The sequence below is a fragment of the Rutidosis leptorrhynchoides genome, chromosome 3, assembly GCF_046630445.1.
Source record: "Rutidosis leptorrhynchoides isolate AG116_Rl617_1_P2 chromosome 3, CSIRO_AGI_Rlap_v1, whole genome shotgun sequence".
Classification (NCBI taxonomy): Eukaryota; Viridiplantae; Streptophyta; class Magnoliopsida; order Asterales; family Asteraceae; genus Rutidosis; species Rutidosis leptorrhynchoides.
In genome coordinates, this window is record NC_092335.1 from 70,944,103 (window position 1) to 71,016,191 (window position 72,089).

Sequence of the window (72,089 nt, forward strand, 5' to 3'; positions counted from 1 at the left end):
ATCGTCCTCAGGCACAAGATTTCTAAGAATGGTATTGAGGTGCATCCCACAAAGGTAACTGCTATTAAGAACCTTCCACCTCCCACCGATGTTAAGAGTGTTCGGAGTTTTCTCGGGCACGCCGGTTTTTACCGGCGGTTCATTAAGGATTTTTCCAAAATCGCTAACCCAATGAACAAACTCCTCAAAAAAGACACACCTTGGAACTTCTCCGAAGAGTGCCAAAAGGCATTCAAACTTCTTAAGGAGAAACTCATCAATGCACCTATCATAATTGCTCCGAATTGGTCCATTCCGTTCGAGCTTATGTGTGATGCATCGGATTTTGCTGTTGGCTCTGTTTTGTTCCAGAAGGTCGAGAAACATTTCTGACCCATCTATTATGAAAGCAAGAACTTGCAAGGAGCACAATTGAATTACACTACCACTGAAAAAGAGCTCCTTGCGGTGGTATTTTCGTTCGATAAGTTCCGGTCCTACTTAGTCTTGTCTATGACTATTGTTTTTACGGACCATTCTGCTCTAAAGTACCTATTTTCGAAACCGGATACCAAACCTCGTCTGCTTAAATGGATCTTGATTTTGCAAGAGTTCGATATCGAGATCCGGGATAAGAAGGGTGCTGAAAATCTCGCGGCTGACCACTTGTCTAGACTCGAGAATTCGAATCTCGAAGTCCTTCATGAGTCGAGTATTCATGATGATTTTCCCGACGAGTATCTCATGAAGTTGGACAAGGTGGATGAGCCATGGTATGTGGACAGAGCTAATTATCTCGTTGGGGGTTCTTGGAGAAAGGGTGGTCACATCAAAAGAGGAAGAAATTCTTCAGTGACCTTAAACATTATTTTTGGGAAGATCCCTATCTTTTTCGTTGTTGTCCAGATGGAGTCATTCGAAGATGCATTTCTGGTGAGGAACGCACTCATATTTTGTTGGAGAGCCATCGTGGCCCAATGGGTGGGCATTTTAGTCCCCAAATCACGGGGAATAAGGTTTATGAGGCCGGATTTTATTGGCATAGTATTTTTAAGGATGCCCATGTCATTTGTAACTCTTGTGATGCTTGTCAACAGGCCGGGCAAATCACCAAATGCCTCAACAAAGCATTCAAGTATGCGAGGTGTTTGACGTTTGGGGAATTGATTTCATGGGCCCGTTTTCGAAATCTCATAATTATCTTTACATACTCGTTGCAATCGATTAGGTGTCCAAATGGGCGGAGGCAAAGCCTCTCCCTACTAATGATGCACGAGTTGTAATCACGTTCTTAATGGGGATTTTCGCCCGTTTTGGTACTCCAAAGGCCCTCATTAGTGATAGGGGTACCCACTTTTGCAATGCGCAAATGGAGAAGGTTTTGAAAAGATATGGAGTAATCCATAAGATTTCTACCTCTTATCACCCGCAAACTAGTGGGCAAGTTAAAAATACCAATCGGTCTCTTAAACGTATTCTTGAAAAGACCGTTGGTTCGAATCCAAAGGAATGGTCCAACAAACTCGATGATGCATTGTGGGCGTTTCGTACCGCTATAAGACTCCTATCAGGACCACTCCTTTTCGCTTGGTTTATGGCAAAGCATGTCATCTCCCGTTGGAGATTGAGCACAAAGCACATTGGGCTCTTAGGGCATGCAATCTCGATTATCATGAGGCGGGTCGCCTTAGGTTGACCCAATTGAACGAATTAGATGAGTTGAGGCATGATACCTATGAAAACTCACTCATCTATAAGGAAAAGACGAACAGGTGGCATTACAATCGGATCAAAGGTTCGAAAGAATTTAAGGAAGGCGACTGTGTCCTTCTTTATAATCCGCGTTTCAAATTGTCACCGGGAAAGATTAAGTCCCGTTGGTCGGGACCGTTTGTGGTTAGGAAGGTGTTCCCATATGGTACGGTGGAATTGTATGATTCGAATGGTGAAGGTTTCAAGTTGAATGGCCATCGGGTCAAACACTATGTGGATGGTCCACTAGAAATCGAAGAAGAGGTTAACCTCGACTTCGATATGAAAAACGATTGATTTGGGGGATGAGTCGAGTGAACGACTCGGTAATAAAAATCACGTTTGTTGTAATTGTTTCGAACTTTTCTTTATTGGTCTGTACTTATTTAACTATTTACTTTGATTATGTACTGTAAGACTTATTTGGGGATAAGGCGTTTTGATTACCGGGTGGTGCCACCTTATCCCGTTTATGTAGTTCTTTTGTTTTTCTTTTATTAGGTTGGTTGGTGAAACGAATTTTCAAGTTTGGCATTAAGTTCAGCAAAACTACATGATTGATGATATCGGTGTGATGATCGGGAATGGACGGTGTTCTTATGCTGGCAGTCAGTTCAACGCCATATGTCACTGTCATTCCGCGATCCGTGGTTAAACTCGATAAGTTTTTACATTTTCTCACATTATCCTTTCGATTTTAATCTATTTTTGATCTCAAGTGATGGGGACATTACTTGATCTCAAGTGTGGGGTGGGGGATGTAAAATCTCTCGGGTTGGTTGTTAATTGAGTCATCATCATATTAGTTTTGATATAAAGAGACTTGATGTTTCACGGGTTTTGGTCGTAAAAAAAAATTTGAAAAATTAGGGGTAAAATAAAAAAATAGAAAAGTTAGCTTAAAAGTAAAAAAAAAGTAGAAAATCAATTGAAAATTCGGCCAAAACCTAATTGTTCCACATGTTCATTTTCTTGGACATGAAATCCTACGAGTTCAGGGAACTCAATAGTAGGTCACCTTTACCAAAACGGGTGTAAACCATGAGAGAGCGATGATTGCATAGCGTGATTGTGACCGAATCACGTGCCAGATCAAAAACTTTTGGTTACTTGGTATAGCAGACTTCCGAAACTATACCATTTTATTATTACATCATCTAATGGTGTGATACTGTGGGAAGAGGAGCCTTGAGCTTCACCAGTGTTGTCCATTTTAGGAACAATAGCTACGTGCTTGTGTTTGCTTAGACAACACAACCCATAGCCAAAAGCTGTGGCACCCAAAGGTTTTTGCGATTTATCGGAAGGGTAGTATCTACTTCCTACCTTTCAAGCAGAAAAGCTTGTCATGTGGGAAGTAGGCAACTTGGAATTATTTCCAACCACGTTCATTACCATTGAATGTGAAATCCTACGAATTCTTTAAGAATTCAATAGTAGGTCACTTGCACCAAGGCGGGTGTCAACCGTATGAACGGTGATTAGATCGTGTGGTCAAAACCGGGCCATTCGCTAGATCGAAAACTTTAATAGGGCGATCCTCATTGTTTCTCCTAACAAGGACAATTTTGCGTCCGACCACTTTATATAACCCTAGGAGTAAAGTCTCCAAATCGATACACTTGCTGATTTATTTCAGAAGTTGTAGTCCAGACCAGTTGCAGGGTGACGAAAAGTCTTGAAAAGTCATTTCTAACATCGACTGGAAATCTACCAGGCCTCAACATCAAACAGGGAAACTGGTAGTCAGACTTATCTCGATGAGGGAGATCTGTCTCGTCAAATGGGGAGCGCACCATGATACACAAATCTGTGATTGATCAGATTCCTAGTTGGATAACCTCCGGAAAGGTAAGATATCAGCTTTTAAGACTGATGAACTTCAATCTTTATGATAGACTTAACGGATTAGATGACCACCTCATGATTATCGATGATATCCGGACTTAATGTGTATCCTCCTAAGCACATTATTTTCTTACCGACATCTAGCGAAGTTAGATACCGTGGGAGGCATTAGCTTAACCAATCGCGGGGTAGCCCGCATGGTTCGTATAGTTCTTTGGTTCGAGAGTTTCATTTATTTTCGGCTCATGGTTTCCAATTGTATCCACGTATCATATATTTGAAGACATTATCAGGTTCGAGATTCTCTACATTTATTTGGATTACATCTTTGGCACTTTGTTCGAGTTATTATTTTGTGCCGATTCTTTATTTGGGGATGTTGGAGAATTTGGGATTACAAGTGGAAGTCACATGGTTAATTTTTTCTATTAAAATCGTACCCACGCTAGTTGCTCATTTGGTTCATGTTTGTTGGTTCTACTTACATTTATGAAGACGTTATCATTTGGTAGAAGATTATTTTCGAGTCGAATTTGCTTGAGGATAAGCAAGACTCTAGTGTGAGGTGATTTGATAGTGCACATTTCTCATATATTTATCATGGCAATATCATTCATTATTAGTCCATTCGGATACGTTTTTGGTTATTATTCGCGATTATTTGGAGGATTATGATTTGAGAGCCGAGAAGATCTTTTATACGTTTTTTAGATCATTTTAGGTATATTCTATGTTATTTTATCAGCGGTGCCTTAATATGAAGTTGCAAATTGGTTTTGGGCATTTTATGGTGAAAAATTAAGGAGGAATCTGAGCACATGTTAAGCCGCAGCGCGACTTTGGAGCCCGCGGCGCGGGTTAAAACTAATTTTGAGGGTCAAGCTTATTGAAACAAGGAGGAGTTTTGGTAAGAGTTAAGCCGCGGCGCTGCTTGTCAGGCCGCGACGCGGGTCGTATCTGATGGCGGTTTTTGGTCTATAAATAGGGAATTTAAACCCTAACTTTTACACACTTTTATCCAGACGAATTCCAGCAGCTTTGGGGCGATTTTTGGTGACTTTTGGGGAATCTCAATATCATCTAATCAACTCAATCATTCCGGGAACGCGTTTCGATTCATCTATCGATCAAGATCACGATTTCAACTAGGTTGAATTCTTATCAAACATAATGAATTATCTTAATTGTTATTTATGATTTTGTTTTCAGCCATGATTGTTGGCTAAGTTTTCAATGCTTGTCTAGATTAATAACTGAGGTTTTGGGTGTTATGATTTATGATTTATTAATTTATGCATGTTTATTTCAATAGTTTGAATAAAAGATCGATTCTTATTGATGTTTAACTTTATGAACTTGATTGATTAGTGTATTTGTTTGATAAAGAGAACTCTTGTTGATTTAATACACTAGTTTACAATTGATTTGTCTTAATTGATTGTATGCTAAACCGGACCAAGGGGGTAAATTACGCTAAACGGTTAGACGATATAGGGGTGAATTGTGTAGAGTGAACGCAAAGGCAATTGTTATTCAAATCTTTGATCTAGTTAATTAATTACTCACAAACGAAAAGGTCTTAGGTGCTAGGGAACCCTACACCTATTAATTTTAGTTTGAGTACTTGCTAAAGAGAACTATTGGCGGGTCGACTGAGTAATTTGCTTGTATTGAGTCTTAAATCGGGCTAAAGTATAAAAACATCCAATTCCGAGGGTAAAAGGTCTAGACTAGCATTTTCATTCCATTTGATATTAAAACTATCTTATTTGTTTTCTTGTGTTAATTTTATAAATCTAAAATTCAAAAATATTGTTTTCACTTTCGATCAAATCTTGATTTGGCTAATCGTTAAATAGCCACAAAAACCATTATCTCGTACTTTCAACTTTAATAGATTAACTTAGTTTATTTCCATTAGTTGCAATCTTAATTCTCACTTTAAACTGTCCTTGGAACGATTTCGGAATTACCTACTTTATACTATTGCACGATCGGGTACACTGCCCGTTAGTGTGTAGTAATCTTTAAACCGGTATTTTCCAACATAATTTATATACGCGATTTTACACATCACGGGTTGATCTCTTCTTCCTAGGCCACCACACGATAGGGACGCACTGGGATCCAACATATAAGGCATCAACTAGTAGTCATCATAGAACCATAACTAACTAGCAATAATAGCATGTCAATCTCAACAACATAGGCAATCATATAATAACAAGTTATTGTATACTATCAATCTCCAGCTAGTCACACTCACTAATTACTGGCACATAAGGTTCTCAGAGGTCTAATTTTCTGAGCCTTCTCTTTGTCTTTATCACCTGAGTAAAGATACACAAGTCAGTAACTTTATTCCAATCATAGTGATTAACAAAACGGTCTACATCTAACGACCCTTAACAAAGCTACATTTTCATTCAACGGAATGGTTTAACATGTCCCCACGTATGACACACATAATACATAATCATACTAATGTCACAACCCTAATAGTTAAGGTGTTCATAATAAAATTAGACAAACAGGCAGCATAACGGCTAGGAAACAACACTTAGTAAAATTTCCAATGTTAATGACCATCGGTCGACTGTCAGAGACGGTCACTCGATTGTCACCACACCATCGGTCGATGGTCCCTCCCATCGGTCGATCGTATAAGATATTAACTAATGGTATAAGGAATCACACCATCGGTGGATGGTCTAGTCCATCGGTCAATCGCCAATCACCATTGATCGATGGTCAACGACCATCGACCGAAGGTAGTTCATTAGCAGCAACAACTGTAAAAGTGACGACTTTCAAGCATAAACCACCAATTCATGCTATAGAGCTCGTTTTCGACCCTAAAACTAACCACATCTTGTTTGTAAAACATTTAGGAACAAAAACCCATAAGATTTTAACACAAACAACATCAACACAAGCAATTTTGACCCAAAATTTCACTTTAGTAAAACCTAACTCAAAAACTCCATTTTCACAAAGATTAAAGCATGAAATCACATGATTCCTACCTCAAAAGAATCACTAGAAGACAAGGAACATAAAGATGTAACTGATTTGAGCTCAAGATCATGATATAGCAACTTAGGGTTTGGTAGGTGGAGAAGGTGAAGGTACGGTGTGTGTGTGTGTGTGTGTTTTTTTAGAGAGTGGGAGAAAGAAGCAGCTCTAGTCACTTAAGTGAGGTTAAAATGGAGAATGGATGTGATACTCCGTCCTAATCCATCTGGTCGAAGTCATTACATTTGGTTACATCGCGAGGTACTTGACCTCTATATGATACATTTTACAAACATTGCATTCGTTTAAAAAGGTATACCATAAATGAATATATAAATCCAAGGTTTTCGACATCTGATGATTTCTACGTATAGACAATCACCGTATATAATAGTTTGTATCAATACATCCATTGACAATACAGTCAAATAAGATACATGGTGATGATTTTGTAAATGCAAAGTTTTCTCGAATAAAGCATGTATGACTCCATGCACATAGCTTGTATAACGTATAAGAAAACAGCAGAAGACTTCTAGAAATCTGAGAATAAACATGCTTAAAAGTGTCAACACAAAGGTTGGTAAGTTCATAGTTTTAATGTTGCGCATAATCTGTATATAAAGGTGAATCACAAGTTTTCAGTTTTTTCATCCAGAAACGTTTATCAAAATATTTTACGAAATTGAGCACCCTAGTAACTAAACTTAACGTATATATAATTTATATCCTTTGTATAATCATTTTAATAATACACGCAAACCAACGTGTACGCTTCTCAAATAGCATACGTCCGTTAAAAGGCTAGTGCTCTAGCTCGGACAGGGATATCAAGCCCTATGGATCCATATACTACTACTCGCGCCCACCAGTTCTTATAACCGGCAGTTACTAGTTACCAAAGCTAAGGGATTTTTGGTTCAAACTCGGTGTAGAATTTAGTATGTGCTTGTATCCATTACGTTTAAAATAAAGTGCATGTATTCTCAGCCCAAAAATATAGATTATAAAAGCAATTAAAAAGGGAGCAAATGAAACTCACCTTAGTAGCACATAAGGTCATTCACCGAAATGTGATCGAAACTCGGAATGCAAAATAACTGTAGATCTCAACCTAGAGAATATATGTTGGTCAATAAATGTTTAACAAGCTAGATCGGGTCATAGTGTATCACAATCCTAATGCTCGAGACCGACATACAAAAGTCATATCAAAAGTTAATCTGACACAATATGATCTTTAAATCTATACATGTTTATTATATTAACATAGTATAAGTCTTGATAGTTAAACGAATTTATAGTTTATTAAACTCAAAACATTATTTATCTCAAGAGTTATATTGTATTTGAATGATCATGGCAATTGGATATATTTTAACATTTCATATAGTTTCCCAATACTTGTAAAACCAGATTATAGTGTTTATAAAGCTTTAAAACATGATAAGACAGCCAACTTTGACAATTGTTCAACAAGATGAGACGTGCCTTATATAGAAATTCATTTACTCGCTTAGTAATATTTGGAAATCCAATTTATCAATCTTATAAACAAGTTGTTTAAATATTAATTTACAGTTTCAAACACAATTTCAATTAACGTCAAACATAATTCAGTTGACCATATCTTTTAATCCGTTCATCAAAATCACGCGATTTCTAAATGAAAAGTAAATAATTTTTCGCCAGCTTTCCAAAAACATGCATATCATATACTTTTTATCAATAATATATGTATCAAATTTGTGATTCATCATAAACTATCTAATGACAAAATTAAAGCATAAAAGCATGCATAAACATATATACTCGAGCACTAGACATGGATACACTATTAATATATAAAAGATAAGATATAAATGCTTACATATCAATATTGTGATTCAATATTGCAGAAAAGTACGTAGACACAACGGAGATGATAAACACAAGATTGACCTTACGAGCATACCCTCGAACCATACACATAACCTCCATAGCTATAAGCCATAATTTCTTTTGCTCTGCCCCGCTCATAAAACCCGTTTTTAAATTACTCGAACAGCACTCCGTCGTAGTATTTTATGTATAATACTACTACTAATAATAATAATAAGATTAATAATAATACTAATCTTAATAATAATAATATTAATATTAATAAGTGTATATATATATTTATATCTCTACGAAGATGAATGATGAAATGAATTACAAACTGAATTTGTTTGATATTTAAAGGACTTGATCTCACATACCCTCTCATGCGATCGCATGAGAAAGTGAGGGAGGACTCATGCGATCGCATGAGCTCCCTTTCCAGCACATTTTGATTTCAAACAACCTGCCGACACTCATTATATATATATATATATACATACATATATATATATATACATACATATATATATATATATATATATATATATATATATTATTTAATATATAATATATTTAATTTTTAGAATTAATTAAATATTATATTATATTTATGTGCGTAGTAAAAATGTAATTTTTGTTCAAATGACTCGTACGTTGTCACTCGACTCATGTACCACTTTCGGTTTTTCGAGCGTACTTTCGTACGTTTAGAAAACTAGCCTTTTACGTTACGCGACGTGTACCCTTATTAATAATTTGACTTACTCATCAATAAATTATTAGAAAACTAGCCTTTTACGTTACGCGACGTGTACCCTTTTTAATAATTTGACTTACTCATCAATAAATTATCTTATAAAAATGTAACTTATAAAATTGAGCGTTGTGGTCATTTGCTTCTATAAATCAGTGGCTCGTTGTTTATCAAAATATATTATTTTAAATCAGGATGTTTTATGACTAAGTTAATATATATATATATATATATATATATATATATATTTAGAATTGTAAATTTGTACGTAATATATATGTTTGAAATATTTATCTAATGATATAAAGATAAAGTTTAAATTTGTTCGGAAATTTTCGGGTCGTCACAGTACCTACCCGTTAAAGAAATTTCGTCCCGAAATTTGATCGTGGTCGTCATGGCTAATCATAAAAATGTTTTTATGACGAATATGAGTTGGTATATAGAGTTTTATCACTATTGAGTAATATAGATAAAACGATTTGATTAATTGAAGAGTACGAGTGAAGCTATCCTAAATGGAATGAAATGAGAACTAAAGTTTTGTCTTAACTTTTGACGTTGTCTTGGTTGAATTCCGGGATTCAAGGGATTTAAAGAAAATCTTCTAAATCTAAAATATTTGATTCTTCGGCGAATACGGAAATTAGGATCTCTCAAATTAAATGCGGAGATCTTCCTTGATTTCTCTATCAAATATTTCACTATAAATTAACTTCTTCCGGTTTGTTACTTTTACCATTCCTATACTTAATTCTAAAATTCAAAAGATTGTGAAAATGCTTAATCCAGTTCTGTTCCTTGTCCTTATCCTTACTATCGCAACAATCATTCTCCTTTTCCAACTTCCACCAGAGGAATCTGCTTACTTCTACTTTGCTCTTGGGGTTATAGTGCTTCTAATTCTCCCGTGTCTTTATGTTGCGATAAACATTGATATTCACGGTTTGTAATTTATGCGTTGTTATCGGGTTTTATATCTCCCCTTATATTTCAATGTCCCTACTTCTGTCTTCTATAATCATTGTCATCCACAGTAAATATTCCCTCCTATTTGCTGCGATTTATACTCCAATTTCTATTTCAGAGCTTTGTCCATTCGTTTCTTCTTCTTGTGATTAGGCATCTCTTGTAATGGTCCAGAATTCGCATATACAAATTTCGGAATGAACATTGTTAATGTTCTAGGAAGGAAATGGTAATGGCACGATTTTGATTTGTTAAATTACCAGAATACCCTGGAAAAGACCGAATCATCAAGAAATATTTTCTTGATATTTTAGAGGTTAAATAGAATACAAAAGTCGTATAACATGGCACATGATAATGTTATGATCTGTGAATCATCATGTTTCATTTGGAAACTCAGCATGACTTACTGTAATATAATCACGTTGATTAAGTGTCATTATATTATACTAACTCATGCTTCAGCTCCCAACACCACTTCAAAATTATTCATATTTTAATCTCGAAGGTTTCAGAATTTAGAAACTAAAATAATTTCTTTTATGATGTAACACAGATATCATAAGGAGAAAATTGATTTCCGATAAGAATGATTATGGAATTATCTCCATAAATATGGAGGATATTTATAATGAAAGATACGATGATATCTTAGAATTTCTAATATCAGGGGATGATGAAGAATATTGTCCACAAGGGTTTAGATTCGGAAGCAAGGTATTTGTTAATGGCTTCAGCAGATACTGAATCATTTGGATTCTTTGAGGGCAGGTTTCGTCCTTGTGATTTATCCACAGCCTCCTTCATACTTTGCTCAATTCGTTTTTCAGTTCCAAACCTTTTCTTTTTCTGAGCTTTGCCAACACACTATTCTTTATCATCAACTTTTTAATGTTAAGGTCGTTTACAGTTGTTGCTGCTTCATCAGCTTTTTCAACATTCAGAGTATTGATTCGTAGACTGATTGCTTTTCAGATTTTCAGAATGAAAGCTCATAATTCTAAGAGATGAATGTTATATGTATACATATGATGTTCTAGTATAGTTTTAAATTCAAAGTATGGCATTTGAAAGATGTAAGAATCTAAGGGTGATGTTTTCTGTTAAATCTGGGCTTGGATTTTGATTTTTCAAAATCAGAATATGTAATCAAATTTGAATGCGAATGGTTGTTTTAATTTCTATGAAAGAATGTATATCGTTGTGAAAATAGTAAGTATAGTTGATGATTTGCTGAATCAGAATCGAAGAATGTAACATATTAATTGTGAATTTATATATCTTTCGGGTATTACCTACCCGTTAAAAGTTTCACAAGTAATATTTTGCACCAGAAAATTTTATTACAGTCTTTATGAAAATATATGTATGTACATTTTCTTCAGATGTAATACAGATTTAATGAGTTAATATCATATTAAGCTCATTTGATTTTCGGCTGGATTATAAATGAATAATCTCTAAAACATTAAAGATTTAATAATCTTCACGGAGTATTTCACTAATGTAATCAATACTTCGTTATTCAGTTTTATTGATATTTCCTTAGTGAATCATGTTGGTGCTCATGGAACTCTTGCTAACTTCGCAAGTTACGAATGATGTTTTCTGGAAAGTTTTAAGTACATCGAAAATGAAAATGTAAAATCAAATATGTAGTTGATTAATACACTAAGTTTATTATGAAATGGAATTCATTGAGTTGAAACAGAGATTGTAGTTAACGATGGTTAAGTCGTTAACGAAGGATGTACATCATAGCATATTAGTAATATGAATTAACCGAGTAGTACCTACTAGTTAAGATTCACACGTAATAGCTTAGTACGAAAAGATTTATTTTGATCTCAAAATTCACACACACACATATATATATATATATATATATATATATATATATATATATATATATATATATATATATATATATATATATATATATATATATATAAATATACATATAATTTCTTCAGAGGGAATGAGTTAATACTTCATAACTCGTTGATACAATATACGCGTTGTTGATTAGTGATGATGTTTGCGGTGATTATGGATCTGGCGGAGCTTGTGACGTGGTATATGCTGCTGATGCTGATGATGCTGACGGTACTGACGGTGCTGGTGAAACAGATCTAGCATGTAAATCGTGCACCATTCAGATCAGGGTTTTATTTCATCATTTCTATTCGCTCACTCATCTGGTTTACAATTAGAACTAGAATAAGTAATCTCTAAAACTTTTTAGAAACTACATATTCTTTGCAGAATATTTCTTCGATGAAATTATGAATCAATACTTTATCATTTGTTGTTGTTGGTATTCCTTGGTATCTATGGTGCGTATGACGTTGATGTTCGAGGTACTGATTGTGATGTTGAGGTGTGGGATGCGAATGTTGTTGTTGGTGGTGGTAATGATATTGTTGGTGTTGATGATGGTGGTAACGTTAATGCCGGTGATGCTGTTGGTGCTTGTAACCTTTGCACCATATTCTCCAAAGCCAATACTCGAGCACAAAGCTCGTTGACTTCTTCTACTACACCGGGATGATTGGCGGTTCGGACGAGCGGATGAATAAGATCCAGAATTTGAGAGAGTATATAATCATGACGAGATACTCTGGAGATGAGAGAGAAAATGGTATTACGAACAGGTTCACCGGTAAGTGCTTCAGGTTCTTCGCCAAGAGGGCAATGTGGTGGATGGAAGGGATCGCCTTCTTCTTGTCTCCAATGATTAAGCAAGCTAAGAACCCATCCCTAATTCATCCAGAGTAGGTGATGGCTGATTGGTTGATCCATTCCGGTTACACTGTCTTCAGAGTTCAGGTGAATATCCATATCGAAATAGCTGTCGGAGTTTAAGGAAATTGAACTAGATACAGGATCCATCTTGTATAATTAGAGAGATGATTTTTGATATGAAATAGATTATAGAATTTAGATTGGTACTCTTCAATACATAATTTACATATGTATATATAATACCAAAATCCCGTAAATTACGAAGAAATTTTCGGAATATGTCAGGAAAAGTTTACAGTAACAGATATGCTAAGATATGAATTTTGTCGGTACACTATCTATGCAGAAAATGCAGTAAGATGTGTCTAGACTTAGGAATGATAAGCATGTAATTTCTGACAAGCAATGATAAGCAAAACTCGGTAAAAACAGATACGATCATAGTCCAGACTCACTAATGTATCCTAACAATTACCAGTTAAGCACACTAATGCAAATTCTGGTTCCCTATGACCTCAAGCTCTGATACCAACTGTGATACCCCGTCCTAATCCATCTGGACGAAGTCATTACATTTGGTTACATCGCGAGGTACTTGACCTCTATATGATACATTTTACAAACATTGCGTTCGTTTAAAAAGGTATACCATAAATGAATATATAAATCCAAGGTTTTCGACATCTGATGATTTCTACGTATAGACAATCACGGTATATAATAGTTTTTAACAATACATCCGTTAACAATACAGTCAAATAAGATACATTATGATGATTTTGTGAATGCAAAGTTTTCTCGAATAAAGCATGTATGACTCCATGCACATAGCTTGTATAACGTATAAGCAAATAGCGGAAGACTTCTAGAAACCTGAGAATAAACATGCTTAAAAGTGTCAACACAAAGGTTGGCGAGTTCATAGTTTTAATGTTGCGCATAATCTGTATATAAAGGTGAATCACAAGTTTTCAGTTGTTTCATCCAGAAACGTTTATCAAAATATTCTACGAAATTGAGCACCCTGGTAACTAAACTTAACGTATATATAATTTATACCCTTTGTATAATCATCTTAATAATACACGCAAACCAACGTGTACGCTTCTCAAATAGCATACGTCCGTTAAAAGGCTAGTGCTCTAGCTTGGACGGGGATATCATGCCCTATGGATCCATATACTATTACTCGTGCCCACCAGTTCTTATAACCGGCCGTTACTAGTTACCAAAGCTAAGGGATTTTCGGTTCAAAATCGGTGTAGAATTTAGTATGTACTTGTATTCATTATGTTTAAAATAAAGTGCATGTATTCTCAGCCCAAAAATATAGATTTCAAAAGCAATTAAAAAGGGAGTAAATGAAACTCACCTTAGTAGCACATAAGGTCATTCACCGAAATGTGACCGAAACTCAGAATGCAAAATAACTGTAGATCTCAACCTAGAGAATATATGTTGGTCAATAAATGTTTAACAAGCTAGTTTGGGTCATAGTGTATCACAATCCTAATGCTCGAGACTGACATACAAAAGTCATCTCAAAAGTTAATCTGACATAATATGATCTTTAAATCTATACATGTTTATTATATTAACATAGTATAAGTCTTGATAGTTAAACGAATTTATAGTTTATTAAACTCAAAACATTATTTATCTCAAGAGTTATATTGTATTTGAATGATCATGGCAATTGGATATATTTTAACATTTCATAAAGTTTCCCAATACTTGTAAAACCAGATTATAGTATTTATAAAGCTTTAAAACATGATAAGACAACCAACTTTGACAATTGTTCAACAAGATGAGACGTGCCTTATATAGAAATTCATTTACTCGCTTAGTAATATTTGGAAATCCAATTTATCAATCTTATAAACAAGTTGTTTAAATATTAATTTACAGTTTCAAACACAATTTCAATTAACGTCAAACATAATTCAGTTGACCATATCTTTTAATCCATTCATCAAAATCACACGATTTCTAAATGAAAAGTTAATAATTTTTTGCCAGCTTTTCAAAAACATGCATATCATATACCTTTTATCAATAATATATGTATCAAATTTGTGATTCATCATAAACTATCTAACGACAAAATTAAAGCATACAAGAATGCATAAACATATATACTCGAGCACTAGACATGGATACACTATTAATATATAACAGATAAGATATAAATGCTTACATATCAATATTGTGATTCAATATTGTAGAAAAGTACGTAGACGCAACGGAGATGATAAACACAAGATTGACCTTACGAGCATACCCTCGAACCATACCCATAACCTCCATAGCTATAACCCATAATTTCTTTAGCTCTGCCCCGTTCGTAAAACCCATTTTTAAATTACTCGAACAACACTCCGTCGTAGTATTTTATGTATAATACTACTACTACTAATGATAATAAGATTAATAATAATACTAATCTTAATAATAATAATATTAATATTAATAAGTATATATATATATATATATATATATATATATATATATATATATATATATATATATATATATATATATATCTGCGAAGATGAATGATGAAATGAATTACAAACTGAATTCGTTTGATATTTAAAGGACTTGATATCACCTACCCTCTCATGCGATCGCATGAGAAAGTGAGGGAGGACTCATGCGATCGCATGAGCTCCCTTTCCAGCACATTTTGATTTCAAACAACCTGCCGACACTCATTATAATACATACATATATATATATATATATATATATATATATATATATATATATATATATATATATATATATATATATATATATATATATATATATATATATATATATATATTATTTAATATATAATATATTTAATTTTTAGAATTAATTAAATATTATATTATATTTACGTGCGTAGTTAAAATGTAATTTTTGTTCAAATGACTCGTAAGTTGTCACTCGACTCATGTACCACTTTCGGTTTTTCGAGCGCACTTTCATACGTTTAGAAAACTAGCCTTTTACGTTACGCGACGTGTACCCTTATTAATAATTTGACTTACTCATCAATAAATTATCTTATAAAAATGTAACTTATAAAATTGAGCGTTGTGGTCATTTGCTTCTATAAATCAGTGGCTCGTTGTTTATCAAAATATATTATTTTAAATCAAGATGTTTTATGACTAAGTTAATATATATATATATATATATATATATATATATATATATATATATATATATATATATATATATATATATATATATATATATATATATATATATATATATATATATATAGAATTGTAAATTTGTACGTAATATATATGTTTGAAATATTTATCTAATGATATAAAGATAAAGTTTAAATTTGTTCGGAAATTTTCGGGTCGTCACAGTACCTACCCGTTAAAGAAATTTCGTCACGAAATTTGATCGTGGTCGTCATGGCTAATCATAAAAATGTTTTTATGACGAATATGAGTTGGTATATAGAGTTTTATCACTATTGAGTAATATAGATAAAACGATTTGATTAATTGAAGAGTACGAGTGAAGCTATCCTAAAAGGAATGAAATGAGAACTAAAGTTTTGTCTTAACTTTTGATGTTGTCTTGGTTGAATTCCGAGATTCAAGGGATTTAAAAAAAATTTTCTAAATCTAAAAGATTTGATTCTTCGGCGAATAAGAAAATTAGAATCTCTCTAATTAAATGCGGAGATCTTTCTTGATTTCTCTATCAAATATTTCACTATAAATTAACTTCTTCTGGTTTGTCACTTTTACCATTCCTATACTTAATTCTCAAATTCAAAAGATTATGAAAATGCTTAATCTAGTTCTGATCCTTGTCCTTATCCTTACTATCACAACAATCATTCTCCTTTTCCAACTTCCACCAGAGGAATCTGCTTACTTCTACTTTGCTCTTGGGGTTATAGTGCTTCTAATTCTCCCGTGTCTTTATGTTGCGATAAACATTGATATTCACGGTTTGTAATTTATGCGTTGTTATCGGGTTTTATATCTCCCCTTATATTTCAATGTCCCTACTTCTGTCTTCTATAATCATTGTCATCCACAGTTAATACTCCCTCCTATTTGCTGCGATTTATACTCCAATTTCTATTTCAGAGCTTTGTCCCTTCGTTTCTTCTTCTTGTGATTAGGCATCTCTTGTAATGGTCCAGAATTCACATATACAAATTTCGGAATGAACATTGTTAATGTTCTAGGAAGGAAATGGTAATGGCACGATTTTGATTTGTTAAATTACCAGAATACCCTGGAAAAGACTTAATCATCAAGAAATATTTTCTTGATATTTTAGAGGTTAAATAGAATACAAAAGTCGTATAACATGGCACATGATAATGTTATGATCTGTGAATCATCATGTTTCATTTGGAAACTCAGCATGACTTACTGTAATATAATCACGTTGATCAAGTGTCATTATATTATACTAACTCATGCTTCAGCTCCCAACACCACTTCAAAATTATTCATATTTTAAACTCGAAGGTTTCAGAATTTAGAAACTAAAAGAGTTTCTTTTATGATGTAACACAGATATCATAAGGAGAAAATTGATTTTCGATAAGAATGATTATGGAATTATCTCCAGAAATATGGAGGATATTTATAATGAAAGATACGATGATATCTTAGAATTTCTAATATCAGGGGATGATGAAAAATATTGTCCGCAAGGGTTTAGATTCGGAAGCAAGGTATTCGTTAATGGCTTCAGCAGATACTGAATCATTTGGATTCTTTGAGGGCAGGTTTCGTCCTTGTGATTTATCCACAGCCTCTTTCATACTTTGCTCAATTCGTTTTCCAGTTCCAAACCTTTTCTTTTTTTGAGCTTTGCCAACACACTATTCTTTATCATCAACTTTTTACTGTTAAGGTCGTTTACAGTTTTTGCTGCTTCATCAGCTTTTTCAACATTCAGAGTATTGATTTGTAGACTGATTGCTTTTCAGATTTTTAGAATGAAAGCTTATAATTCTAAGAGATGAATGTTATATGTATACATATGATGCTCTAGTACAGTTTTGAATTCAAAGTATGGCATTTAAAAGATGTAAGAATCTAAGGGTGATGTTTTCTGTTAAAACTGGGCTTGGATTCTAATTTTTCAAAATCAGAATATGTAATCAAATTTGGATGCGAATGGTTGTTTTGATTTCTATGAAAGAATATATATCGTTGTGAAAGTAGTAAGTATAGTTGATGATTTGCTGAATCAGAATCGAAGAATGTAACATATTAATTGTGAATTTATATATCTTTCGGGTATTACCTACCCGTTAAAATTTTCACAAGTAATATTTTGTACCAGAAAATTACAGTCTTTATGAAATATATTTATGTATATTTTCTTCAGATGTAATACAGATTTAATGAGTTAATATCATATTAAGCTCATTTGATTTTCGGCTGGATTATAAATGAATAATCTCTAAAACATTAAAGATTTAATAATCTTCACGGAGTATTTCACTAATGTAATCAATACTTCGTTATTCAGTTTTATTGATATTTACTCAGTGAATCATGTTGGTGCTCATGGAACTCTTGCTAACTTCGCAAGGTACGAATGATGTTTTCTAGAAAGTTTTAAGTACAACGAAAATGAAAATGTAAAATCAAATATGTAGTTGATTAATACACTAAGTTTATTATGAAATGGAATTCATTGAGTTGAAACAGAGATTGTAGTTAACAATGGTTAAGTCGTTAACGAAGGATGTACATCATAGCATATTAGTAATATGAATTAACCGAGTAGTACCTACTAGTTAAGATTCACACGTAATAGCTTAGTACGAAAAGATTTATTTTGATCACAAAATTCATATATATATATATAAAATATACATATAATTTCTTCAGAGGAAATGAGTTAATACTTTATAACTCGTTGATACAATATACGCGTTGTTGATTAGTGATGATGTTTGCGGTGATTATGGATCTGGCGGAGCTTGTGACATTGTATATGCTGCTGATGCTAATGATGCTGACGGTACTGACGGTGCTGGTGAAACAGATCTAGCTTGTAAATCGTGCACCATTCAGATCAGGGTTTTATTTCATCATTTCTATTCGCTCACTCATCTGGTTTACAATTAGAACTAGAATAAGTAATCTCTAAAACTTTTTAGAAACTACATATTCTCTGCAGAATATTTCTTTGATGAAATTATGAATCAATACTTTATCATTTGTTGTTGTTGGTATTCCTTGGTATCTATGGTGCATATGACGTTGATGTTTGAGGTACTGATTGTGATGTTGAGGTGTGGGATGCGGATGTTGTTGTTGGTGGTGGTAATGATATTGTTGGTGTTGATGATGGTGGTACTGTTGATGCCGGTGATGCTGCCGGTGCTTGTAACCTTTGCACCATATTCTCCAAAGCCAATACTCGAGCGCGAAGCTCATTGACTTCTTCTACTACACCGGTATGATTGGCGGTTCGGATGAGCGGATGAATAAGATCCAGAATTTGAGAGAGTATATAATCATGATGAGATACTCTGGAGATGAGAGAGAAAATGGTATTACGAACAGGTTCACCGGTAAGTGCTTCAGGTTCTTCGCCAAGAGGGCAATGTGGTGGATGGAAGGGATCACCTTCTTCTTGTCTCCAATGATTAAGCAAGCTACGAACCCATCCCCAATTCATCCAGAGTAGGTGATGGCTGATTGGTTGATCCATTCCGGTTACACTGTCTTCAGAGTTCAGGTGAATATCCATATCGAAATAGCTGTCGGAGTTTAAGGAATTTGAACTAGATACGGGATCCATCTTGTATAATTAGAGAGATGATTTTTGATATGAAATAGATTATAGAATTTAGATTGGTACTCTTTAATACATAATTTACATTTGTATATATAATACCAAAATCCCGTAAATTACGGAGAAATTTTCGGAATATGTCAGGAAAAGTTTACAGTAACAGATATGCTAAGATATGAATTTTGTCGGTACACTATCTTTGTAGTAAATGCAGTAAGACGTGTCTAGACTTAGGAATGATAAGCATGTAATTTCTGACAAGAAATGATAAGCAAAACTCGGTAAAAACAGATACGGTCATAGTCCAGACTCACTAATGTATCCTAACAATTACCAGTTAAACACACTAATGCAAATTCTAGTTCCCTATGACCTCAAGCTCTGATACCAACTGTGATACCCCGTCCTAATCCATCTGGACGAAGTCATTACATTTGGTTACATCGCGAGGTACTTGACCTCTATATGATACATTTTACAAACATTGCATTCGTTTAAAAAGGTATACCATAAATGAATATATAAATCCAAGGTTTTCAACATCTGATAATTTCTACGTATAGACAATCACCGTATATAATAGTTTTTAACAATACATCCGTTAACAATACAGTCAAATAAGATACATGGTGATGATTTTGTGAATGTAAAGTTTTCTCGAATAAAGCATGTATGACTCCATGCATATAGCTTGTATAACGTATAAGCAAATAGCGGAAGACTTCTAGAAACCTGAGAATAAACATACTTAAAAGTGTCAACACAAAGGTTGGTGAGTTCATAGTTTTAATGTTGCGCATAATCTGTATATAAAGGTGAATCACAAGTTTTTAGTTGTTTCATCCAGAAATGTTTATCAAAATATTCTACGAAATTGAGCACCCTGGTAACTAAACTTAACGTATATATAATTTATACCCTTTGTATAATCATCTTAATAATACACGCAAACCAACGTGTACGCTTCTCAAATAGCCTACGTCCGTTAAAAGGCTAGTGCTCTAGCTCAAACGGGGATATCAAGCCCTATGGATCCATATACTACTACTCGCGCCCACCAGTTCTTATAACCGGCAGTTACTAGTTACCAAAGCTAAGGGATTTTCGGTTCAAACTCGGTGTAGAATTTAGTATGTACTTGTATCCATTACGTTTAAAATAAAGTGCATGTATTCTCAGCCCAAAAATATAGATCGCAAAAGCAAATAAAAAGGGAGCAAATGAAACTCACCTTAGTAGCATATAAGGTCATTCACCGAAATGTGACCGAAACTCGGAATGCAAAATAACTGTAGATCTCAACCTAGAGAATATATGTTGGTCAATAAATATATAACAAGCTAGGTCGGGTCATAGTGTATCACAATCCTAATGCTCGAGACCGACATACAAAAGTCATATCAAAAGTTAATCTGACACAATATGATCTTTAAATCTATACATGTTTATTATATTAACATAGTATAAGTCTTGATAGTTAAACGAATTTATAGTTTATTAAACTCAAAACATTATTTATCTCAAGAGTTATATTGTATTTGAATGATTATGGCAATTGGATATATTTTAACATTTCATATAGTTTCCCAATACTTGTAAAACCAGATTATAGTGTTTATAAAGCTTTAAAACATGATAAGACAGCCAACTTTGACAATTGTTCAATAAGATGAGACGTGCCTTATATAGAAATTCATTTACTCGCTTAGTAATATTTGGAAATCCAATTTATCAATCTTATAAACAAGTTGTTTAAATATTAATTTACAGTTTCAAACACAATTTCAATTAACGTCAAACATAATTCAGTTGACCATATCTTTTAATACGTTCATCAAAATCACGCGATTTCTAAATGAAAAGTTAATAATTTTTCATCAGCTTTCCAAAAACATGCATATCATATACCTTTTATCAATAATATATGTATCAAATTTGTGATTCATCATAAACTATCTAACGGCAAAATTAAAGCATACAAGCATGCATAAACATATATACTCGAGCACTAGACATGGATACACTATTAATATATAAAAGATAAGATATAAATGCTTACATATCAATATTGTGATTCAATATTGCAGAAAATTACGTAGACGCAACAGAGATGATAAACACAAGATTGACCTTACGAGCATACCCTCGAACCATACCCATAACCTCCATAGCTATAACCGATAATTTCTTTAGCTCTGCCCCGCTCGTAAAACCCGTTTTTAAATTACTCGAACAGCACTCCGTCGTAGTATTTTATGTATAATACTACTACTAATAATAATAAGATTAATAATAATACTAATGTTAATAATAATAATATTAATATTAATAAGTATATATATATATATTTATATCTCTGCGAAGATGACTGATGAAATGAATTACAAACTGAATTCGTTTGATATTTAAAGGACTTGATCTCACCTACCCTCTCATGCGATCGCATGAGAAAGTGAGGGAGGACTCATGCGATCGCATGAGCTCCCTTTCCAGCACATTTTGATTTCAAACAACCTGCCGACACTCATTATAATATATATATATATATATATATATATATATATATATATATATATATATATATATATATATATATATATATATATATATATATATATATATTATTTAATATATAATATATTTAATTTTTAGAATTAATTAAACATTATATTATATTTATGTGCGTAGTAAAAATGTAATTTTTGTTCAAATGACTCGTACGTTGTCACTCGACTCATGTACCACTTTCTGTTTTTCGAGCGCACTTTCGTACATTTAAAAAACTAGCCTTTTACGTTATGCGACATGTACCCTTATTAATAATTTGACTTACTCATCAATAAATTATCTTTTAAAAATGTAACTTATAAAATTGAGCGTTGTGGTCATTTGCTTCTATAAATCAGTGGCTCGTTGTTTATCAAAATATATTATTTTAAATCAAGACGTTTTATGACTAAGTTAAAATATATATATATATTTTTTATTTAGAATTGTAAATTTGTACGTAATATATATGTTTGAAATATTTATCTAATGATATAAAGATAAAGTTTAAATTTGTTCGGAAATTTTCGGGTCGTCACAATGGATGATGGAGATTTAGCTTCTAGCTTCATTAATCTTTGACTTGGGACATGAATTAGGCTTTGATCTTGATGGAATCATGAAATAGACCATTTTCGGGTTCCATTTTGGATCCCAATCGCAGCTCTTCAAAAACCCCCTCCTTGATATCGGCTAAAAAGTCACGTTTTCACCCCGGTATTAAGGCCCAAAAACAAGAAAGATTCGAACTTTATTGGCAAAACACCCACTTCGTCGGTTAGAATTGAAGAACTAGTAATTACGAAGATGGTGCAAGAAGAATCGAGAGAATCGGAGCCAAAACGAAGATTCTAGAGCAAAAATGGTGAAAGACAAGAAATCAAGTTACGATCTAGGAATTTCAGCTGGCCAGGCAAGCCAAACGGCCTGCCAAACGGCATGCCTGGCTCAAAAATGGCCTGCCAAATGGCCAGGATAAATGGCCCTAGCAAACGGCTTGCCCTGGGAAACGGCCCCTACAAACGGCCTGCCAGCCGTTTGCAGGCAAAATCCAAGCTTATTTAAAGGGTCTTTGTCATTCATTCCAACACACACTTCAATTCACTTGTTTCTCTCTCTTGTACAATATTAGTCATACTTTCAAGGTCTTTGACTCGTTTAATCTAATGGTACTTCTATCCTTTATCTTTATATAATGTCTTCTATCATTATGTTCTGTGATATTGTTGCCATGATTAGCGAGTAGTTATCTTTAGTGTATGCTATGATGTAAGCAGTTATAATGGCGAAATAATGTTATGGTTTGTGTATGCCGTTGAAATGCTTTCCGATTATGCTTTAAACTCAATCACTTTTCCAACTAATAGAACGTAGTTATTGGCTCTGTTATTGGGAAGTCGCGAACCCCAATTCAGAGTACACTATCTGTGTCACACCTTGGCAAGAGAAGTCTATCGAATACAACATAAGATCGACTGAGGCACACTGGTTGTAGTAAGTCTATCGAGCTTTGGATTCCGACTGAGGACTCTTTTGTAGTGAAACATCTGACTAGACCCTTAGTACGTTGTCAGTCCTAGACCATGCTAGTGTAGTCACCAAGCATATAAACTTCGTACGTGCATGCTGAAGAATAGCAATTGTTGTAAGTTGTACCTCTGCTAAGTAAGGCCATGAAACCCGGTCAGTGTTGATTAGTACACTGCACCATAACGCGGTCTCAAGCATTGCACCCCGCTTGAGGGATTCTTAGTTAATTAAGGAACTGTTTGTTTAAACACATAAAGGATTGGACCGTTAGGATAACCGAACGTGTTCATGGAAGTCAACCTGACTTGGCCGTGGTGTTCTTTATGGTTGAACTCTTTTTAAGGGCCTAACTATCTTTTAAAACCAATCATTAACGAAAGCATTGAAACACATCACGTCTCTCGGATATGGTAAACCATGTATTCTATTATGCTTAAGAAAGTTTAGACCTTTGTGGAATGTTAATACGTCACCCAACCGAGTCGCTCAATTGGATGAGCCGTCTGAACGTGTATGCCTGTAGTCAGACTGCACGGGCGTCGGAGGTAAGGGACGTTCCTGTCTATTCAGAATCTTCAAGCCTATCGCCAGGGGCGTTTAGGACCAGTGTAATTAATACAAGGCCTCTGCCTATTCATGAGCCAGCATTCCATAATCTCGGCAAAATAACTGTTGAAATTATAGTATGCATTTGCTTTAACCTTATCTGAATTACGAATTTTATTGCATTTACTTTATCTGTCTTATAAATTAGAAAAAAACCCCAAAATTAGGTAACCACTACTCCTTCATAACTATCTTAAGCTTTAATATAGGTTCGATTCTACTGATATCTTAAAAATACGACTCTAGGTCATACTTCCCTTACTCATAATAAGGAGTAGTACGATTTAGGCCCCGCTAAATACAAATTTAAAACAGTACCCCCCCTCTTGGTGGTTGATTCTGACGTGTTGCGACCTAATGACACCGCACAAATAAAACCGTATGTCTCGTCCGTATCACTCCTCTTTTCTATTTATAGGTCGGTTAAAAAATTGGGCCGAAACAGTGAAAGGTACGTCGCATTTGGTGCGCCATAAAAAGGTGCGCTGCATAAGGCATAGGTACGCCGCAATAGACCATAGGTGGGCCGCACCTATTCTTGGGTTTTGACTACTGACTTTGAATATATCATTTTCAGCTTTAAGGTGCGCCGCAATAGACCATAGGTTCACCGCTGATATGACCGAAATGGACGGTTTTATTCGTGTGGTGTCGTTAGGCTGCAGGACGTCAGATTCAGTTGATCAACGTGGCAAACAGTGGTTTTGTTTATTTATTTTGTGCGAGGCCTAAATTTACTTTTACTTTCTAAGGTGTAGAAGGTGTAAGTTAACCTAGGGTCGTGTTTTTGAATAGATTAACGAATTGAAAATCAAGTGGATAATTATCTTTTATTAAAATTACCTAGATAAAGGATAGTAGTTGGTTTAAGCTAATGGTCCTAAGTGCGGAAGAAGTAAATCAAGTGGAAGGATATCCGGAGTATGCAGATCAGGGAAATATTGACCAATATATTAGTTTTGGGTTAGGGAAAGGTAATTATGCTTATGTTTAAGGCTATGTTTGGAGTGATGTAGATCTAGTTGGATGAGCCAAATACACAGACCTACTTATCTCTAAACTCTCAGAGTTCTCTTTGAGCAGTGAAAAGTATGTCACTTGGTTGTATAGTTGAAAGGTAGCTATACCTTGGAGGTTATCCTCAGTAAAGTACTAGGTTTATTAGTGAGTTGAGCTCTAATCCTAACCCTCATTATCAGTTTGTTTAACTGAATAACAATGTGCCGTGTTCATTGAACACTGATCACAAATGGAAGGGGTCCGTCGATTTAAGTTGGCAAAACCTTAAATGAAAATTAGCAACCATTTCATCATACTAATGAGATCATATCAATTCAAACATTATATAGCATTACCATTGATATATTGAAAGTAAAGCAGATAGAAACCTAATAGATACCTAGACAGTTGATATGACTTAGTCCTAAGGCAACAATCAAACAAGAACATGCAATAGGCTAGGGTCACATAGTAAAGGCACTAACTAGATCTTAACAGCTCCTAAGAGGTCTCTTTGAAACCGTCAATAGTCATACTAGGTAATTCATGTCTCAATTCCTAAGTTCCGTGTCCTAAAAGCGCATTAAATGCCTCTCGAGAACTCCCGCCATACCGAGTTCATAGAATCTTCAGATACAGTATAACTAGGGGTCTTAATCCTATGAAGTAGCTAAGTTCATATAGGTGGACAAGTCCTGATCACAACCTAGGTTGGTCAATTCTTAAGATGCTAGCGTACAAATCTATCAGACTTACTAGTTCAATATTACGACAGTAATCATACTAAATTAACATAATTACGCTAACCCAAACTTCTATCATGGCAACATACAAATTAATTAAGCTATCATGTTAATATCGGAACACATTATTAAATATAAAAAGTAAGAACAATGTTTAATACAAAAGACAACAATTTCGAATAAAAACCTGAAAAGGCTGAAGAAATCTGACCGAGATCACAGGGACTCGCCGGGATATCCTCCAGAAAATAAAAACTAAGCCAACTACTACTAAAAACTAACTAAAAGCTTGAAAATATAAAGTAAATTACAAATTGAGTGTGTGTTGAAATGGATCGAGAGATCCCTTTAAATAGACATGATTTTTGCCAGCAAACTGCTGGCAGGCCGTTAGGCAAGCCGTTTGCTAGGCCCGTTTGCTTGTTTTTCCCGTTTATGGTGCCCGTTTGATCAGGCCGTGTGGCAGGCCGTTTGACATACATGCAAGCCGTTTGGCAGGCCGTTTGGCTTGCCTGGTCAAATGAGATCACTGGATCATAACTTGATTTCTTGTCTTTCACCGATTTCGCTCTAGAATCTTCGTTTTAGCTCCGTTTTACTTGATTCTTTTTGCCTCGTAATTACTTAATCTACAAAACCAACCGAAAAGGCGATAATTTTGACAAAGTTTGAAACTTTATTGATTTAAGGCTTAATATCGGGGGTAAAAACGTGACTTTTTGGCCGATATCAGCCGCACATGTTCTTGGGTTTTGGTCATGAACGGACTGTTTACACGATACATACCGTAAACTATTGAAAGTGCGAAACTGAAATCTAAAAGTGGTCAATTGAACTTGGTTTGACTTATTGACCAATATTGCATGACCTACTGATGGTTTGACTTAGGTTGACCATCTTGACCAAGTTTGACTTTTGTTGACCTACAAGAACTTGTTGACTATGTGTTGACTTTTACAACCTAATCGAGCCAGACTGAACATTAGGATAACACACACCATGGACCAACATCTATTTGGGATAGACTTATGTGACCACATGATATTATGTATAGGTTGCATTACACGGTCATAACTGTGAGACATTTTTTTTTTGCTTTTGCAATACTTATTAGAACACACAAGGTGAGTCTACAGTCCCATTTACACATTTACTTTTGGGATGAGATGCATGCTACTTTCAAACTGCTTTATAAGTTAGACATGAGTATTTAAAAACTTTTGCACATAAGTTCTGTTCAAAAATCCCTTAGCTTGAATACTATAGTTATTTTGTAAGCGCGAATCATAGGGATGGATCCATTAGGTTTGACAGCCTCACTGCTACATACTGTGGTGCTTATTACTTCGTAAACTGTACACATGAAAAAGTGTATACCTATATGGGGTAAAGGAAATTTCTTAGTGTTATACTACTCGTTTTGTTAAGCTTCGTATTCAAGTACTCATTGGAATGTATATACTTTTACAATGTTTTGTATGAAATCTCGTGGTCTATTACTGATTACTGAATACTTAAACCTGTAACTTCACCAACATTATTGTTTACCTGTTTTGCATGTTTTATCTCAGGTCCTTGGACGTATAGCTTCCGCTGTAACTAGAGGCGCATGACATGCTTATTGGAGTTCATATGCTTTCATAAAGACTCTACTTTTAATATTTACATTTAAAACTGTTTATTTATTTAAATAATGTTGCTTATTTACTACGGTACATTTGGTATTTAATTACTTATGGAGACTTATGTCTTAAGTCAAACTTTTTTCAATAAATGCGAATAATTTTGAAAAACGTCTCATATAGAGGGCGTAACTGTTACTATGGGACTCGATGATTAACGCACGTCAAATGGAATTTGGCGAGGTGTTATACCACTTCGCCCCTTCAGTCCCACAACGATATCATGTCAGCAAAAATCCCGCCTACAACACTACAAGACCATAACAATTGTAGTTAGCGTAAAGAATGGTCTTAGGTTTCGTTTGATTGGTAGAATATTTTTTGAAGAAATAAAATGTGTCAAATGAAATGGAATTCGGAGGAATTAGAATTGATAAGTTCTGTAGAATGTGAAAAATGTATTTTTTTTATTGACATGAAATGGAATTGAATTCCATTTTACATATAACTAAAAAGTTATATAAAAATTTGACGTTTTTGATATCGGCCAAATAGTCACGTTTTTACCCCCGATATTAGGCCCTAAATCAATAAAGTTTCAGGCTTTTTCGTCAAATTATCACTTTGTCGGTTGATTTTGTAGAATAAGTAATTACGAAGGCGATGCAAAAAGAATCAAGTAAAACAGAGCTAAAACGAATAATCTAGAGCGAAAATGATGAAAGTCAAGTTACGATCTAGGAAACAAAGCTGACCAGGGCACCAAACGTCCTGCCAAACGGCCTACCAAATGGCCTACCACAATGGAAAACGGCTTGCCACACGGGTCGAGCAAACGGGCATAAAAAACGGCTGACCAATCCAAACGGCCCTTGCAAACGGCCTGCCAACCGTTTGCAGGCAAAATCCAAGTCTATTTAAAGGGCTCCTTCCATCCATTTCAACACACACTCAATTTGTACTTCACTTTGTATTTTTAAGCTTTTTAGTTAGTTTCTAGTAGTAGCTATCTTAGCTTTTATTTTTCGGAGGATATCCCGGCGAGTCTGTAAGACCCGAATAATTATTGTACAGAGTTGTAATTAGGGAACATAGAGTGTGGGTAGCAGTGTGTAATTAAATTGGGTCAGAATCCATTCAGAACACTTGTACGCACTGCGCACACCTAAGGGAGCGCGCCGCGCATTGCCCTGGGCACAGTTTTCTGCTTTTTAAATAAAAGCTAAATGAAGGGTATTGTCATCTTTTCACCTGAGGACGAGTTTGGGGCTGTAAAGGCCAGATTGGTGGTGGTTGAAACACACTTAACTTTATCACCAACCACATCATCTCTTCCAAATCAAGTTCTAGAGTGAGAAACACTTTGAGAGAGAGAGAAAGCTCGAATTGAGAAGGAAGAAGTTGATTTCGGGCCAAATCGTGTAACATCCCGCGTTTTTCCGTTAAATTTATTTTTAACACCGTTTTTTTTTTATATAATAATATCTTTCGTATTTAAATTCGTCGACTCCGTTGACGAACGTTCATAATATTCTCGTTATTTAATTATAACATCACTCGTTTACTCTAACGTTTTAAAATATTTCGTTTGGTTAATTCCCGCACCCGACAACAAACTTGTGGGACTAGTTTCGCCAAGGTGCCAAACATTTGACTAGGTCAAATGGTCAACACCTCCTCTTATCCACCCATTTCACCTCCCACTTTCTTCTTTCTTTTCTCTCCACCATTTTTGAACTCAAAACACCCATTCACTAAATTCATCATCTATTTCCATTCAAGCAATCAAACATCAAAACAAATTATATATTCGTGATCCTCTCTTCATCCTCTTCGATTTGGTACCAATTTCATCACATTTGGGTAACATTTCTAAATCACTAGATTTCTTTAAATTCATGTTCTTGACTTAAAAGTGTGTTAATTAGTGTCTATGGCTGATAATGCTAAAAACGAACATATATTTCATAGCATTATTCCTCAAGAAAGACAAGCTTTTAGTTGCAATTGTTCTATTTACAAGTGATATTCGTTTAAATAATAAAAGGTGAAGACAAAAGACAGATTCGACGAATTGAAGACGCAAACGACCAAAAAGCTCAAAAGTACAAAAGACAATCAAAAAGGTTCCAATTATTGATAAGAAACGTCTCGAAATTACAAAAGTACAAGATTCAAAACGCAAAGTACAAGATATTAAATTGTACGCGAGGACGTTCGAAAATCCGGAACCGGGACCAGAGTCAACTCTTAACGCTCGACGCAACGGACTAAAAATTACAAGTTAACTATGTATATAAATATAATATAATATATAATTAATTATATTAATTATATATATATTATATTTATATATAACAAACCGTCGGCAGAGAAAACTCCAAGGACTGAGCTGTAAATACTATCTCCGCGACTCGCGGAGATTGAAGGGGTTTTTGCCGCGAGTCGCGGAGCCCCAAAATTCAACTCTGGCTATAAAGCAAACCGAATTCTGATCAAATTTCATATCTTATTTCTCTCATCTCTCAATATATACGATATATATATATAATTTATATTTTAATTTTAATTTTAATTTTAAATCCTAATAATAAGGGTATGTTAGCGAATGTTGTAAGGGTGTAAGTCGAAATTCTGTCCGTGTAACGCTACGCTATTTTTAATCATTGTAAGTTATGTTCAACCTTTTTATATTAATGTCTCGTAGCTAAGTTATTATTATGCTTATTTAAAACGAAGTAATCATGATGTTGGGCTAATTACTAAAATTGAGTAATTGGGCTTTGTACCATAATTGGGGTTTGGACAAAAGAACGACACTTGTGAAAATTAGACTATGGGCTATTAATGGGCTTTATATTTGTTTAACTAAATGAAAGTTTGTTAATGTTAATATAAAGATTTACAATTGGGCGTCCCTATAAATTACCATATACACTCGATCGGACACGATGGGCGGGGTATTTATATGTACGAATAATCGTTCATTTAACCGGACACGGGAATGGATTAATAGCCACTAGAATAATTAAAACAGGGGTGAAATTACATTCAAGGGTAATTGGTGTAATTGTTAACAAAGTAGTAAAACCTTGGTTTACACGCAGTCGATAACCTGGTGTATTCATTAAACAAAGTATTAAAACCTTGTTACAATTTGAATCCCCAATTAGTTGGAATATTTAACTTCGGGTATAATAATAATTTGATGAGGACACTTGCACTTTATATTTATGACTGATGGACTGTTATGGACAAAAACCAGACGGACATATTGAATAATCCAGGACAAAGGACAATTAACCCATGGGCATAAAACTAAAATCAACACGTCAAACATCATGATTACGGAAGTTTAAATAAGCATAATTCTTTTATTTCATATTTAATTTCCTTTATTTTATATTTAATTGCACTTCTAATTATCGCACTTTTATTTATTGTTATTTAATCGCACTTTTAATTATCGTACTTTTTAATTATCGCAAGTTTATTTTATCGCACTTTTATTATTCGCAATTTCATTATCGTTATTTACTTTACGCTTTAATTTAAGTCTTGTATTTATTTTATATTTTACATTAGGTTTTAACTGCGACTAAAATCTTAAAATCGACAAACCGGTCATTAAACGGTAAAAACCCCCCTTTATAATAATAATATTACTTATATATATGTTTGTATTTTTATAAAAGTAAACTAATATAGCGTTGAGCTTTGTTTAAAGATTTCCCTGTGGAACGAACCGGACTTACTAAAAACTACACTACTGTACGATTAGGTACACTGCATATAAGTGTTGTAGCAAGGTTTAAGTATATCCATTCTATAAATAAATAAATATCTTGTGTAAAATTGTATCGTATTTAATAGTATTTTCTGCTAAAATTTAATAGTATTTTATACCCCTTAGCTGTAACATCAAGTATTTTTGGCGCCGCTGCCGGGGAATCTCTTAAACGCCGGAAGCGCAACGCTAATATAAAAAAAAAAAAAAAAAGAGATTTTTAGTTACTTTTATTAAAATTTGTTTTTGTAAAAATACGTTTTAAAAAAATATAAAAAGAAAAACAAAAATATAAGTATTTGTAAGATTTTGTTAAATATTTAAGTTTTATAAGTTTCTTTATCTTTATTTTAATTTATAAAAATATAACTTTTATTAAATATCTTTTATTTAATCAAAAAAACAGAAAACAGAAAATAAAATAAAAAAATAAATAAAGAAAAACGCGTTGAAATTATCAGCTGTCAACTGAAATTCTGAACCCCGCGACTCGCGGGGTTTTCTTCATTAATCACCGCAACTCGCGGAGTAACTCTGACACGCGACAAAGAACCCTAAATCTGCATTAATTACGGGATATTATTAATTATAATTATTATTTAACCTAATTATTATTATTATTATTATTAGTTTTAGTTTTATTTTTACTTTTTATTTAATTTATATTTTAGTTTAATTAAATTGTAAAATTAGTAGTTTTATTAAATAAATAATATAAAAATAATATTTTTATAAAAATTGTACTTTTTACAACTTTTTGTATATTTTTATATTTTGTACCTTTTTAATCGTTGTAGCGTAATATTTGTATTTTTTAGCTCATATTTAATTTTAAACTAAGTTTTTGCTATAGTTATTTTTACTCCTAGATTTTTAGGCTTTGCCGTAGAATTCCTTAAGTGCTTTTTGTTTAGACTAAGATTTAGGTGCTTTAGAATTTTGCGACGCCTTTTTAAGTTTTAGTTTCTTTTTAAGTTATTTCTATTTGGGATTTAGTTTTTCCTGTAAGCTTTAATATTTTTAGACCTTTTACTATGTACCAATTATCATTCCAATTAGTAATTTCAATTTGCGATTATAATTTTAAGTTAGTTGTAGTAATAAGGTTAGGTTAGTTAAGTATTTTTAAGTTTTTATAAGTTTCTTTTATTTTTCCGTCACCTTTTATTTTTCAACCATTTTTTTCTTTTTCGACCTTTTTCGACGAACTCTTTTTCTTTCTTATTTCTCGCCATTCTAGTTTTTAGGACTTAGAATTTTTTCTACTTCTTATCTAAATTTCTCAAAATTACGAAAATTTATTTTGAGTGGTTAAATTGATAGACATCAAAATTTTCTGGTTCGTAGTAATAGTTGGATTTGTACGTGGACCGGGTTATTGGAGCCAAACAGTCCTCAATTATATTGAGACCAAACGAATCCTGCCCCTCTGCTGCATCTTTTGGCTATTCGAAACGTGGGCAAAACCAGAAAAGTCTATTGATTGGATAACTTATTATAATTTTTCTTTCCTTTTTAAAAACTAATAGGATATTCAGTGCATGCACCGAGCAAGACGTTCATCACCTTTTGTACGTTCACCACCTGTAACTCGATCAAGACATCGTTTAACAAATATAACCGCCGTTGATTTTTCTTTAGAATCGTCATCCAGTCGACCAAGTACTTCAGTTCAAATTTCCGATAATCCAGTTTTTGAAACAAACCTCACAATTGAGAATCCGGGGAATATTCAGGAACGGTTCATAGATCCTGAACCACTAAACTTTCCTCCGGAACCACCAATCATTCAAACAGAGATTGTTGAGGAACGAACCATTAAATCAGAATCATCTAGTGATACCGATTCAACAAATTCAATTATGGAGAATCTGGAACCTTTAAGTATGGAAGACCGAATGAGAGCTAAACGCACTGGCCAAGGTCACGCAATTACTCATCCAGACATTAATGCGCCAGATTATGAAATCAAAGGACAAATTCTACACATGGTGACTAATCAATGCCAATTTAGTGGTGCGCCGAAGGAAGATCCAAATGAACATCTACGTACCTTTAATAGGATCTGCACACTATTTAAAATACGAGAAGTGGAGGATGAACAGATATATCTCATGTTATTTCCCTGGACTTTAAAGGGAGAAGCCAAAGATTGGTTGGAATCGTTACCTGAAGGGGCGATCGATACATGGGATGTTTTAATTGACAAATTTCTTAAACAATTCTTTCCTGCATCTAAAGCCGTAAGACTTCAAGCAGAAATTGTTACGTTCACACAGAAACCAAATGAAACTCTATATGAGGCGTGGACAAGATATGGAAAGTTATTAAGAGGATGTCCGCAACATGGTTTAGACACCTGTCAAATAGTACAAATATTCTACCAAGGATGCGACATCACTACAAGAAAAGACATAGATATAGCAGCTGGTGGTTCTATTATGAAGAAAACCGAAACTGATGCTTACAAAATTATTGATAATACTGCTTCCCACTCACATGAGTGGCACCAAGAAAAAGATATCATTAGATCATCTAAAGCAGCTAGAGCCGATTCTAGCAATGACTTAGATTCCATTTCCGCAAAGATAGATGCTTTCGAGAGACGAATGGAAAAGATGACTAAAGATATTCACTCAATACGAATTAGTTGTGAGCAGTGTGGAGGACCACATTTGACAAAAGATTGTCTCAGTATTAAATTAACAATGGAACAAAGAGAGAATATTTCATACATAAACCAAAGGCCTGGAAATAATTATCAGAATAATTATCAACCGCCAAGACCGATTTACAATCAAAACCAGAATTATAACCGAAATATTCCATACAACAACCAACAAGGTCCTAGCAATCAACAAGTATCCAATAATACTTACAATCAGCAAAGACCGAATTTTCAAAACAAACCACCACAACAAACCGATGATAAAAAGCCGAATTTAGAAGATATGATGACGAAGCTAGTTGAAACTCAAACACAGTTTTTCACATCTCAGAAACAAACCAATGAACAAAATGCTCAAGCATTTAGAAATCAACAAGCTTCTATTCAAAATCTGGAACAAGAAGTAAGTAACCTAGCAAGGTTAATAGGTGAAAGAAAACCGGGAAGTCTACCTAGTGATACAAATGCTAACCCCCGGAATGAAACAGCTAAAGCTATTACCACAAGAAGTGGTACAACACTTAAACCACCTGAAATACCTATAACTTCTGATGAAACTATTCCTACTCCACAAGAACCACAACCTAATCAAGATAAGGAAAAAGAACCGGTAGTTGAAAAGGTTAATGAAGATAACACAGTTAAGGATAAACCTTATGTTAAACCATACCAACCACCACTTCCTTACCCGAGTAAAATGAAGAAAGAGAAACTTGAAGCCGAGCAATCCAAATTCTTGGATATGTTTAAACAGATAAATGTAAATCTTCCTTTCATTGATGTGATTTCAGGAATGCCAAGATATGCTAAATTCTTGAAAGATCTAATCTCAAATAGAAAGAAAATGGAAGAACTCTCGGCTGTTACTATGAATGCTAATTGTTCAGCAGTGCTGTTGAATAAGATACCAGAAAAACTATCTGATCCAGGAAGTTTCACAATTCCATGTTTTCTGGGTAGTCTTAGTTCAATAGAAGCATTGGCAGACTTAGGTGCTAGTATAAATCTAATGCCGTATTCACTATACGCTAAACTAGACCTTGGAGAATTGAAACCAACCAGAATAAGCATACAACTAGCCGATAGATCAATAAAATATCCTAGAGGGATAATGGAGAACATGCTAGTTAAAGTTGGTACTTTAGTATTTCCAGTAGATTTTGTTGTTTTAGACATGGAAGAAGATTCTCAAGTTCCTCTCATATTAGGAAGACCATTCTTAAACACGGCTAAAGCAATGATAGACGTGTTCGGTAAGAAACTGACCCTAAGTATAGAGGATGAGAGTGTTACCTTTTCAGTTGATAGAGCAATGCAACAACCACAATCTGCAGATGATACATGTTATTATATTCAAACTATAGATGCACATGCAGAATTATTAGAAGAATTTCCAGAATTACAAGGAACAGGAGAATGTTCTTTAGGAGAAGGTAATGAACCAATTGATGAAGCTGAAATGTTAGCTACACTTATAGCTAATGGATATGAACCAACAACAGAAGAAATTCAAATGCTAAAAGAAGAAGACAGATATCGATATAAATCATCGATAGAAGAACCTCCGAAATTAGAGTTAAAGCCACTTCCAAACCATTTGGAATACGCTTATTTACATGGTGAATCTGAATTACCTGTAATAATATAGTCTTCTCTTACTGAAAATGAGAAATCACAACTCATTTCTGTGTTGAAAGCTCATAAACCAGCCATTGCATGGAAGATTCATGATATTAAAGGAATAAGTCCTTCGTATTGCACACATAAAATCCTTATGGAAGAAGGTCATAAAACGTATGTGCAATGCCAACGAAGACTAAATCCTAATATGCAAGATGTAGTTAAGAAAGAGATTATTAAACTGCTAGATGCAGGTTTGATATATCCAATCTCCGATAGTCCATGGGTAAGCCCAGTTCAATGCGTACCTAAGAAGGGTGGCATGACTGTCATTACAAATGAGAAAAATGAGCTTATTCCTACTAGGACTGTAACAGAATGGCGTGTATGTATTGATTATAGAAAATTAAATGACGCCACCAGAAAAGATCACTTTCCCTTACCTTTCATAGATCAAATGTTGGAAAGATTAGCCGGAAATAGTTACTATTGTTTTCTAGATGGATTTTCCGGATATTTTCAAATTCCAATAGCACCCGAAGATCAAGAGAAAACCACATTCACGTGCCCTTATGGTACTTTTGCTTACAAAAGAATGCCATTTGGACTTTGCAACGCCCCTGCAACCTTTCAAAGGTGTATGATGGCGATTTTTCATGACATGATAGAAGAATGCATGGAAGTATTCATGGATGACTTTTCAGTCTTCGGTGATACATTTAAATCATGTCTAGTTAATCTGGAACGAATGCTAATTAGATGCGAAAAATCAAATCTAGTACTTAATTGGGAGAAATGCCATTTCATGGTTAAAGAAGGCATCGTTCTTGGACATAAAATTTCAAAAGAAGGAATTGAAGTGGATAGAGCTAAAGTAGATGTAATTGCTAAACTTCCACATCCCACCAATGTTAGAGGAGTTAGGAGTTTTCTAGGGCATGCCGGTTTTTACCGACGTTTCATAAAAGATTTTTCTAAAATTGCCACTCCTATGAATAAACTCCTAGAAAAGGATGCGCCATTCATCTTTTCAGATGAGTGTATCAAATCTTTTAATATTCTTAAAGAGAAACTCACTAATGCACCGATCATGATAACACCAAATTGGAATCTACCATTTGAACTAATGTGCGATGCAAGTGATTTTGCAATGGGAGCCGTTTTAGGACAAAGGATTGAAAAACGATTTCAACCTATATATTATGCTAGTAAGACGTTACAAGGAGCACAAACGAACTATACAACTACTGAAAAAGAACTCCTTGCTATTGTCTTTGCTTTTGACAAATTTCGATCATATCTCGTTCTAGCAAAAACGGTGGTCTATACCGACCATTCTGCTCTTAGATACCTATTTTCAAAACAAGATGCTAAACCAAGATTAATCCGTTGGATCTTACTCTTACAAGAGTTTGATATTGAAATTCGAGATAAAAGAGGAGCAGAAAATCTCGCCGCTGATCATCTTTCTCGTCTTGAAAACCCTGAGTTAGAAGTTCTAAATGAATCGGCCATACAAGACAACTTTCCTGATGAATATCTATTGAAGATAGATTATAAAGAAATCCCATGGTTTGCAGACTATGCAAACTACTTAGTTTGTGGATTCCTTGAAAAAGGATTATCGTACCAAAGACGAAAGAAGTTCTTCAGTGATATAAAACACTATTTCTGGGAAGATCCACATTTGTTTAAAAGTTGTCCCGATGGAATAATACGCCGATGTGTATTTGGAGATGAAGCTAGTAAAATTTTAAACCATTGTCACAGAGGACCAACAGGAGGGCATTATGGGCCTCAACTAACAGCAAGAAAAGTTTATGAAGCTGGATTCTATTGGCCTACAATTTACAAAGACGCACACCTTCTTTGCAAATCCTGTGATGCATGTCAAAGGGCCGGAAAAATAAGTCAACGTGATGAAATGCCACAAAATGTCATCCAAGTATGTGAAGTATTTGACATTTGGGGTATTGACTTTATGGGTCCATTTCTAAAATCTCATAATAATCTATATATACTCGTAGCCATTGATTATGTATCTAAATGGGCGGAAGCACAAGCTCTCCCAACTAACGATGCACGAGTTGTAGTCAACTTTTTAAAACGTCTTTTTGCAAGATTTGGAACACCGAAAGCTTTAATAAGTGATCGGGGTACTCATTTCTGTAATAATCAACTTGAGAAAGTTCTTAAAAGATATGGAGTAACTCATAAAATCTCCACCGCATATCATCCACAAACAAGTGGACAAGTTGAAAATACCAACCGAGCTTTAAAACGTATTCTAGAAAAAACCGTAGGATCAAATCCGAAGGAATGGTCCATTAAATTGGAGGATGCACTCTGGGCTTTTAGAACAGCCTACAAAACTCCAATTGGAACCACACCTTTTAGACTTGTTTATGGAAAAGCATGTCATCTTCCAGTAGAAATTGAACACAAAGCATTTTGGGCTTTGAGGACATGTAATCTTGATTTACATAAAGTCGGACGTCTACGATTAAGTCAACTAAACGAATTAGAAGAATTAAGACATGAAGCATACGAAAATTCGTTAATCTATAAAGAAAGAACGAAGAAATGGCATGATAAAAGAATCAGAAGTTCAAAAGAATTTAAAGAAGGAGACAGAGTTCTTCTTTTCAATTCACGATTCAAGCTATTTCCTGGAAAATTAAAATCAAGATGGTCTGGACCATTCATAGTCAAAAGAGTTTTCCCATACGGAACGATAGAATTGATAAATTCAAATGGGATTGAATTTAAAGTTAATGGTCACAGAGTTAAACATTACATACATGGTCCGATGGAAGTCGACAACGAAGTTAATCACAATTTCGACACCACAGCTAACTAAGTGTGGGGAGAATCAAGTCTTTAAAGGATAATATGTATTTCTGTAAGAGTTAGATTGTCTGTTTTCGTGTAGTTCTCGAAAATGGAACACGTATGGTCTTTCCCAAGCAGACCCTAAAGAACTAGTCTTCTCCCCCCATTCTGAATTTTTATTTTTTTAGGTTTTTACGAAATGAAGACTGCCTGTGAACTAAACCATGGTCTAATGCTACACGCTTTGATCACTAAACGTAATAATGACATACTACCGAGCGAATTAGTATCAGTAATCAGAGAAAGAATGGACGGAGTTAGAAAAGGATCCAGATGCGAAGATAATAAGTTACAATTTGGTAAAGGAAAATCAAAATCCGCAGCGAAAAGAAGAGCACGACACCTAGAACGATGTCACAAATGCGGAAAATGGTCACATGGAGGTAAATGTTCAAATAATCAAACCTATTCAAATACCGAATTTGTTACTTTATGCAGAGACGGACCGTTCATATGTTTAGAAGAAAAGACACTGAATGCTCGAGGTTACGCCTTTGGAGCCATGGAAAACCAATTAAACCGACTATCTTATGAATGGAATAGATCATATAACTAAGAAATCTATTTCACAGGTATGTCTGTACAGTTTTTATTTTTATTTTTATTTTTAACCTTTTGATAATAAACGCTAATTTGTTCGCTAAAAAGTATTAAATTGGTATTGAATAAAATTAGGTTTGGCGACCGAAATTATTGATATCATTCAAAAATTTATTACATCACTGCGAAATTTAACGTTTATTCTTAAGGTATAAATATCTTTAATCAATCAACCCAAAATATTTCAAAAATTCGTCATGAGTTAAATTAGGTCTTGGAACCGAAATTACTTTACCGAAAAGAGGGGCGCATATTTTTGATAATATTTGATTGATTAAAGTGGGATAAAAAGACAAAAAGATTTTTAATTTTATTTTTACCATATTTTTAAAATTAATATTTAAATCTTAAATTAATATTGTAAACTTTGTAAAAACAATATTTTTTTTTAATTGTAAATATTTGAATTTTTAAATTAAGTCTGGTGTGAATTTTTAATTTTTAAAATATGAAATTTTAATTTTATGCATTTCAAATTTTAAGTTTGGTGTGAATTTTTAATTTTTAATTTTGAATTTTATATTTAAGTTGTGTGAATTTAAAAACAAAAATTTACTTTATCTCATTAACTTAAGAATATGATTTTTAAAATTCGTCGTAAGTTGAAGACTAGGTCTTTGAACCGAAATTGCTTTACCCGAGGGAGGGACGAGAACTTTTATTATCATTATTTTTAATCTTATTGATTTAAAGTATGCCAAAAAAATTAAAAAACCCAAAAATCTTAGCTTTTAAAACAATCGCTACAAAAAGACAAATTTTAAAATTTTGTCGAAGGACGGACTAGGACATCGATCCCAAACGATCTCGTCCTAAATAACAAGGGAAACAAAATTTTAAAATTAATTACTAAATTGTTTTAATAAGTTAATGATTATAAAAAAAAAAAAAAAAAAAAAAGAGCAAACTCCGCGACTCGCGGAGTTTGAAGTACAAAACCTCCGCGACTCGCGGAGGGACCAAAACCCAGAAAAAAAATAAAAGAGCTGCACGAACTGATCACTCTCCCACACTCAAAAACACTGCGAAATACAGCTCGAAAATACTCCGAAAATACACCCAAAAACACCCCAAAAATCCCAATTTTTAACCGTTAATCACCAAATCTTTTGCTAAAATCATGTTGAGAAGGATGCTATCTAAGAATTACTCAAGAAAAACGGTAAATTTCTACACCTAAACACCATTTAATCCGAAATTTGGTGTTCTTGAGCTATTTTTTTCCCCAATTTGATTTTGATGCTTTTTAGTGTAATTAGACTTAAATTGTTTATGTATTATGCTTGTATAACATAGATTGATGTTGTTTAACATGATTAGAAGCCTTAAACTTCAAATTTTGAGTAATCTAGGGTTTGTGTTCTTGAGCAAATTTGGGGCTTTTTGATATAAACAGGTTATGGCCGATTTTTGTCATGAATTGTTGCTAAATTGAGTAGTGTAACATGTCTAGGTAGTTAAATGATCCAAACTTTGAGCCTAAACATGATTTTGAGAATTAAAGTGGACTTTTTCAAGTCTAAAATTCATGAATTTGATTTTTGAAAGATAATGCCATTTGAGATTTGTTTGATTGCTAGTAATGATTATTTTGACATGTTATTTGAGTTGAATGCTTATGAACTTGGCGAAAATTTTCGTATATGCTTATTTGAAAAAGTGTAGATTTGATAAAAATGTGAAAATAAGCTTAAGTTTGATATAAATTGATAATGTCATTGTAATTATTTTGATTGATGATTTTGCTGACACTAATGCATATTTGGATGCACAAAATTTGTGTTTGATGTGTTTTGCAGAATGAAAGGGGTGAATCTTCATCCCAAGCCCGCAATGCTCCTGCCGAGAATTTGGAACAACAGGAGGTAGATAACTACTACAAGCAGGATGTACCTCATCCAGTCATGACCTTTTCCGATATGCATTTGGAAGAGTTGCACCCGAACCTGCGATTTGACAGACTTTGGATAGATTATCCAAAATATCAACGGGGTTTGCATACTCTTCACTCTAAGGTTGTTGAGGTACCGAGGGTCATAGAATGGGGACCCTTAGAAGCTGTAGAATTGGCCGGGCCAATTAGGGAATTACTTGTACAGAGGTATGGTAATTCTTCTTTTAATGACTGGATATGTTTATTCACCATACGCAGACCTGTATATAAAGTATGGTGTGAAGAGTTGTTATGTAGTATAGAGTTGAATGATCGGGTAGCTAGTTTAACCGATCGTTCTTTTATTAGATTTTTGTTAGGCGGTTCGATGCGCCACATGTCTTTACTGGACATGGCTCAGGCTTTACGTATATATACGCCTGAGGAGTTAGCGTCTGCCGATTGTAGAGGATTGATACTAAACGGTAGAAAGATAGATGAGAATTTTGATACACACGGTGTGTGGAGTCAAATGACAAGCCATCACCGTTTCAAAGGGGGAAACTACTCTTATTTGGATATAGATAGAGCCGAATTAAGAGTAATACATAGGTTTTTAGCTAATTCGATTACACAAAGGGGTAAAAACAAAGAAAAGGTAAATGAACAAGATTTGTTTTACCATATGTGTATTCGAGACCCACAGAGCGCTGTAAGTATACCATATTGTGTGGGTTATTATTTATCAGCTATGGTTCGGGGGATGCGACCACATAGCATAATAGGAGGTGGTATTTTTATTACTTTGATTGGTGAATATCTCGGTGTGGATATAAGTCGGGGGGGATTATTAGTAGAAGAACCAGAACCCCGCGATACTATAGGTTTAAATGTATACCATGGTGCGAAAGTTTTGAAGCGGCGAAATAACGCCGCAGTACGATACCATGGTAGACATCCACAGGTGGAGAGAAACCAGGAGCAAGGTAATGTAGGAGGGGGGAATGAGATGCAAGAAATGCATAGGTTTATAGCTTCTCAGGAATACGAAAATGCTAGACAGAGAGCATTTGAAGATTGGCAAGTTCATCAGAACCAGATCATAGCGCATTGCCAACATATAGGTAGAAACTATATTCCTACACCGAAACCCGTCTTCCCTCCTTGGTCTATAGAGATGCAGCCACCATATCCTACGTATGACCCTGCCGAAGCATTCTATAGCACTTATGGTTATGCCTGGAACCCCTATTGGTACCAATATCATCCTTAGTTTACTTATTGTTTTTTTTTTTAATTTGTAATTATTGATACATTTAATATTTTTGTTAATATTGTAATCATTTTTATAATTGTCTAACTTTTATTCTTAGATTTTAATAATTTTTGAATGTGGGGTAATATACCAAACTTCAAAAATATGTATATATGTTTGCAGTTTATCTTATGTACACAACAGGGTAAAACAACGCATTTTCAAAGACTGGCATTAAGTTCAGCAAAAGCAACTAATTTTGACGACAAGATGCAAAATATATGTGAAATAACAACAAGACGGAATGAACAAATGATGTGCACCATTTATCATTCAGCAAACAAACGCCAATATATTTGGAAACTTTGGTAAAATTTAATCATTTTCACACAAATCACCCTCAATAATTTAAATTGTTACTGATTTCTTGCAAATGAGGGCATTGCAAGATCTTAAGTGTGGGAAGGGGTTAAATTCTTTCGGATTTTAAAATTTTTTACTTTATACACTTGGTTACCATTAAAAATACTAGTAAAGCAGTAGTTGTATTAGAATCTAGTGCTCTCTGATAAAAAAGAACAGCCCTAGTCTTATATACTGACTACCCAATTCTAGTAAAATTTTTCAAAATTTTCAATTAAATGAATTCAAAATCATGTTTATACATATTTATGAACGATAAAACTAGGTTTTAACACCGAAATTATTGTTACCTCGGAAAGGACATAAATTGAGAAACAAACTAAAATGTTAAAATTCATTTAAAATGGAATAGAGGACGATAAAAAGGAAAATAAAAGCCAAGTGTGGGAAAATTTACCAAGTTATTTTAAACATATGTCACATATATCTGTAACAAATAACTGAAAATACTTTTGCTTTGGACTAAACTAAACTGTTTTACCCGATGAAAGAAAAGAAGAGATGGATCTACACGATGAATCAATTCCATCATTAAAAGGAAGTAAAGTCTTCCGAAAAAGACACGCGCTTCTTGATTTAGGTCATGAAGTTGTCGTCCAGACCAGCTGTAGGTTGACGAAAAATCTAGAAAAGTCATCACTAAAATCAGCAGGAAATCCACGGACCTCAGCATTAAACAGGGTCGCCAAGTGGTCAGATTTATCCTAACCATGAGAAGGATTTATCTCGTACAATGGGGGGGGGGGGGCACCATGCAAATTAGCTGGATAAGACTAATGAATCAGATCCCCAGAAAGGATAATCTCCTTAAAGATTAAAAATCAGCTTTTAAGACTGATATTACTCAATCCTAGAGATTGACCTTAAAGATTGAGAATTACAAACTCATGGAATTCGATGATATCTAAACTCGAGCTTAAACGAGAAAATATTTTGATCAAAATTATAAACCGATTTGTTTTCTGAAAACCCTATTTTCAATGCGTTCATTACCATTGAACGTAAAATCCTAGGAATTCACCTGGAATTCATTAGGTCACCTGAACTAAATCGGGTGTCAACCGTAAGAACGGTGGTTGCATAGCATGGTCAAAGACAGGACCTTGTGTCAAACTGACAAATTATAAGGGTGAGCTTTACTATTGCTCCTACCAAGGATAGTAATTGCGTCCGACACGTTATAGACCATAATCAAAAGCATGTCACGGGACATTGCCTTAACAGTTGCTTGTTCAACGCTTTCCTTTACAACCGGACGGTAGTTTACCGAAAGGTAATATACGGGACAAGTAAACTGGACGTGTTGCTTTCCAAATACAAGGTTAGCGAGTGGGTGACACAAAACCGCAAGTTTTGAGCTAAAATTTTCAAATCTGAAACCCACCAAACCCACAAAAATATTTTGCAAACACCGGTAAAGGGTTATTCCGGAAAACTTATCTAGGGTAAAAACTAGATTTCAAAAGATCAAATGTTTTCATAAAGATCCAATTTCCTTAATGGATCTAAATTTTTATAGTCATGTGGGACTGTAAACCATATCGTTACTACCATTGTTTATACCGCCGTATAGAAATCACTGATGTACAAAGTGTGAAGAATAAAGAAGTGATTCTAGTATTTCAAGACAATATTGCTTGAGGACAAGCAACGCTCAAGTGTGGGAATATTTGATAATGCTAAAAACGAACATATATTTCATAGCATTATTCCTCAAGAAAGACAAGCTTTTAGTTGCAATTGTTCTATTTACAAGTGATATTCGTTTAAATAATAAAAGGTGAAGACAAAAGACAGATTCGACGAATTGAAGACGCAAACGACCAAAAAGCTCAAAAGTACAAAAGACAATCAAAAAGGTTCCAATTATTGATAAGAAACGTCTCGAAATTACAAAAGTACAAGATTCAAAACGCAAAGTACAAGATATTAAATTGTACGCGAGGACGTTCGAAAATCCGAAACCGGGACCAGAGTCAACTCTTAACGCTCGACGCAACGGACTAAAAATTACAAGTTAACTATGTATATAAATATAATATAATATATAATTAATTATATTAATTATATATATATTATATTTATATATAACAAACCGTCGGCAGAGAAAACTCCAAGGACTGAGCTGTAAATACTATCTCCGCGACTCGCGGAGATTGAAGGGGTTTTTGCCGCGAGTCGCGGAGCCCCAAAATTCAACTCTGGCTATAAAGCAAACCGAATTCTGATCAAATTTCATATCTTATTTCTCTCATCTCTCAATATATACGATATATATATATAATTTATATTTTAATTTTAATTTTAATTTTAAATCCTAATAATAAGGGTATGTTAGCGAATGTTGTAAGGGTGTAAGTCGAAATTCTGTCCGTGTAACGCTACGCTATTTTTAATCATTGTAAGTTATGTTCAACCTTTTTATATTAATGTCTCGTAGCTAAGTTATTATTATGCTTATTTAAAACGAAGTAATCATGATGTTGGGCTAATTACTAAAATTGGGTAATTGGGCTTTGTACCATAATTGGGGTTTGGACAAAAGAACGACACTTGTGAAAATTAGACTATGGGCTATTAATGGGCTTTATATTTGTTTAACTAAATGAAAGTTTGTTAATGTTAATATAAAGATTTACAATTGGGCGTCCCTATAAATTACCATATACACTCGATCGGACACGATGGGCGGGGTATTTATATGTACGAATAATCGTTCATTTAACCGGACACGGGAATGGATTAATAGCCACTAGAATAATTAAAACAGGGGTGAAATTACATTCAAGGGTAATTGGTGTAATTGTTAACAAAGTAGTAAAACCTTGGTTTACACGCAGTCGATAACCTGGTGTATTCATTAAAAAAAAGTATTAAAACCTTGTTACAATTCGAATCCCCAATTAGTTGGAATATTTAACTTCGGGTATAATAATAATTTGATGAGGACACTTGCACTTTATATTTATGACTGATGGACTGTTATGGACAAAAACCAGACGGACATATTGAATAATCCAGGACAAAGGACAATTAACCCATGGGCATAAAACTAAAATCAACACGTCAAACATCATGATTACGAAAGTTTAAATAAGCATAATTCTTTTATTTCATATTTAATTTCCTTTATTTTATATTTAATTGCACTTCTAATTATCGCACTTTTATTTATTGTTATTTAATCGCACTTTTAATTATTGTACTTTTTAATTATCGCAAGTTTATTTTATCGCACTTTTATTATTCGCAATTTCATTATCGTTATTTACTTTACGCTTTAATTTAAGTCTTGTATTTATTTTATATTTTACATTAGGTTTTAACTGCGACTAAAATCTTAAAATCGACAAACCGGTCATTAAACGGTAAAAACCCCCCTTTATAATAATAATATTACTTATATATATGTTTGTATTTTTATAAAAGTAAACTAATATAGCGTTGAGCTTTGTTTAAAGATTTCCCTGTGGAACGAACCGGACTTACTAAAAACTACACTACTGTACGATTAGGTACACTGCCTATAAGTGTTGTAGCAAGGTTTAAGTATATCCATTCTATAAATAAATAAATATCTTGTGTAAAATTGTATCGTATTTAATAGTATTTTCTGCTAAAATTTAATAGTATTTTATACCCCTTAGCTGTAACATCAATGGCTCATTGTGATGTTGTGTATGTAATTTGTATGCTCGATTTGTTGTTTTTGGTGTAACTAGCTTGAATATGAAAAGTGCTTGCTTAATCTTTGATTTTGGAAGATTAAATCTTGTTAATTTGTTAAAGTTCATGTATTAAATGTGTTACTAACATCACTAGCTTCAAATTGGTATGTAGGTTGACATGGATTAGTTTCATATGCAAGATTGTTGAATTTGTGATTTTGAGTTAGGGTTTGATAGAAGTAAATTGAATTTTTGATGCATTAAATGCTTGTTAATGTTACTTGTAAGTGTTAGGTTGTGTTGTATGCTTAATTACCTTCGAAACGGCATATCACATGTGTGAATTGGATTCCCGAAACTTAAAATGCATTTGATGAACTTGAAACTTTGAAAATGGATTCTTAATGATCACTTGACGGAAAATAGGTTATTGAAATTGATGTTTTTGTTTGATGAAACATGTTTAGTTGTTTTCCTTGTCAAATTACCTTTCCAACGATATATAGTATGCATTTTGGATGTTTTCGGTTCATAAAATATGTTAATTTGAGTTTTGGTTCGTGACTTGGACCATTTTTCTGCAAACTGCATGTTTCCCAGGTATTGCGCGCCGCGCATATACCCGCGCGCCGCGCAGAATTAGAAATCCCAGATGTTTGCCTTCGTGGTTAAGTTCTGACCAGGATTTACACTTGGGTGCGCGCCGCGCAACCCATTGCGCGCCGCGCATATGCCCAGCTCATTTTTGTTTTTATTTTTCCTTTCACAAAATGTTTCCCGCTTAACCGTAACTCCGATTAACATGAAACTTGGCCATTCTGCTCATAAATGATTTCTCATCATGGGAAAATTGTCGGATACTCGACCCGACCCCGTTGACCTTGACTTTGACCAAGTTTGACTTTTAGTCAAACTTAACCAAACAATTATACGATCGTTCTAACATGCTTAGTTACTTGTATCGTGCATGAAACTTGACTAATTGATTCACATGCTATATTAATCGAGTCGTAACGAGCCATAGGACTAATTGAACATCTTTGACCGTTTGTGTTTACCGTTATTGATACAACCTATATGTTTAGGTCAAGACTAGCTTTGTCTTTGCACGCGTCTACTTGTTGAAGTACTTTATTAACTCTTGCACTCAAGGTGAGATCATAGTCCCACTTTTACTCTTTTTGAACTTATATTTGGGATGAGAAAACATAAACGATTCTTTTGAACTAAGTGAACACAAGAACGGGAAAACAAACATTCTACATACGAGTTTAGAACAAAAATCCTCAATTCGATTATCATTAGTTACACTTGCCGGGTGTAAGCGAGAATTTATGTTATATGGCCATATGGGTTGACAACCCTCATCTTTGACGGTTCGCTACCGTCTACGGATGAAATATATTTTCGAGAATCAGTGTTTGTTCTAGCACTATGGATGGGGTATACAATGGATGGAATGTTAAGCTTTGATAATTGGGTGCTCGTGAAACAAACTTTTGGAATGTATTACTATTATTTCTTTGATGCAAATCTTGTGGTTCACTTGTACTTACTTACTTAAACCTATGATTTCACCAACGTTTTCGTTGACAGATTTCTATGTTTTTCTCAGGTCTTGCACGATATGTGATACATGCTTCCGCTCATTAATTGATACTTGCATTGGATGTCGAGTATACATGCATTTCATGGAGCGTCTTATGACTTTACTTTAAACTGTGTCGCCTAGATTTCATTTGTACTTATAACCTTGTAACTTAACTTTTGGTTGAACAATTCTTTTAAACTTTGGAAACAATCTTTATGTTGAAATGAAGGCGACATATTTTGGTCAAACGTTGTCATAAAGACTTATGACCAGGTAATGGGACCCATGTAGACGATGCCGTCACTTGACGATTTGTCGGGGTCGCTACAAGTGGTATCAGAGCCTTGGTTGTAGGGATTTAGAGTTCATTTGTGTCCACCCCGAGTCATAGGGTACATAGGTGAATCTAGACTACAACCGGCATATAGACTGAAGTAGGAATTATTTGACTAATTGTGCATTTATACTCGAACTCTTCTATCATATCTAACTCGTATTCGATCTTGATCTTACGTTGATAAATTTTGTTGATGCGCCACCTTGACTTTATGAAGTAATGTTAAATGCACATGAGAATCAGGGTAATATAATTTCCGGGATTATATTACGGTGATTCACATGGACGTTCCGACATTATGACATAGAGAATTTAAGGCGAGTCAAGGAAAATTTTCTCTCTATTCTTATTCCATGCCACGGTTAGTATTGTTGAAAATACTAACCAACGATATTCTTGTCTCATGAAGGAACAATGGCTCACCAAGGTCAACACAATACTCCTCTCGAAACTCTAGAACAAGCTCTTCAACGAATGATAACCACCGCCGTGGGTACGGCCGTGGCCAATCACTTTTCTAACAACAACAATCGTGGAGCCGGTAATTCAAGCGAAGGTTGCTCCTACAAGAACTTCATGAAGTACAGCCCTCCCACTTTCGATGGAACCGGAGGATCGGTTACTCTCACCCGATGGTTTGAACAAACAGAATCCGTTTTTAGCATAAGCGGTTGTCAGGACCAAGATAAGGTCAAGTTTTCCACCCTCACTCTTACCGGTATCGCTCTCTCATGGTGGAACACGTATGTACAATCAGTGGGTATCGATGAAGCCCTTACACTCTCTTGGACCGAATTAAGAGAAAGAATGATCACCGAATACTTCCCGCGCGATGAGACTCGAAGGCTCGAGCAAGGTCTAAGGAATTTAAAAACGGTCGGGAACGACCTCGAAGCTTATAATCAACGGTTTACCGAACTAGTCACAATGTGTCCAAATATCATGACTCCCGAATCCCTAAGAGTCGAACTTTACATGGATGGCCTCCCTAAGAGCATTCAACACAGGGTAATGACACCTCGACCCACTAACCTACAAGAGGCTTTAACAATGGCCCGCCATACTTTAGACACGGCAAATGAAACGGAAACGCCGGCACCAATGGTCGAGAACCAATCGAGCGGCAATAAAAGAACATGGGAAGCCTCTCAATCAAGCAACCACAACCACAACAACCTCTCCAAGAAGCCTTTCGCCTCCAATGACAAGAAAGGCTATACCGGAAAACTACCTTTTTGTAACGAATGCCACAAGCATCACTTTGAAGGATGTGGCAGGTTTCGCCACCGGCGCCAAGGACCCGTCGCTCAAAAGATGCCCAACGCACACAGAACGGGTGCTTGCTTCGAATGTGGCCAACTGGGTCATTTTAGGAATGTGTGCCCAAATAAGAAAATCAACCCCAACGCACGCCATTGAACTTTCAACATCGACACCTAGGATGCCCGAGACGACGATGGACTAGTCACGGGTACGTTTCTTCACAACAAACCGTATACTTCATACTTGTTCGATTCGATTACCGCTAGACGTTTTACAACCAATACTTTGACTTGTACTCATTACCTTCCATCTTTTCCCCTAGATACTATTTAGGCGATTTAAGCGACCAACGGAAAAATATTGTGTGCCTATAAATATTATCGGAGGATATACGTTAAGAAATTGAACTCGACACCAATAGAACTAAGGAACTCAAAACCTATTCATTAAGGAGAAATTGTTGCCCTACATTTATGTATAGATTATTGTGAACTAAGAAATTTTCGGTTGGAAACTGATACCCTCTCCCTCGCATCCATGACCTCATGATTATTTGCACGAATCCCGTATGTTCCAAATCGACCTCCGTTCCGGTTATCATCAATTGGGGGTTAAGTGAGACGATGTCTCCTAAGCCACTTTCCGAACTCGCAACGTTAGTTGTAAATCTCTCTTAGTACCGTTTGATTTATTTAGGGCTCGCCCGTATCCATAAACCTCTTGAACCGCGTATGCAAATTCATATAGACTAATCTGTTATCGTATTTATAGATGACATCTTAACTTATTTAAGTAAAGAAGGAAAACGAACAACATCACCATCTTACGCTCGAACTTTTGAGAAAAGAGCAACTCTATACCAAAGTCTCTGAGTGAGAATTTCTGTTGAACGAAGTCCAATTTTCTAGACCATGATGTTTATGGTCAGGTCGTTACAATCAATCTCGAAATCAAGCCACATGTAATCAGGAAACTCTCCCAACTCAGACCTGTATTCGTAAAAATCTTAGATCTCACCGGTTGTTACCGAAGATTCATTTCTGACTTTTCTCGTGTCACACGACTTTTAAACTCGTTAACTCACTAAGGAAAACTCTAAACCTCTCCGTGTTCGAACCTTGAGCGTGATTCTTCACACCAACATTTCTAGTTAAAATCGTATAGCAACAGATGGAACTCAAGCATGGAAATATTTCTACTTGAACGCCGAAAGGCATACTCTCTCGTCTCAAAAATCAACATAACTAAAATTCGTTATTTTGCACGAAGAATTCGAATACTAAATTGTGGATCCGATCAATTTTCTCGTCATCCCGTACCACACTACCTACCTCTGTTATTTCACCGTCACCGTCTAATATTACTGGAATTTAAGATAACACACAATCCAATGATACTTCACTCTTCTTTGACTTAACGCCCTTGTGTTTCTGATAATCGGTCAACTATTATTCAACCCCGAACTATACAACTACGTGTACTACCTCGTTTCTCTTTCAGACTTCAACTTTTGACAACTAGAGGCACGTTATGGCAACCTCGAGATGTAAACTCATCCTATTCTAAGTCCTCATTTCACTACTATCTTTACCGTTCGCATTTCCGTTTAAAGAAACTCCTTGTAACATTTCTCCATGGATAGAGAAACTCCTCATATTACATAAGTATTCGCCACGAGGGTGAATAGTCCTAACGAACATTTTTCGAACCCTAACTAACTTGTTCAAACGTATCTTAAGAGATTCTATTCCAACACGGTGTATCTTTGTCAATTATCCCGTATCGAAATACTCATTTCGCCTCTAGTTTTACAAGAAACCTTGGAGACCCGCTTAGACATGAGTACCGCGTACCACCCACAAACAGATGAACCGAACAAACGAACGATTTACGTCTTCGAAAGACATGTTTTAAACTTGCATGGTCGCTTTTAGTAGATCCCTCTTACAACAGTAGTTACCACTCGTGTGTTCACACGCACTTTCCGAAACCCTATATGACCGCTAATGTCATACCCCTATTCGTTGGACCAAAGCATGTGGCAAACAAAACACCGAATCTTAACTCATCCAAGAAACAACAATTGAGATAATCCAAGTCCGAGAAGGGCTCGAGACGACCCGTAGTCGCCCAAAAGAGTCATACCAAACTTAGATGAAAACCTCACAAATCCCAGTGTGTAACCGCGTAATATCGAGAAACCGCACCTTGGAAAGGTGTAATCCATTTTGGGAAATCGAGAAAGGCTATATCCGCAATATCGAACCTTTTGAAACCTTGGGGCGTATTGGAACCGCTTCCTATCGTTTAGAACTTCCGACTCGATTAAGTTTCCGTTTACCCTACATTTCGTGTAACAAACTTAGAAACGTGTCCTGCGGAACAGGAACGTGCAATCCTTCTAGATGCACCAACTATTGATGACAAACTCCTCCTCATAGGAAAAACCGGCTGAACTTGTGGATCGTAAAACCAAGCCCTAATACAACGTAACACCCCGACTATCCGGATTCGTGGAATGTCCAAGAAAGTACCTTCAATCATTCGTAGAGTTACTACACTAGGTCTCGAGTAAGAGACATCGACTATTACTTCCAACTAAATTTCGGGACGAAATTTCTTTTGAGGTGTGGATAATGTAACATCCCGCGTTTTTCCGTTAAATTTATTTTTAACACCGTTTTTTTTTATATAATAATATCTTTCGTATTTAAATTCGTCGACTCCGTTGACGAACGTTCATAATATTCTCGTTATTTAATTATAACATCACTCGTTTACTCTAACGTTTTAAAATATTTCGTTTGGTTAATTCCCGCACCCGACAACAAACTTGAGGGACTAGTTTCGCCAAGGTGCCAAACATTTGACTAGGTCAAATGGTCAACACCTCCTCTTATCCACCCATTTCACCTCCCACTTTCTTCTTTCTTTTCTCTCCACCATTTTTGAACTCAAAACACCCATTCACTAAATTCATCATCTATTTCCATTCAAGCAATCAAACATCAAAACAAATTATATATTCGTGATCCTCTCTTCATCCTCTTCGATTTGGTACCAATTTCATCACATTTGGGTAACATTTCTAAATCACTAGATTTCTATAAATTCATGTTCTTGACTTAAAAGTGTGTTAATTAGTGTCTATGGCTCATTGTGATGTTGTGTATGTAATTTGTATGCTCGATTTGTTGTTTTTGGTGTAACTAGCTTGAATATGAAAAGTGCTTGCTTAATCTTTGATTTTGGAAGATTAAATGTTGTTAATTTGTTAAAGTTCATGTATTAAATGTGTTACTAACATCACTAGCTTCAAATTGGTATGTAGGTTGACATGGATTAGTTTCATATGCAAGATTGTTGAATTTGTGATTTTGAGTTAGGGTTTGATAGAAGTAAATTGAATTTTTGATGCATTAAATGCTTGTTAATGTTACTTGTAAGTGTTAGGTTGTGTTGTATGCTTAATTACCTTCGAAACGGCATATCACATGTGTGAATTGGATTCCCGAAACTTAAAATGCATTTGATGAACTTGAAACTTTGAAAATGGATTCTTAATGATCACTTGACGGAAAATCGGTTATTGAAATTGATGTTTTTGTTTGATGAAACGTGTTTAGTTGTTTTCCTTGTCAAATTACCTTTCCAACGATATATAGTATGCATTTTGGATGTTTTCGGTTCATAAAATATGTTAATTTGAGTTTTGGTTCGTGACTTGGACCATTTTTCTGCAAACTGCATGTTTCCCAGGTATTGCGCGCCGCGCATATACCCGCGCGCCGCGCAGAATTAGAAATCCCAGATGTTTGCCTTCGTGGTTAAGTTCTGACCAGGATTTACACTTGGGTGCGCGCCGCGCAACCCATTGCGCGCCGCGCATATGCCCAGCTCATTTTTGTTTTTATTTTTCCTTTCACAAAATGTTTCCCGCTTAACCGTAACTCCGATTAACATGAAACTTGGCCATTCTGCTCATAAATGATTTCTCATCATGGGAAAATTGTCGGATACTCGACCCGACCCCGTTGACCTTGACTTTGACCAAGTTTGACTTTTAGTCAAACTTAACCAAACAATTATACGATCGTTCTAACATGCTTAGTTACTTGTATCGTGCATGAAACTTGACTAATTGATTCACATGCTATATTAATCGAGTCGTAACGAGCCATAGGACTAATTGAACATCTTTAACCGTTTGTGTTTACCGTTATTGATACAACCTATATGTTTAGGTCAAGACTAGCTTTGTCTTTGCACGCGTCTACTTGTTGAAGTACTTTATTAACTCTTGCACTCAAGGTGAGATCATAGTCCCACTTTTACTCTTTTTGAACTTATATTTGGGATGAGAAAACATAAACAATTCTTTTGAACTAAGTGAACACAAGAACGGGAAAACAAACATTCTACATACGAGTTTAGAACAAAAATCCTCAATTCGATTATCATTAGTTACACTTGCCGGGTGTAAGCGAGAATTTATGTTATATGGCCATATGGGTTGACAACCCTCATCTTTGACGGTTCGCTACCGTCTACGGATGAAATATATTTTCGAGAATCAGTGTTTGTTCTAGCACTATGGATGGGGTATACAATGGATGGAATGTTAAGCTTTGATAATTGGGTGCTCGTGAAACAAACTTTTGGAATGTATTACTATTATTTCTTTGATGCAAATCTTGTGGTTCACTTGTACTTACTTACTTAAACCTATGATTTCACCAACGTTTTCGTTGACAGATTTCTATGTTTTTCTCAGGTCTTGCACGATATGTGATACATGCTTCCGCTCATTAATTGATACTTGCATTGGATGTCGAGTATACATGCATTTCATGGAGCGTCTTATGACTTTACTTTAAACCGTGTCGCCTAGATTTCATTTGTACTTATAACCTTGTAACTTAACTTTTGGTTGAACAATTCTTTTAAACTTTGGAAACAATCTTTATGTTGAAATGAAGGCGACATATTTTGGTCAAACGTTGTCATAAAGACTTATGACCAGGTAATGGGACCCATGTAGACGACGCCGTCACTTGACGATTTGTCGGGGTCGCTACAAATCGCGTGTTTTAAAGTTGTTTATTTAATCACTAGCTACGTTGTGATTGTGGTGATATGCTCTAATCTTGATTTCCTTATTTTAATTTGTTTAAGGGTTAGGGTTTGGGTTAGTGATGAACATAAAACCCATATTTGGTGATTTTGGGTGTTCTTGGGTAAGATTGGGTCATGAGGACTCAAAGATGACTAACCTAGGGTTAGAAATGATAAATGAACTTATGAGTCATAAAAGGTTAGTTAATTACTAGCACACCAAGTTATTAAGCAAATAGGTGTTAATTGGGTTAGTGGATGACCCGAAATGGGTGTGTTGACTTTAACATGGTCAAATGGGTAATAATTGACCTAGTTGGGAAAGATGGGTATGAAATACCCTATTTGTGTATTAGTTAGTGTTGTTGGACCTTAATCACTAGCTTTTAGTGATTTATGATGGTCTTGACCTTAAATGGACGGTTTTGGTGTAATGGGGCATTTAATGCATTTAAGTCATTAAATGCACATGAGTGAATTGTTGGTGTATAGTCCAACCAGTTTGTGTGTTGATTGAGTACTTATTGTATTAGGTACTTTGCTTTGAAGCTTGTGGAAGTATAAACTGTCACCAAATCATTAAGGTGAGTGGAATAATTATGCGTGTATGTATATGATGTATTTATTTGTGTAGCTTGAAATGTGGGATAGTCGCGGTGTTCAAGACACCACATTCTACGTAACGAGTGGGCTAGTCGCGGTGTTTAAGACACCACTCATGGGTTGATTGACATGTGGGATTGTCGCGGTGTTCAAGACACCACATTGTCATGGGAGTGGGATTGTCGTGGTGTTCAAGACACCACTCATGGGTTTGATTGACATGTGGGATAGTCGCGGTGTTTAAGACACCACATTATCATGGGGGTGAGTTAGTCGCGGTGTTTAAGACATCATCCGGGGGATTAGTTAGTACGCGGTGTTAAGTACACTAATGGATGTTATGAACTCCGACTGTCTTTCGATAGTACCGTTCCCTTGTACGATTGGTTAACCATGGTTGTGTGAATTTTGTATTGGCATATTTAATTGTGAACTATATGCTATTGGTATTGCTAGCTTATTGTGAATTGCAGATATTAGTTTATGCATAATGTTTGCATGGTTGTCGAATTTCTAGCTTGTATGCTGTGTTGTGTAAGTGAATTGCAAGTAAGTAGGTTATAAATGCATATGTATAATTATTGCATTCACTAAGCGTTAGCTTACCCCCTCATTGTTTACCTTTTTAGGATCCGGCGTGGACAAGGGCCAAGGTATCCGTTTGGATTAGTAGTGGCTCTCGAGGGTTTAGCTTTTGGAAGTTCGACCAGGATTTGGGTAGTGTAACCCCCAAACACCATGCTCAAAGTGTCGTTTGGAATTTAAACTAATGTGGTCGAAACTTATATTTTGCACGAAACTCGTAATGCGGCCATATGTGGGCCTGGTGTCGTAAAACTAGTTTTATTATTGAAACGTGTTGGTTTTACTTATATTGATGTGTTGTGAAAAGCGTTTCGTCTAAATATGTCGGGAAGTGGGAGATCATTAAACGAAAAATGCAAAATCCTTACAGATGCTGAAACAGCTTGTGCGCGCCGCGCACAGAGGGGGGTTGCGCACCGCGCACCCCTCTCTATAAAAAAAAATTTGTTTTGCTGTTTACGGTTGGATTATGGATTGGGTTGTTACAGAGTCCCTGCGATCTCGGGCAGATTTATTCAGCCTTTTCAGGTTTTTATCCGAAACGCTTGTCTTTTGTATTAAACATGTATTGCTACCTTTTATGTTTAATAATGCATTCCGATATTACCATGATAGCTTAATTAATCTGTATGTTTCCATGATAGAAGTTTGAGTTAGCGTAGTTATGTTAATTTAGTACGATTATTGTTGTTATGCTGAACTTGTGAGTCTGATAGATTTGTATGCTAGCATCTTAAGGATTGACCAACCTATGTTGTGATCAGGACTTGTCCACCCATATGAACTTAGCTACTTCATAGGATTAAGACCCCTGTGTTGGTCCCTTGATAAATAACAGGAGTATTGTAGAGGGGGTGAATACAATTCTTTCAATTAACTTAACAGTTAAGGCATAGTTTAGTATTCAAGCAAGTAAATTAAATAGAGTTAAAGGTAATTTTTCAACGTTTTATTCTTTATTGATTAAATCACAAAGAATTACAACTATCCTCGGCGGAATGATAGTTGGTTAATACAGATTTACCTAAGTATAGTTACAGAGGATGTTCTAAGCTATTACACGTTTTGGACTCTAAATAAATGAACCCACACCATTAGTTGTTACAATAGTGGATACATCAATTTATACTAGTCCTATTATCCATGTAATCATTCTATTGTCCACTGGTACATAGGATGTCTGTACTTGTGGGGACAACTGCATCAGAGAGCGTGCTCTCCTCTTTCCTCTTTAGTAGCTATTTGCAGGAACACCCCAATTCGGTTTGGCACCACTATTTGTTTAAACAAATAGAATTTTGTGTTCCCTAGGCGTTGACAAAGTATAACACATGTCTGCACATGCATTAAACTTCTGCATTCCCACGTTGTCTTGTAAGGTCACTTGTCAGTCGCCGACGCGTGTTCTTTTCTGTTCAACTTTGTCTTTGACTTCTGTTGAATAGTACAATTGATGTAGACCACTCAGGAAACCACTATACTTGTAATGGAGCATAGGTGTCTTGTGTAGTAAGCTGCATTCCAGCTATATTGGTTCTTCATTGCTGAGTCACTTGATATTCTTGAATTGCTGAGTACACATCCTATGCTAATTGAAGAATACTATCTACCTTGTGCTGGTAGACTAAGCAGCAAACTAAACACTCGACACATCAATATCTACTGTCTATACATAAACAAACTTGTGCTGACTGCACATAACATTTTAGTGCAAATAAATTACAGTTTTGTCATAATTAAATCCTTAATTATTTTAGGGACTCAACAATCTCCTCCTATTTGATGATGACAAAACCTATGACATAAAGAGAAAACACTAAAGCCAGCACTAAGGGAACTAATGAAAAGTAGGCAGTAAATTTGTCCCTTTTAAGTTTATTTTGGGATCTTTTGCTGAGTTTTCTATATCTTATAATTTGATATGATTTTGAAGATAAACTCCTTTCATTTTCATTACAATAGAGTATATACAAACATTTATAAAACAGTATAATGAAAAATGAAATAACAAAAGATACAATTAATTACAAGAAGGCTATCTATCTTTATCTTTATCTTTCTCTTGTTCATCACCAGATAGCTCTTCTTCCTTTACTTTGAGGGCTGCCCAGGCTTCAGGGAATAGGTAAGGTAGCTCAGCAGGGTCATACACTGGAACTTGAGGGGGTAGAATGATGGGATCTCTTTTGTGTGGGCCATCACCAGTAGATTTCTTTCCTTTAGGCTTTTGAGAGAGAACTTCTTCTACCTTCACTACTGGTGCGTTCCCATACTTTACTTCTTTGTTGAAGTTCAGGTTTCAGTGTATCTTTAATACCACTTTTACCTTTACCAATAAAGTACTGCATTATCTCCATCCATTCACTGAATCCTAAGGTTCTTAGTTCAGTGTAGTCTATCCTCTCCTGAACATTACCTTCCCTGCTGACACTGAAGGCCCTTTTTGTGCCTTTATGCACGTTGATGATCTTACCTGGATTGGATCTTCTGGTCATCACATCTCTGTACTTGCCCTTATAATAATGATCAGATAGCTCTAATGTTCGTTCAGTTTCTATAGGAGCTACAGTAGGTACCTTTTCAGCAGCTTCCAGTTCATCGAATGCCTTGTCCTATTCCTTGACGATGGCTTTAGCTAACTTGAGGGACTTAGCCTCTTGTTTTCTATCAGCAGCCAACTTAGCTTCTTCTTCCTAAAGCCTCGGCCTCTCAGCATATTTGTCATCAGCATCCTCCCTTCTTTGCCTTTCAAGTTGAATACTCAAAAGATAATCATTGGCAGTAATGTTGAGGGATTTTGCTGTAGCAATCAACTGTCTGCCTTCATTAGTAGTCATGGCATCACAATATTGCTTTAGATCCATGTCTAGCTGTAGAGCCTCATAAAAGAGAGCTTTCTCTACATCAGTATGTAGCCTTTGACCACTGTTGTATAGATATACACCAACTTCAATGCCGAATTCCAAAGTATTGATGTAGAATTGCTGATCAAGTGGATGGTACAGCATTCTGATTTGGCGTATCCTTTCAGGTATAGCTGCTGCTCTTTTTCAAGCAGATCCGGAACAGTGATCTTCAGCCTGTAAGCCTCTCTTTTGTCTGGATTCATCTTTCTTAAGTCTGGCTCACTCTGTGCAGCTGGATCATCTTCCCAAGTAGTGTGTTTATCATGACATTTTGGGGAAGATGGAGGATACATACGTGATTCTGCTGTGCCAGAAGAACCCACCGATTCAAAATCAATAAGTTCATACAGTGTCCTATCAAAGTAAGCAAGAGTCCGGGAAGGAATAGGTGGTTGAATAAACGTTGAACTCCCTCTGCCCCAGATTGTGAAATCAGCAGCATCAACAGAATCAGCATCTTTTTTAGCACCCAGCTCAGCTACCTTGGCTGGGTCTTCATCACTTGTTACACCCAGCCGCAAACTTCTGGCTGGGTCTTCATTCACAACACTCCTTGCTGTGTCTTCAGTACCAGCTGACTGATTAGTATCAGCTAGCACAACTGCCACAGTATCTTTACCAGCTGCCTCAAATAAGGGCTCTTTCCTTAGGGGCTGATTATCCCTAGGGGCAGATTTTACTCTTTGTTTATCGATTGGCTTGGGTTTAGCTGGTGGTTCTTGTGTTGATAATGGTTCTTGTGGAGGTAGATAAGGAGTGATAGCAAGATACTCCCCCTCAATAACATCATCATCAAGGTTGATGACTTCTGCTGGCTGTTGTGGTGCAGCTGGCTGAGCAGAAGATGCTAGTCGAGAGGATTGGCTGGTTTCTAACATAGCGTCCAGCCATTTCATGAATACATCAGCTCTAACTCCTCCTGACTCAGTAGATTGCAAATAATCTTGCATCTCTTTAGGTGTCATTCTTTTAATCCTGTCTGCTCGCTCAGCATACAGCTTTGCCTTCTTTTTATCATATTTCACCATGAACTTAGCATTTCGTTTTCGAGCATCTATCTTGTATTTGTTTATGCTGAGCAGTTCATCATGAATATCCATCTTTTCAGGGTCTATACTTCTTCTATGCTCAATTCTGTGTCTTTTACGAGCAACATAGGCCTCCCATTTTGCATTAAAGGCATCGTTAAGTTCCTGCTGTCTCTTCTGATGCCTCTCCAATTTCCTTTTCATTTTTCTTTCGATCGTTTGAGAGACAACAAAAGATTCAGCAACAGCCAGTTCAGAAACATCACTGGGCTTACTTCCAGAACTAATATGATCCACAGATGTGGCAGACACACTGGGTTGAGATTCACCAGCAGTCTTGACATCTGCTTCAGTATGAGCATTGCTGGGCTTAGTGCCAGTACCTTGATCAGCACCATCACCACCATCTTTCATAACCCGTCCTAATCCATCCGGACGAAGTCCATATTGATTTTAAACGATTCACAACAATTGATTTCATCGCGAGGTACTTGACCTCTATATGATACATTTTACAAACATTGCATTCGTTTTTGAAAAGACAATCTTTCATTACATCGAAAGTTGACGACATACATACCATTTCATAATATATCTATCTATAATTGACCTAATAATAATCTTGATGAACTCAACGACTCGAATGCAACGTCTTTTGAAATATGTCATGAATGACCCCAAGTAATATCTCTAAGATGAGCAAATGCACAGCGAAAGATTTCTTTCGTACCTGAGAATAAACATGCTTTCAAGTGTCAACCAAAAGGTTGGTGAGTTATTAGTTTAACATAAATAATCATTTCCATCATTTTAATAGACCATAAAATTTTCATTTTCAGTTCTCATAAATAAGCGTCCCATGCATAGAGACAAAATAATCATTCATATGGTGAACACCTGGTAACCCACATTAACAAGATGCATATAAGAATATCCCCTATCATTCCGGGAAATCCTTCGGACATGATAAAAACAACATCGAAGTACTAAAGCATCCGGTACTTTGGATGGGGTTCGTTAGGCCCAATAGATCTATCTTTAGGATTCGCGTCAATTAGTAGATCGGTTTACTAATTCTTAGGTTACCAAGCAAAAGGGGCATATTCGGCTTCGATCATTCACCCATATAATGTAGTTTCAATTACTTGTGTCTATTTCGTAAAACATTTATAAAAATTGCGCATGTATTCTCAGCCCAAAAATATAAAGGGTAAAAAGGCAAATGAAACTCACCTAATGTATTTTGTAGTAAAAATACATATGACTATATTGAACAATGCAGGGTTGGCCTCGGATTCACGAACCTATATCAATTGTATACTTATTAATACATATAGTGTAAATCACAAAATTTTATTTATTATGTATTATGTGTATATTTATAGTTATATAGGATTTATAGCAACTTTCATCTTGAAACATGTACTTATAGTATGTTTTATATTGTATTGTATATATATTGATTTTGTGTATATAATATTATAATAATGGTTAATATTTAGTTATAATAATATACCTATTTACTTATATATGTGATTAGTATTGTATTCATGAAATATCATTTGTTATATAAAATATTAATGTAATCCTAGTATATGTAATAAGTATGTATGATATACAAAAGATTTATTTGTTAAAATGATAGTTTCACCAGTAATTATAAAGTAATAATGATAGTTTTAGTAAAAATAATATTTTTAATAATAGTAGTAAGTTTAATAACAATTTTAATCTTAGTAGATATTTTAAATGATCATTTTAATAATAAATAAATAAAAAGATAAGATTATGATGATAACAATATTAGTAGCAACATTAATAATGATATTAGTCATATTTGTAATGATTATTATGATAATACAATGAATGATAACTAGTACTTACTTAGTAATAATAATAATAATAATTTTAATACTTGTACTAGTAACACTAACAATCTTTAATAATAACAATAACAATAACAATAACAATAATAATAATAATACTAGTTACAATAATAATAAAAATGATGATAATAATAATAAAAAAAAAAAATATTAAAGGTTTATACCCTTTTAAAGCTGCTGTAAAAAGAATTGCACTAGATGAGACTCGAACCCATGACCTCCCGAAACTCGACACCACCCTCTAACCACTCGTCTGCCCTTTTGTTTCTGATTAATACCGCCTAATAATTTATTTAACTCCAAAATTAATCTGTTATATATTCTACTTCTTCTTCAAGAACATCAACGACCAAGAAACCCTTTTAACATATACGTAAATGACTAATTCTATTTAAGACTTGAAATTGATTTAACATTAACCTGTTTTGGATACTTTTATTAAATCAAATAAAAATAAAAAATAAAAAAAAGAAAGAAAAAGACATGTGCAGTTCGCGAAACAAAAAAAAATAAACATCAAACTTGAATTTAAGAACGTTTTAGATCACGACCTCTGAATGAAATACGTTCTAAATCCCTTCTGAAAACTTTATCAGTCATCAATTTCACTTGAAACATAAAAAAAAGTTCTAATTTCTTCATGAACAATTCGTTTGACTTTTGTTTTCAAAACTTTGACTCAAAAATTCTTTTTCGTTTTGAAGAACTGAAAGGTGAGATTTTGCAGATAGATTAAATGGGCAATTCCTAACAGGACTGCATTATTAGATTTTTAAAATTTATTTGAAAATGAGCTATTGCTGAAAAGATCAATACAGAGGTATCGAGTAGGTTTTTTAAAAGAAACATAATTTGATTTTTGCTTTTTCCCATCGAATTGCATTTCTGAGTATTAAATAGAAGTTAATAGGTATATTTACAGTTGAAGTGACAAAATTACATCTGTTTGGTACCACAAGTGATCGACTATATCATCCTTGAATCAGACGGAAATAAATAAAAAAATAGGAAGAAGAAAAGAAGAAAAAAAATAATATACATAAAAGTTGATGTTGATTTGCAACGGTTTTTGGATGAAACTGTGATTGAATTCGATCTCCTAATAAAATCAGAGATATGAGACAAAAGTGAAAGAATTTTGATCGTGATGTTAACTGTTTTGGATTCTTTAATTGATTTGATTACAATAATTTAATTAATAATATAAATATATTAAAAATCATAATTCTTATTAATATTAATAATAATAATTGATAATAATAAATAATAATACTAATAATAATATAAATGTATAGAGAATTTATAATTTCAGTTAAAGATAATAATAGAAATGATAATATTATTAATAAAAATAATAATTATAATATTACTACTAAACATACTTAATATAACAAATTATATACATCAAATTTCATCATTATATATATTTAAAATACAAATAGTAATCTTTAATATTACTGATTGTAATATTAATAATAATAATAATAATACCAATTATAATAATACTAGTATTATTAATGATAATAATAATATTAGTAATATGAATACTACAATAATTTTATATATATATCAATTTCATATCTATTGATTATATATTCTTTAAGTAATAATATTAATAACACTATTACTGATATTAATAACGACATTATAATAACACTATCTTTATAATTAAATTCAATATAATGGTATTACATATTATTGGTTATGTAATATAACTATATATTATATAATAACTTATTTTTAGTATTAAATTTTTGTATAATTACAATATACATATAATTATATATAACATTCATATATTATAGATAAATTTATTGTAACTACAACTTAATTATTTTATATTTTATTTTTCATATTTAATCTTTAATGTTTAAATTATATTGTATTATTTCTATTTATTATTATATGTATACATTCATTTATATTTACATTTTTAATTACACACAATTGTTCGTGAATCGTCGGGAATAGTCGAAGGGTAATTGATTCCATGTAAACAGATCAAACTTTCTAAGACTCATCATTACAGACTTTGCTTATTGTGTCGAAATCATATAAAGATTAAGTTTAAATTTAGAATTCCCGGGTCATCACAGTACCTACCCGTAAAAGAAATTTCGTCCCGAAATTTGAGTGAGGTGGTCATGGCTTACAATAAAAATATTTTCATGACCAATATGAGTTGATAATTAGAGGTTTATCATCTTTAAATAATAATGATAAAATAATTCAATTATTCTAAGAATACGAGTGAAGCTATCGCAAAAGAGTGAATTGAAGAAAATAAGATCTTTCCTTAGCTTTTGACGTAAACAGGGTTGAATTCCGAAATTCATGGGATTTATAGAAAATCTTCGAAATCTATAAGATCTGATTCTTCGTGATTTAAGGAAACTAGGATCTCTTTAATTAAATGCGATGATCTGTCCCGATTTCTACGTCTGATATTTCCATTATAAATTTACGTTTTCCGTTCCATTACTTCCCATCACTTCCAATTTCTATATTTTAATTCATTCTTCCAAATCATCAATCAATATGCTTCATCAAGTTTTAATTCTGGATATATTTCTGACTTTCATATTGATCATTCTCCTTTTTCATCTACCACCGGCGGAATCTGTCTAATCCTACTATGCTCTTGGGTTTATAATGCTTTTAATCCTCCCGTGTCTTTATGTTGCTATAAACATTGATATACACGGTTTGTAATTTATGTGTTGTTATCGAGCTTTATATCTTCCCTTATATTTCGGAGTCCCTGCTCCCGTCTTCTATAATCATTGTCATTCACAGTTAATGTTCTCTCTTATTTGCTGCGATTTATACCCCCTTTCTATTTCGGAGCTTTGTCCCTTCGTTTCTTCTTCTTGCGATTGGGCATCTCTTGTAATGGTCCAGAATTCGCAGATATAAGTTTAAGAATGAACATTGTTAATGTCCTAAGAAAGAAACGGTAATAGCACAATTTGACTTGTTAAATTACCAGAATTCAAGGAAAGATAGGACTATCAAGAAAAATATGTTCTTGATATGTTTATAGATTAGACAGAATGTAAGAGTCATGTAACATAGCACATGATGACGTTATGATCTGTGAATCATCACATTCCATTTAGAAACTCAGCATGACTTACTTTAATATAATCACGTTGATCAAGTGTCATTATATTATACTAACTCATGCATCAGTTCCCAACATTACTTCAATAACATTCATATTTTAAGCTCGAAAGTTTACAGAATATAGAAACTAACAGTTTCTAAATGATGTAACACTGATAGCACGAAGAGATTAATGATTTCAGATAAGAATAGTTATAAAAATATCTTCAAAAATATGGAGGATATTTATAATGAAAGATACGATGATATCTTGGAATTTTTAATATCGAAGGATGGTGAAGAAAATTTGTCCGCAATTGTTTGGAGTCAGAAGCAAGGTATTCGCTAAAGATTTCATCAGAAACAGAATCATCAGGATTCTTAATGTACAAGTTTAGTCCTTGTGATTTGTTCAGAGACTCTTTCGTGATTAGCTCAATCCGTTTTCCACTTCCAACATTTCTGAGCTTGCCAACATACTATTCTTTATCGTCAAACTTTTAACTGTTAAGGTCGTGTACAGTTTTTTTTTTGCTACTGTATTCAACTTTTTTAGAATTTGGAGTATTGATTTGTAGACTGGATGCTTTTCAAAATTTCAGAGTGGAAGATCATAATTCTAAGAGATAAGGATTATATGTATACTTATAACTGTTGATGTAGACATGCTGCGAGATTTCCAAAATACTGATTGCTAACTCCCGATAATTGATATGGTAATTCTCGTTATAAGATGTGGATGAGTATATAATAGGGTTTCGATAAAAATAATAATTTTTCGGAAGTCAAAAATCAATAAAGCTATTGGTAATTTTACTGCTAATTGTGGTGGAATATAAACGGTTCTCCAGTAACGGTAACGAAAGGCAAACGTATATATCAAAGTTATAATAAGGCTTATTCGAATGAAAAGTCAAAATTGATTTGCTGAAGCTGTGACAAAATTGGCTACTATGGAAAGAGATTGCAAAGTTATTTTCGGTAATATAGACACCAAAGGAGCTAGCACAGATAAGTGTTAAATGTTTACTCAGGTTCCGAGTGTTTTCAGGTGTATAACTATGTGCATCAATCTTTTCTTCCTTAGATGAAGTGCGGTTGATTCATCCTCCTGATTGAGGTGTTTTCAAGAATCATGAAAGGTTTGAACGCAGATTGGAATCCTCAAGATACAAATGAGGTTTAAGATGAAATCAAGTGGCAAACTTGAAGAATTATTTAGTTTTATATGTTATAATCAGTATTTTAATTCATTTTAATTGTCCAATATTATTCATCCACAGTCGATAGTCCACAATTAACAGTCCAATAATTTATATATAGTTTAATTTATAATATTCGAATTAATTAATATGTATCGTGACCCATGTACATGTCTCAGACTCGATCACAACTCAAACTATATATATTATTGTAGAATTAACCTCAACCCTGTATAGCTAACTCCAGCATTACTGCATATAGAGTGTCTATTGTTTTTCCAAATAATATATATAGATGCGTCGATATGATATGTCAAAACATTGTATACGTGTCCCGATATTTAAAGTGCGTAAAAATAAATAACAGAAATTAAATGACGATAAATAAAATTGCGAGAATGTAAATTGCGATAATTAAATTGCGATAAATAAAATGTAATCAGTTAGTTAGGAACAGTTAGCGTGGATTCTTAACAAAATTTCTCATAGTTAATTTGTTTGTTTCTAACAAATTTTATTCTGTCAAATGTTTTCTTCATTATGCCACTTGTTGGATTCTGATAGGTCAAAATCCAAATATGAAATTGAATGAAAATGATTATTCTGTGGTGAACGGATACGTATATCGGTGGTTGTAAGTAGGATAGTAAATGACTGTTGAATCATTCGAAGAATGTACAATGTAACTTATTAATGTGAAATCAAAATATTCATCGGGTATTACCTACCCGTTAAAATATTTTCACAATTAACACTTTGTACGAAAGAATTTTTAATTACAATCTTTATGAAAATATATATATATATATATATATATATATATATATATATATATATATATATATATATATATATATATATATATATTCTTCAGATGTAATCATGGATTTAATGAGTCAATATGATATTAAACTCATTTGATTTACCGTTAGAACAAGAATATATAATCTATAAAACATTAGAGATTACATAATCGATATGTCAAACGAAGATAAATGATGTAGAACGTCATATAAAATGATGATTATACTCGAGGTACAGAATGAGATGTCAAAACTGGTGACGCGGATGTTGTTGTTGGTGGTACTAGTGATGTTGGTGCTGAGGCTGGTGATGTTACTGGTGTTGGTGATACTGCTGGTGCTTGCAAATTGTGTACCGTGCTCTCTAAAGTTAACACTCGATCTCGGAATTCTTTAACTTCTTCTACTAACCCTGGTTGGTTATCAGTGTGAGGTAGAGGTCGGATATCTTCTCTAGTTCCGTTAATGGTAGCCTCAAGATAATAAATTCTTGCAAAAAGGGTATAAACGGTGTTGCGAACAGGTTCACCGGTGAGCGGGTCGAGTACTCCAAGGTTAGGTGGTAGATTCGGTTCATGATATGGAGTACCTTCCTCCCTTCTCCATAGGGTGAGTATGTCACGAACCCACCCCCATTTTATCCAGTAATCACGGTAGTTGATTGGCTGGTGTGCTCCTGTCACGCTATCTTCGGAGTCAGAGGAACGTGGTCTATTCGTAGAGGCCATCTTACGCGATTATAGAAAAGATTTTTGGTATGAAGAGTTTAGTGACAGAAATTGATAGGTGGATGTATTCTCAATGCATAATATGCATAGATATATATAGTACCAGGATCCCTTAAATTACGGATAAATTTACGAGAGATATCAGGCAAGGTCTACAGTAACAGATACGCTAAAATATGAATTTTGTCTATACACTATTCATGCAGTCAATGCAGTAAAACGTGTCTAGACTAAGAATAATGAGCAGGTAATTTTCTAAGGATGGTAAGCATATGATTTCCGGCAAAAATGATAAGCAAAACTTTTGACATGCAGACACGGTCGAAGTCCAGACTCACTAATGCATCCTAACGACTATCAGTTAGACACACTAATGCAAGACCTGGTTCGCTAAGACCACCGCTCTGATACCAACTTTCATAACCCATTCTAATCCATCTGGACGAAGTCCATATTGATTTTAAATGATTCACAACAGTTGATTTCATCGCGAGGTACTTGACCTCTATATGATACATTTTACAAACATTGCATTCGTTTTTGAAAAGACAATCTTTCATTACATCGAAAGTTGACGGCATGCATACCATTTCATAATATATCTATCTATAATTGACCTAATAATAATCTTGATGAACTCAACGACTTGAATGCAACGTCTTTTGAAATAGGTCATTAATGACTCCAAGTAATATCTCTAAGATGAGCAAATGCACAGCGGAAGATTTCTTTCGTACCTGAGAATAAACATGCTTTCAAGTGTCAACCAAAAGGTTGGTGAGTTCATTAGTTTAACATAAATAATCATTTCCATCATTTTAATGGACCACAAGATTTTTATTTCTAGTTCTCATAAATAAGCGTCCCATGTATAAAGACAAAATAATCATTCATATGGTGAACACCTGGTACCCGACATTAACAAGATGCATATAAGAATATCCCCTATCATTCTGGGAAATCCTTCGGACATGATAAAAACAACATCGAAGTACTAAAGCATCCGGTACTTTGGATGGGGTTCGTTAGGCCCAATAGATCTATCTTTAAGATTCACGTCAATTAGTAGATCGGTTTACTAATTCTTAGGTTACCAAGCAAAAGGGGCATATTCGGCTTCGATCATTCACCCATATAATGTAGTTTCAATTACTTGTGTCTATTTCGTAAAATATTTATAAAAATTGCGCATGTATTCTCAGCCCAAAAATATAAAGGGTAAAAAGGCAAATGAAACTCACCTAATGTATTTTGTAGTAAAAATACATATGACTATATTGAACAATGCAGGGTTGGCATCGGATTCACGAACCTATATCAATTGTATACTTATTAATACATATAGTGTAAATTACAAAATTTTATTTATTATGTATTATTTGTATATTTATAGTTATATAGGATTTATAGCAACTTTCATCTTGAAACATGTACTTATAGTATGTTTTATACTGTATTGTATATATATATTGATTTTGTGTATATAATATTATAATAATGGTTAATATTTAGTTATAATAATATACATATTTACTTATATATGTGATTAGTATTGTATTCATGAAATATCATTTGTTATATAAAATATTAATGTAATCCTAGTATATGTAATAAGTATGTATGATATACAAAAGATTTATTTGTTAAAATGATAGTTTCACCAGTAATTATAAAGTAATAATGATAGTGTTAGTAAAAATAATTTTTTTAATAATAGTAGTAAGTTTAATAACAATTTTAATCTTAGTAGATATTTTAAATGATCATTTTAATAATAAATAAAAAAAATGATAAGATTATGATGATAACAATATTAGTTGCAACATTAATAATGATATTAGTCATATTTGTAATGATTATTATGATAATACAATGAATGATAACTAGTACTTACTTAGTAATAATAATAATAATAATAATTTTAATACTTGTACTAGTAACACTAACAATCTTTAATAATAACAATAACAATAACAATAATAATAATAATAATAATAATAATAATAATAATAATAATAATAATAATAATAATAATAATAATAATAATACTAGTAACAATAATAATAAAAATGATGATAATAATAATAATAAAAAATAATATTAAAGGTTTATACCCTTTTAAAGCTGATGTAAAAAGAATTGCATGAGATGGGACTCGAACCCATGACCTCTCGAAACTCGAAACCACCCTCTAACCACTCGTCTGCCCTTTTATTTCTGATTAATACCGCCTAATAATTTATTTAACCCCAAAATTAATCTGTTCTATATTCTACTTCTTCTTCAAGAACATCAACGACCAAGAAACCCTTTTAACATATACGTAAATGACTAATTCTATTTAAGACTTGAAATTGATTTAACATTAACCTATTTTGGATACTTTTATTAAATCAAATAAAAATAAAAAATAAAAAAAAAGAAAGAAAGAAAAAGACCTGTGCAGTTCGCGAAACAAAAAAATAAAAAATAAACATCAAACTTGAATTTAAGAACGTTTTAGATCACGACCTCTTAATGAAATACGTTCTAAATCCCTTCTGAAAACTTTATCAGTCATCAATTTCACTTAAAACATAAAAACAAGTTCTAATTTCTTCATGAACAATTCGTTTGACTTTTATTTTCAAAACTTTGACTCAAAAATTCTTTTTCGTTTTGAAGAACTGAAAGGTGAGATTTTGCAGATAGATTAAATGGGCAATTCCTAACAGGACTGCATTATTAGATTTTTAAAATTTATTTGAAAACGAGCTATTGCTGAAAAAGATCAATACAGAGGTATCGAGTAGGTTTTTTAAAAGAAACATAATTTGATTTTTGCTTTTTCCCATCGAATTGCATTTCAGAGTATTAAATAGAAGTTAATAGGTATATTTACAGTTGAAGTGACAAAATTACATCTGTTTGGTAGCACAAGTGATCGACTATATCATCCTTGAATCAGACGGAAATAAATAAAAAAATAGGAAAAAGAAAAGAAGAAAAAAAATAATATACATAAAAGTTGATGTTGATTTGCAACGGTTTTTGGATGAAACTGTGATTGAATTCGAAATCCTAATAAAATCAGAGATATGAGACAAAAGTGAAAGAATTTTAATCGTGATGTTAACTGTTTTGGATTCTTTAATTGGTTTGATTACAATAATTTAATTAATAATATAAATATATTAAAAATCATAATTCTTATTTATATTAATAATAATAATTGATAATAATAAATAATAATACAAATAATAATATAAATGTATAGAGAATTTATAATTTCAGTTAAAGATAATAATAGAAATGATAATATTATTAATAAAAATAATAACTATAATATTACTACTAAACATACTTAATATAACAAATTATATACATCAAATTTCATCTTTATATATATTAAAAATACAAATAGTAATCTTTAATATTACTGATTGTAATATTAATAATAATAATAATACCAATTATAATAATACTAGTATTATTAATGATAATAATAATATTAGTAATATGAATACTACAATAATTTTATATATATCAATTTCATATCTATAGATTATATATTCTTTAAGTAATAATATTAATAACACTATTACTGATATTAATAACGACATTATAATAACACTATCTTTATAATTAAATTCAATATAATGGTATTACATATTATTGGTTATGTAATATAACTATATATTATATAATAACTTATTTTCAGTATTAAATTTTTGTATAATTACAATATACATATAATTATATATAACATTCATATATTTATAGATAAATTTATTGTAACTACAACTTAATTATTTTATATTTTATTTTTCATATTTAATCTTTAATGTTTAAATTATATTGTATTATTTCTATTTATTATTATATGTATACATACATTTATATTTACATTTTTAATTACACACAATTGTTCGTGAATCGTCGGAAATAGTCGAAGGGTAATTGATTCCATGTAAACAGATCAAACTTTCTAAGACTCATCATTACAGACTTTGCTTATTGTATCAAAATCATATAAAGATTAAGTTTAAATTTAGTCAGAAATTCCCGGGTCATCACACCATCATCACCATCTCTCCTTTGCTGCTTTGGAGCTTTTTCATGCTCATGCTCCCCCTCAGTTTGTTTTCTCTTTTTGTGCTTCTTAGATTTCTTCTCCCCCTTTTTGTCATGAGCAGGGGCATAAGGATGGTCTGGGGAAACCTGTGCATCAAGGTCACTATCTGACTCTGGAACAGAAAAAGCAAAGTTGTTCTAGTCAGCATCAGCACGAGAAAGATGGGCACCGGGATCCACGCCATATTGTCTGAGGCATAGGTTTGAAGAACGAACTTCATTCCCTGCAACACCCATGACCATTTGATTTACATTGGTTCTTACATCA